This window comes from Panicum virgatum, chromosome 9N (assembly GCF_016808335.1).
Source record: "Panicum virgatum strain AP13 chromosome 9N, P.virgatum_v5, whole genome shotgun sequence".
Lineage (NCBI taxonomy): Eukaryota > Viridiplantae > Streptophyta > Magnoliopsida > Poales > Poaceae > Panicum > Panicum virgatum.
In genome coordinates, this window is record NC_053153.1 from 59,974,605 (window position 1) to 60,045,922 (window position 71,318).

At 45.1% G+C, this 71,318-nt stretch overlaps 3 protein-coding genes, 2 long non-coding RNA genes and 1 pseudogene across 16 annotated transcripts; 1 reads left to right on the plus strand and 5 right to left on the minus strand.

Annotated features, from left to right (window-relative positions):
* Nucleotides 1-7,541: 7,541 nt before the first annotated feature.
* On the minus strand, nucleotides 7,542-8,918 carry LOC120687349. The gene is made up of 2 exons (XR_005680701.1): nucleotides 8,520-8,918; nucleotides 7,542-7,777 (listed from the first exon to the last, which is right to left on the minus strand). It is a non-coding gene; the product is annotated as an uncharacterized LOC120687349 (long non-coding RNA).
* An 8,332-nt stretch (nucleotides 8,919-17,250) lies between these two features.
* On the minus strand, nucleotides 17,251-19,179 carry LOC120689196 (annotated as a pseudogene).
* Nucleotides 19,180-20,568: 1,389 nt separating this feature from the next.
* Nucleotides 20,569-45,857, plus strand: LOC120689613 (histone-lysine N-methyltransferase 2D). 12 transcript variants are annotated; one of them, XR_005681359.1, is made up of 7 exons: nucleotides 20,569-21,351; nucleotides 21,541-21,761; nucleotides 23,636-23,667; nucleotides 23,999-24,076; nucleotides 24,161-24,213; nucleotides 43,443-45,243; nucleotides 45,664-45,857. XR_005681359.1 is itself a non-coding variant. In XM_039971951.1 (7 exons), exons 6-7 carry the CDS (start codon nucleotides 43,844-43,846, stop codon nucleotides 45,710-45,712), a joined length of 1,449 nt encoding a protein of 482 aa, XP_039827885.1. In that variant the 5' UTR covers nucleotides 20,570-21,351; nucleotides 21,552-21,761; nucleotides 23,636-23,667; nucleotides 23,999-24,076; nucleotides 24,161-24,213; nucleotides 43,443-43,843; the 3' UTR covers nucleotides 45,713-45,857. The 12 variants fall into 12 exon arrangements, 9 of the variants coding, with proteins under 9 accessions (XP_039827884.1, XP_039827890.1, XP_039827892.1 ...); XR_005681360.1 differs by having other exon boundaries at nucleotides 44,860-45,243; XR_005681361.1 differs by having other exon boundaries at nucleotides 24,014-24,076.
* Nucleotides 28,665-29,886, minus strand: LOC120690500. Its single transcript, XM_039973169.1, has 6 exons — nucleotides 29,822-29,886; nucleotides 29,512-29,728; nucleotides 29,225-29,422; nucleotides 28,971-29,144; nucleotides 28,723-28,890; nucleotides 28,665-28,673 (listed from the first exon to the last, which is right to left on the minus strand). Coding segments are annotated over exons 1-6 (768 nt in total). The 5' UTR covers nucleotides 29,824-29,886.
* An 8,033-nt stretch (nucleotides 45,858-53,890) lies between the features above and the next one.
* On the minus strand, nucleotides 53,891-60,744 carry LOC120688077 (3-oxoacyl-[acyl-carrier-protein] synthase II, chloroplastic-like). The gene is made up of 13 exons (XM_039970225.1): nucleotides 60,223-60,744; nucleotides 59,235-59,440; nucleotides 58,931-59,134; nucleotides 58,726-58,836; nucleotides 58,530-58,625; nucleotides 58,406-58,451; nucleotides 58,193-58,272; nucleotides 57,954-58,022; nucleotides 57,772-57,856; nucleotides 57,508-57,662; nucleotides 57,328-57,408; nucleotides 54,797-54,856; nucleotides 53,891-54,388 (listed from the first exon to the last, which is right to left on the minus strand). The coding sequence occupies exons 1-13, from the start codon at nucleotides 60,401-60,403 to the stop codon at nucleotides 54,272-54,274; spliced, it is 1,491 nt and encodes a 496-aa protein (XP_039826159.1). The 5' UTR covers nucleotides 60,404-60,744; the 3' UTR covers nucleotides 53,891-54,271.
* A 5,538-nt stretch (nucleotides 60,745-66,282) lies between these two features.
* Nucleotides 66,283-69,846, minus strand: LOC120687276. Its single transcript, XR_005680684.1, has 3 exons — nucleotides 67,351-69,846; nucleotides 67,040-67,242; nucleotides 66,283-66,657 (listed from the first exon to the last, which is right to left on the minus strand). It is a non-coding gene; the product is annotated as an uncharacterized LOC120687276 (long non-coding RNA).
* Between the last annotated feature and the right edge of the window lie 1,472 nt (nucleotides 69,847-71,318).

The window sequence follows — 71,318 nt, forward strand, 5'->3', positions numbered from 1 at the left end:
GTTGAATGGGTGCCGATGCCAGCGGATGCCGTGCAATTCGATGAAATTTGTGAGGGCGCACAACACCACAAGCACATCTGCACCACCCCGACGCGACCTGCCGATTGAAGCTGAGGCCACGAGTTCTGGGCTTCAGGCCTAGGCGTGGGGTGCGGTGCCGGAGAGGGGGGAGAGCGGAGCCGTGCATAGGAGTAAGGCGGAGGTGGAGGCGACCCCGACCGTGACGGCGAGAGCTCGAGCGGAGGCCCTGGCGATGGGGAGGGCCCGAGCGGAGGTCAAACTCAAGTTGGGTTCGATTTCTTTGCTATACAATGCTGAGGCCCCTATTGATCGGCGGCAGTTCACACCTCGTGGAACGTATGCAGTGCAGATGCACAGTAAAACACGCACAGTGATGTATAGTAGCACGATGCCCCGGCTGGCCTCCCTTTTCTTCCGGCGTAAGAGCAACTCCAACAGATTGATCTTCTCCTATTCTTTTTCTCACGATATAGGGAAATCCCGTTTCTCAATTTCAACATATAGGGGAGAAGTGCTCTAGCAGTTAGATTTTTCTCTTTCCCCTTTCCCCCTCTTGTCATGTGGGGTCAACTTGTCATAATCTGCGCTCTAAAAAAACTTGTCATCGTCTGCTACCTTGTCGCCGCCGCCGCCGCCCTCGTCTGCTCCAGCGGTGCTAGGCGCCGAGCGAGCGACCAGGAGCCTGCACACTGCAGCGCGCGCAGCAGGGCAAGCAGCAGTCGGCCTTGGCCAAGGGAGCGGCGCTGATTCGGTCCATGCAGCGGCTGGCGGCAAGCGGTGGCGCTCTCGCGCAGCATGCAGGCAAAGCAGCTGAGGGCGCACGCGAGCCAAGAACCAGGCCAGGTTCTGTCCACGCAGCGGCCGGCGGCAAGCGGTGGCGCTCTCGCGCAGCTAGCAGGCAGTAGGTGGAGCAACCGCCCACGGTGCCCTTGGCCCAAGAAGGTGCGCTGCGCCCATGGGGGGCATGCCCGTCGGCGGCATGGACAGCGACCCCTCCATGGAGGGCATGCCCATGGGCGGCGCGGCCAGCCACCCCTCCATGGGGACCATGCCCATGGCCGCGACCTGGGAGAGGTCGGGCCAGCGCACTGCCCCGGCGGCCTCTAGGGGCGGCGGCCTCCAGTGAAGTAAGGATGGAAGGGGATGAGGAGGGCGGAGGCTTGAGGCGGGCTGCTGCTGGTAGCCGTGCTCGGCGGCGGCCATCAGGAGGCGGGGGCGGCGGCGATGGGCGCGGTGGTGCCGGGCGGCGCAGCCCTGGCGGCGCTCGGGAGGCGACAGCGGGAGTCCGGTCGGGACAGAAAAGGGAGGATAGTTTTGTTCCCTTTCTATTGGGGATTGGAGATATAATATTGGGGATTGAGAAAAAAATAAAGGGAAAAGGGAGATGGAAAATTAATTTGTTGGAGTTGATTTTTTCACCATCAATTCTCTATATTGAAAAAAAGTGGAAAAGGGATAGGAAAAAATCAAAGCTGTTGTTACATATTCGACTTACCGCGGCCTCTTGTTCCTTTTCTTTAAAAAAAAACATCTTGTTGCTTTTCCGTGACAGGGGGCCACGCCCACGAGGGAGTCGCGGTCGCAGCGGGCAGGGGCATTCTGGTCCGCCCGGCGGAGCAGCGACGCGCCCTGGCTCCCCCCGGGGAAGTCCACCCCCCGGTCCCGTGGCCCTCGCCCCGCGTGGGCGCCCGCCATTCGCCGGCGCGCCAGGCCCGCACGGCCCCTGCTACGCGACGAGCGGGGGCGCTCCACGTCACGCGGGGACCCGCCCTGACGTTGACGCATGCTCCCCACTAAATGGGCCTCGCGGGCCCCACAGCTTGCTATTTTAGCAACCGAACCCCTCGCGGACATCTCGTTCACAAAAGCCCTCAGGACCATCTCCTTATTGCAATAACCCCCACCGCTAACCAATCCCAAAGGAGGAAAGCTGAGGGAAGCGGAACGGAAGGAGAACACAGGATACGTTCTCGGAAGTGGAACTGTTCGCGGGGGCCTGAGACTGACCTCGCTCGCGTCCATGCCTCCGCGCACGTGGCCCGCCCTCCGCACACGTGGCCTGACCCCGGCAGCCTCCGCGTCCGCCGTCTCGAAGCCTCCGCGGTAGTCTAGTGAGGTCAGCCTGACCGCAAAACGCAGCGTGCAGTACGACGCTGCGGGGCCCGCGTGGCGGTGAGCGGCTAGGAAAACGACAGGCGTAGGTGAGGGTACTGTGCTACGTTCACTGTAGGAGGAGTACCCTGCGCTGTCCTCACGCCCATTGTATAATTTAAAATTCCAAATCTATCGTATCGAAGAAAATTTTATATGGATGAAGTATTAAATCTAGATGAAATAAAAAATAAATTGTATAGTTTGCTTGTAAATTGCGAGACGAATCTAATGAGTCTAATTAGACTATAATTAGACACTAAATTGCTACAGTACACATGCTCTAATGATGAATTAATTAAATTTATTAGATTCGTCTCGTAGTTTACAGACAAATTCTGTAATTAGTTTTGTAATTAATCTATGTTTAATATTTTAAATGTGCAAAAATTCTATTTTAAAAAATTTACGGACGCAATTAAATGAGACCCGAGTCGATGTCAGTGACGAGCTAGCCGTGTGATGGAGGGACTTTGGAGGCCCCTGGTGGGTCCCGCTCCCGACGGGGACGCTGCCCGCCGGGGTCCGACCCGGCCTTTCCATGATCCAATCCGATCCGTTGTCGACTCTGAGGTCTCGAGCTCATTCATGCGCAGGCGCAGCTGTGCTGTCTATTTATAGCGAAATCTATTTGTAGATGTAATAAATATCAAATTTAATTAAATTTATATAAAACAGTTTTACTATTTATATTACAAAATAAATATTGTTAGATTAATTATATAATACATTTTATACTAAATCCATTTGAAGATATAAATGTCTGTTATTTTTAATAAAGGTTAAATCTAAAATTATTTAACTTTTCAGAGTGCGAGAGTTGTATATTTTTTGATAATAGAGAAAGTACTGCTAAAATAAGCTTTATGCTGTGTAAAAAGTGGTTAGAGTCTCCACCGTAATTCAGGTGTACGTATCCTTTTTTTCCCCACTTTTTCTCTTGGCGGTGCAATCTATATGTGATATATAAATGTATAATACAAATAGGCACACAGCACAAAGGATGCTCTGATCGCGCCAGGCGACAAGACCTCTTCTAAGGAAAGGTGCACTGCATGTCATACACTGGAATGCTCATCTTGGCCCGTGTCACGAAATTAAAGGACGCGTATTTTACGACACGATGAAGGTACCCGAGTGTCACCAGCCATACTAGGAAACTGACATTGGGCAAAGAAATTAAAGAGACTCTATCATGGATCTCTTTTTTAAAGAAAAACTCTATCAAGTTAAGGTTCAATGATTTGATTTTACGCTTCAGATCCGACTGATGACGCGTTAAATGGTTTTCGAATAGGAGGTAGTGTTTCAGCCCGTACAATCGCTACCAGTCTGTATCAATGTACGGTGGGCGATTAGTGCGTTTCAGCAAAGCTGTTACGTAGGTACTACAATTGGCAGGGCCGCAGAGGAATCCAAGATGATCATAACAGCAAACGGTGAAGCCGGTGAATGGGGAGCAAGCGATGGAAATGTACCCCTCACCAAAACTAGCACAAAATTGTTGCATTATTTCATTTCTTCGCCTAGAAAAAAAATATTTCGTTTCAAAAGAAATTGTTGCATTATAGTATAGCTATATTTTTTTATATACTGGACCATCAGCTGCCGGGGCTACAATATTATAAATCTAGGAGCAATAGTTAATCAAAATTACATACTTCTATTAAGTGACATAAAATTTTGTTAGAAAGTGTTAGCCGTGGAGTCTTGGTTTCTAATTTGTTTTCACCTCGGGATTATTGGAAGTATAAAAAATGAGAAAAATATAAAGAAGAGTAAAAACCCTCATCGAATTAAGCAGAACACTTGGAAATTGTTGAATATATTTAAGGATGGGAAACGGATAGCAGATATCCGAATTATCCGATATTCGTATCCGTTTAAATATCAATATAGATATCCGTATTCGAATTTAATGTGGTAGTAAAGTGGATACATCAGAATCCGATTTTCATTGATTTTCTCTATCCAATTCCACATCCGTATTCGACAATATCCGTATCCGTTTACATTCAAAAACTATTTAAAAATTTATATTTATTTCTCACTAAATATTCTTATTTTATCTTAAAATTACTTCTATATTTTTATTTATATATTTATTGCAATATATTTTATTTCTTATTTTATTTTTATGTATTTATTTATTAACATATTTATTGATAAATAAACTATTTTTAAGTAGCTATCTTTATTATATTATTATACTTTAGTTTGTATATGTATAACGATTTTATAATCTAAAACTACTAATAAAGAAAATAGCTATATGTTAGCTCGTATATCAAGTCAATATCCGAATTCGAATCTGAATCCGAGGCATCCATTTTGTATTCGTATCTGAGAATATCCGAACTCGTATTCGTATTCGATTTACAATGTGGTAAAAGGTGACATCCGAATCCGATTCCATGCGAATCCGATCCGTTTCCATCCTTAAATATATTGTAGCGTGAAGCCACCTTACTTATTTGATGAAGTTTCAAGAGTTAGCAGAAAATCTCACGTTTTTTATTGATTTTTGCCTAAATTAAATATTGACCAGTCCACGTTATTCCAATAAATAGAACTGTCTGTGCATGCATTAGCACCATCCATAGAAAGTGACGTGAGGTAAAGAAATTAAATAGACTCCGTCAAACCTCAATGATTTGGCTCAGACAACGTATTGAATGGTTTTGAATAGGGATGGCCACGGGTACCCGAAACCCGATGGGTTTTTGCTCCATTAGGGTGCGGACATAGACTAAATTCTATACCCGTGAGTTTTTTAATGGGATAAACTTCGTACCCGTCGGGTTTGCGGGTGCGGATTTGTTCTTCAAGTACCCAAACCCGCAAACCCATGGGTACAATAAACCCGACAACATATAACCTAAACTACTAATGTCACAAGGTCTTGTATCAAAATAAGGTCTAATCACATGCTTAGCGAGATTTAGGCTCATGTACTTCCATTCCCATCGATGATTACCTATTCATAGACTCATTTGGCTATAATACATTGTGTATTTGTTTATGTTTTCTATTAAATTTTGTTGCTTCTTCTATCGGGTACGGGAAACCCGCGGGTAAAAAAAACCCGCACGGGTACGGGTACGGACATGAAATCATACCCGCGACGGGTATGTGTTTTTTAATGAGTACGATTTTATTCTGGCGGGTGCGGGTTTGGGTTAGTGATACCCGACGGGTTTGTACCCGTTGCCATCACTAGTTTTGAAGCAGGGAGCAGTAGTTCAGTCTGTACGGTTGCTATGCTACCAGTGTACAGTGAGCGATTAGTGCAAATAGATATTACTCTGAAATACAGCCATTCTCATAATATATGATCAAAAAAGCATCAAGGGCTCAACATCAAAACAAAAAGAAATTATTAGATTTATTATATAGCCCCGTTTGCAATATGAATCTAACTACCACTACGATTATCTCCAGTCTTTAGTAGATGAAATCTTGATGGGAACAAAGTGAAGGAATTTCACCGCACACTTGTAGAAATACTTAAAGAAAAGGGGCAACCAAACCACTAGCTGGTGGCACACCGGCGAGTCCATGAATTATCTACCCATCCCGATCGAATTCTCAATCGACGATATGCTGGATGCTCTCACCCAGCCAGGCTTTTCCCGGACTGTGCCACTAAGGCACTAATTAATGATATTGCTCCTTATTAATTGGTTCAGTTAGCGCAATTAAAGTAGAGATAGCGATTCGAGAGAGTTGATCGCCATGATGGTATGGTACTCATTGTAGTGGGTGACATGCATCTTTTTCCCTTTCCCTTTGATATGATCACCTTTCTATCCAATCCCAACACTTCTTTTGGTTCTGTGCTATGCTTTTCCCCTCCGTCCCTACTAGATTATATGCTAGACAAGGATATTGATCTGTTTCCACTTAGCAGCAAACAACGCTGGCTAGTGCTTTCAATTGAGTAGGCGATCAGTTGATGGCCCGTCGATTTGAGACCTGATTATAATATATAATTAGCTGTCGCTGGAGGCCAACTGGTGAATTATATTTGACTCGGCTCTAGACCGATCCATCTCCTTAGCGCAGAGAGCAAATCCGCAGAAGCAACGTCTGAAACAAGTGGCGCTCATGGCCTTTCTGAATATATTCCTATGGAAATGTAGCATCACCACACTTGCAAATAAGTTTAGTTTGTGATCCAAGGACGACTGAAACGGGAATCACTTGCATGATAGCTAGCACAACGGGAATCATCAGAGTCGTAATGCTTTCCCTGAAAAGCAAAATCAATCGGAATTCGAGGAAGAAAAAAAAGAAAGAGAGCAAATCAATCAACCGGAGCATGCAAGCCAGCTCGCCTGTATATAATAATTGAGCGCCTTAATAATTACTATAAAATAAATACTAGTACCCTCGCTCGTGGCTGCATACCGCACCGCGTGATGCCGTAGCCCGTATGTAGTATAGGCATTAGCATACGAACAAATTAAGCAGCAGTTGCGCGGCAGAAGATCTCGATCATGCATCAGCAATCAGCAGCGCGATAGAATACAGAGCAACTTGGGGGGACTAGCTAGTGAATCCAGGTCCTCCTGATGCGCCTGTCTTGCTTTCACACGGCAGCGCCTTATTCTATCCCGCCTCGCGCCTCGCGATCGCGATTAACTTAAGAAGCAAGCTCTGATCGGCGAGTGGATGATTGATTACAATACAGTACAGTGGATCGAGAGGCTACTGCTGGAACCATTTGTTTTATTTAAAGAACTGCTGGAATTATTTGTATGCTGTGTGGGATCTTAGAGAGGGGAAAAAAAGAGCATGTGTAACCTGTCCATCTGCCTTTCTCGCGGATTCGCAACATGTATTCCTCGTTCGCTGCTTGCTCTCGCACATCTTTTCATGGCGGCGCTGCGCGCATCGGATCCCTCCCCCTCCGCTCTGTCGGAAAGCCCCAGCATTGCTCGCCGCACGCGGCTGTTCCGATCGCCATTCGAGGCCAAATGGCCGGTGCTCCGGACTCCGCGTACTTTTTCAGCTCGAGCGACGACGTGCGCGCGCTCCTTGCTTTGGCGAGTTCGCGATGCATCGAGCAGCGCCAAGGTAAAGCGGAGCCTTGACACGGGCACAACGGAGGCCTTGCAAATCCGAGTCAAGATGCAAGTGGGCCGGATGTGGGCTGCCCGCCCCACGTCCGCACGTGCCGCAAGCTGTCACGCGGGCAATTGCGGCAGCCCACATCGCGCCGCAAGTGTTTGCAGGCTTTGCGGCGGCCCGCATAGCGCCGCCAGTTGCCGCCGTGACCTCCCACGCTAGCAAGCTAGCAGTGAAGACCGCTCAGGCGCTCATGCTAGCAAGCCCAAGCTCCAAGTATAACAAGCTTATGATCCAGATTTTGCAACACCATACATGTATAAAAAGCCTATAACAACTATATGCTCCAGATTTTTCAACACTACATCAAAATCCAAATATGCTCCAGGATCGGATGATGACATCGGTGAGTTTCTGAAAAGATTAAAATGGATTATACATTACAGAACCACACTAATCTATTAGCACTACACTTGGATCCATCACTTGCCCTCTTCACGCTAGAGACCTTACACTTCAGTGCATCTCCCTCAGCCTGCATATATAGACAAAATTAGAAAGCACTTGATAAGAATTGAATCTGTCAGTACACAAGTTCAGAGTTAGCAACTGTTAGCAAACACAGCTTCACTACAAACAGGATTGCTGGTACTAGAGCCTGTACATAAGACTTTAAGCACCGAAGCAAACCAAAATTGTTAGTTTGTAGGGGTATATCCAAGCGAGGGGATGAACGTGTTGTCACAGAATAGTGCACTCTAATACCAGTTGCCATGGTTGATGTTAGCGATAGGAGATTCTTTCCCTTCCAAAAAGGATAGCAGGTTCTTTGAGGCAAAAGAATTCACAATCACAAAACATATATCATCCAAGGATGTAGGAACAACATACTTGTCAAATTAGAATGTTCAGAAGATGGTTGTTATGTAAAAACAGAGGATGCAACTGAGTCAAATTAGTCTCCATAGCATCACATAGTAGCAGTATGCATCGAAACTACTGCATACCCACATGCTACAGCACAAACATACTAACTCATGTGCTTATAGAAGCCTAAAAGCCCCCTTGCGGAGTCGCCGCCTGAGCGGAGGCGCAAACCCGGCACACGACGCCGTAGAATCGACAGATGTCCTATCCTTTTCTAAGATCCAAGGGAAGTATTAAGACCACAGATGACAGATTCATGTGCCTATCCTTCAGTATTAAAAAGTAAAAGTGATGGGAGGAAAGAAAGAAAGAAAGAAAGAAAGAATCGAAAGGGCAAGACGGGAGAGAACCTCCTGCTTGGATGTTTCCGGGAGGAGGATGCCGCCGCCGGTCTTCATGCCAACCAAGGGCACCGGCACAGGTGCTGCTGCGGGCGACGAAGCAGGTGGCGGCGGCAGTGGAGACAGCATCACCGAGGGACCAGAGGTTGCGACCATGAGCCCAGATCTCAATGGCGCTGGTGCGGATCCGGGCGCTGGCGCCGGCATCAATGGAGGCGACGCACGCGGAGCAGGTGTAGGAACGGGAGGCAGCGGAGGTCGAGCCGAGGGACTCGCCGTGGCGGCGCTAGAGTTCGCCAGGGAAGCGGGGAGCGGGTTATGCGGCGCCGCTGGGCCGTGCGGGTTACCGCGAAATGTCCGCTTCGGCGTTGTGGGCTGGGATGCGGGATTTTGTGGGCTGGCGGCGCAGCGTAGCCCAGCGGGCTTATCGCGAAACCCGCGCCACTTGCAACCCGAAATCCGAGAGCTGCTGCCCCCTCACTGTAATCTCTTCTCATCCTTTTTTTATGTACGAATCAAGCACCAAACCGGGGCAAGGGAGCAAGCCACGTCATTAGTCGTTTCTAGCCGTCGGATCGATCGGGCGAATGATCCAGATCATGCATTTCTTAATTATTTTGCAAAAAAACTGTTTTGCAAAAAAGCTCAGCGTGCCACATCGTCGGCCATTCACAGCCATCGGATCAGCCGGACGGATGCCATAGTGCGTTTCCTGATTATTTTGCAAAAAAATGTTTGGACTTTAGAGAAATCAATCCGCGATCCAACCTTCTCTCTCAAAAAACTTTGCGTAAAAGCCCTCAACTTTTTCTCGAAATCAACACACAATCCAACAGTCCAAGTTCAGAGCAATTTGCAAAAAAACCCTTAAATTTTCATAAAATCAACCCGCTGTCCTAATCCTCTCTCGGGATTTTTTTCTAGAAAAATCATTGAATTTTAATTAAATCAAACCATACATCCGTTACTTCTATACGAGCAACATTATACGTACAATTGAACACAAAAACGCGTTTAAATCAAAAGTTGCTCAACATAAACATTGATAAAAAATTAAACTATAACTTTATTATAGAGTAAATTTTAAAATTCAAAATGCTTTTGCAATTGGTTTGCACAAACGCTTACATGAAACTCGTTGTACCTACAATTTGGACACCAAAACATTTTGAAATAAAAAATGATTAACACAAAAGTTTCCTAGAATTTCAAAATCTACAACTTTACTATATAGCAAGATTTTGTAAAAATATGATCAACACAAAAGTTGCCTCCAAACCCTGTAATCTGTGCGTACGGCGCGTACGCGCTGCTCCTGCAGGTCGCCGCGCTGAGCTACAAGGTGGCCGTGGCCGGCTCGCGTGTCGCGGCGGGGGCGCTGCTGCGGCCGGCGGTGTAGGCGGTAGCCTGGGCGGCACTGCTGGCGCTCGCGCTGCAAGCCCGCGCCCTCGGCTGGGCTAGCTTCCCGGCGCTGGTGCGGGTCTGTGCGGCCGGGGCTGGCCGCGGCTGGCAGGTGGCCGGTCGGGGCTATTGGCGGTGGGCGGCTGCAGCTGGGTGCGGCCGGCTACGGCCGGCTGTGGCCGGGGATGTGGCTGCGGCGGGTCGTGGCTGGCGGCCGCGTTCGGGTGCCGTCGTTCTACCGGATCTGGGCCATGGCGCCCCGATGTTGGTGGAGTCAGGGGCGTGCTGTGCGCAGACGACGGGTGCTGAGGTGAGGAGGTGGTGCTCCTCCTCTCCCCTCTGATGGCGATATTGGTCCGGCGTCGCCTTGGTGGTGGGGCTGCGGGCCGGCTGGTGCTTGCTGGTGGCGCCGTGGTGGTGCTTTGGGCTGTATCGGGGCTCTTCCGGTTGAGATGTTGTGGTGGAGAAGAGGGGCGACCTACTGCCTAGTCCAAGTGTGTGCGACAGGCACGGTGCTGAGTCGGACGAAAGCCTTCACTGACGGTCTTGTCGGTGGCGTTGGTGACGGCGCTCTTGTGGCGCCGTTCTTCCTGCTGGGGGCACCATTGTGATGTACCGTGTCCTACTGCACGGGCTCCTCTCGGGTGAAAACTCTGTCCATTTATGGACGTGCGATGGCGGCGCTATTGGCGTCATGCCCTCCTTGAAGGCGCCGCATCTAGAGACCCGTTTTGGCGACGCAGTGGTGGTGGTTGGTTGGTGGTGTTGCTTGTGCGCAACAGCAGAGGAGGCACGCGTGGTCCGTGCTGGCAGGGAGGTGTAGAGGGCCTATGGGTGCTGGAGGCCTTGAGTTGGCGCGCATGGTGCGGTGGTAGCTCCGGCAATGGCTGGGCGGAAGTGTCGCTCTCATAGCGGTTTTCAGATATCTGTGTCTTTGGCAGAGGAGTGCGAGGCAGTGGGAGAGGCGAGACCCCCATGCAGAGTGGCCAGGATCAGTGGGTTTCATCGACGCTGCGACGTGAGTGTTTTTTTGAAGCTCCACTGGAACAGAGGGATCGACGATCGTGTGTGTGCGGCTTGAGGGAGATAGTTCCATGGTGGAGGAGTTCGGGCTACCGCTCAGGCCTGCAGCGGGCCACGACATTTGGTGTGGCACAGTGTTGGTGACGACGGCGCAGTTTGCGGGTGGCTTCTTTTGGCTCCTCTCTCAGGTTGTGGCGGTGTAGTGTTTTGTTGTGTGCGTTGTTTGTGTGCGTTGTTTGTGTGGTGGTGGTATTCGCTTCGGCGCGTTATGTACGAATGTTTTTTTTATATGATGTTGCAGTGCTCCTGCCTTTTATTTCAAAAAAAACCCTGTAATCTTTGGCAAGCAAGTTCCTGAACTGAAGCTAGCTGCACGGCAGGAGGAGCTCGCTGCGTGGGTGTTCGAAAGCTTTAGCTGCCTGACAAGTGTGTTAGGGGTCAGTTGTTTTCAACAAAGGAAAAAAAAACTCAAGAAGTGCACATGCTTGTTTGAACTTTGGTTACCTTTTCTAGTTTAAATACTCCATTCCTCTTCTTCAAAAGGATTCCTTATATGATAATGACAAGCATGCCTCTCTTTCGCTTCGCTTCATAACGTCTGTCTTCTCCGTTGTTGCAAGTATAATGATGTCTAGTGCGAAATCAGGCACATACACTTTATTGGGCCGAAATTAGTTGTTGTCTGATCCAGAAGGGAGGAGGAGGATACATCACGGATTCATAGATCGGGCCGAATCTCAGATGGGTTCGGGCTGTGCTGGAGAATTGATTTTGCTAGCTCTGGGATCCTCCACAAGATTTTTTCATATCCAACTTCCAGTGTTTGAGATTCGTGCAAACAACTATAGCCCTTGAATCCAACTAAACCCTAGGTTCTTCTCCCTCCCTCCCTCCTTCTTCTTCTCTCTCCCCAGCTCCTCCCGCGCCGCGCGGCACCGGCGCCTTGCAGCAACGCTGGCCGTGCTCCACGCACAGACGCCCTGCGAGTGCCCCGCGGGCCCCGCGCGCCTCCGCGTTCTCCGCCGGCCGCGCGCCGACCGCCGCGGGCCACGCGTGCTGCTGCAGGCCTCGCGCGCCTCACGCACCCCGCGGCTGCCGCGGGCCACGCGCGCCGCCCGCACCCCGCGCCGCCGCCAGCCGCCGGCACCGGAGAAGAAGACGGAGAAAAAAATATTTGTGCAACATTTTTAAAATTGGTTCAATATTTTTGAAATGCTAGTTCAACATTTTTGAGATGTTGGTTCAACATTTTTAAGATGCTGGTTCAACATTTTTTAGTAAAATGTTAAATGAGTCATCAGTTGGATCTTAGTGGCTTTATAGATAAGTTGTTTATCCATCTTTCGAAAGACACATAGGAGGCCCCTACACTCGATGCCATTTTTTGCTTGATCATCATTTCTGCTTTAACTTCCAAATAGAAGAGTAAAGTTCATGGCCGATCCTAAAACTTATGCGGGTATGTCATTCCGATTCTCAAATTTAGAAAGTGTGTCATTTCAATTCTTAAACTTTCATTAGAGTTTTATATTCATCCAAATGGATCTATACCCACTTGTCTGATCTATTCTCTCCGTCTCAAAATAATTGCAACTATAGGGTTCAAAATTTGTCTTAAAAAATTTGCTAACTTTGACCTATCTATCACAAAAGACAAGACAATTCCGAAAGATTCTCGCAAAAGATAACTAATAACTCATCCACTTATCACAAAACTTAATATTGATTTATGTGTTTGGTTCTATAATTGTATTTATTTTGGGGCGGAAGGAGTATCTCTCTTGTGGGCAAACCGCTGCCGCATAAGGACACGAGCGAGCCGCCGCGGCTGCGCACAGGCAGACGTGCAAGCCGCCGCCTCCTGACACAGGCACCGCGGCCTTGCAGAGTAGCCAGGCTCGGACATGGTGTCGTCTGTGCGCAGTCTCGTGCTGCTGCAGCTGCGCGACCGTGGATAGTGTTGGAGGCTAAAATTGGCAACACCGAGACCGACCGGTCTGATCGGTTGGGCCGACCGGTCAGACCGGTATGGACCTATGCAGTCCGAGAGTAGAGTTAGGGTTTGTATTATGGAATTCGTTTGTAACTCAATTTGGAAGGGGTATGTCTTCCCCGACTTATAAATATAAAGGCCACGGCCGATTGAGGTCTTTTACCCAATCGAATCAATCAATCTATTATTTTTCTATTTTTCTCCAAACCTTAGTTTTTCCAACCTCGTGCTACTCCTAAAGATGAATATCCTATGCCCATAGCTGATATGTTGATCAATGAAATTTCTGGACATCGTGTTATCAGTTTTCTTGATGGTAATGCGGGTTATAATCAAATATTCATGGCCGAAGAAGATAAGTCTAAAACGGCCTTTAGATGTCCTGGTTTCGTTGGTTTATTTGAGTGGATTGTTATGACTTTTGGATTGAAGAATGCTGGTGCTACTTATCAAAGAGCTATGAATTTGATCTTCCATGACTTGATTGGTATTATATTAGAAGTTTATATTGATGATATTGTGATCAAATCGGCCGGCTAGAGTCATCATTTGGCTGATTTGAGGCTTGCTCTTGAGAGAATGCGTCAGTATGGATTGAAGATGAATCCGCTCAAGTGTGCTTTTGGTGTATCGGCTGGGAAGTTCTTGGACTTCATTATTCATGAGAAGGACATAGAGATTGATCCAAAGAGAATTGAAGCCATGAAGAAAGTAGATACTCCTGCTTGCAAGAAAGACTTGCAAAAGTTTCTGGACAAGGTGAATTACTTGAGAAGATTTATATCTAATTTGTCCGGAAAGATAGATGCTTTTACTCCTATTCTTCGGTTGAAGAACGAGACTGAATTTACTTGGAGGGCAGAACAACAAGAGACTTTTGAGAAGATCAAGAAATATTTGTCTTCACCACCAGTTCTCAAGGCGCCTAAGAGAGGTATTTCTTTTAGGCTTTATGTGGCTGCAGAAGATAAAATTATTGGTGCTGTTCTGACTCAAGAGACCGAAGGAAAGAAATATATTATCACATATGTTGGCCGACGACTTATTGATGCGGAAACGAGGTATACGTTTATTGAGAAATTATACTTATCATTATATTATGCTTGTACCAAGTTGAGGCATTATCTTTTATCAAGTACTTGCATAGTTACTTGTCAAACCGATGTTATTAAGCATATGTTACAAAAACCGATTTAAGTGGTAGAATCGGAAAGTAGGCTTATGCGCTTGTTGAATATGATTTGGCCTATGAGTCTTTGAGAGCTATTAAAGGTCAAATTGTAGCGGATTTCATTGTTGAACATCAGGATGAGCATAATTTGGAAGTCGGATATGTTACTTGCACACCATGAAAGTTGTTCTTTGATGGATCAGCTTGTGATGATGGACAAGGTATTGGTGCCGTTCTAATTTCTCCGAATGATACTATTTTTGAGTTCTCAAATCGATTGGAAGAAGAGCGAATGAATAACCAAGTTGAGTATGAAGCACTTCTATTTGGCTTGGAAATCTTGGAATCGATGGGCGTTAAACATGTGGAAGTTTATGGTGATTCATTTTTAGAGGTGCAGTAAGTATCCAAGGTATCCTCATGTTACAATGATTCTTTAAATGCATATCTTGTTAGATGCCTTGACATTATCTCTTGCTTTGATGAATTTATAATCTGACATATTCCAAGAGATAGTAATCAGAAGGCGAATGCTCTGGCTCAGCAAGCATCTGGCTATAATGTCACTAAGAAATATTTTAACGTGAGAAAACCGATGCGAGCAACAGCCGAGTTACTGGTTCTGGACGAACTGGTCAGACCGGACGCTCCGACCGGTCTGACCGGTCTGAACGGTCAGATTGCTGAAAACAGCGAGTCAGCCGCCACTTCCAATTTCAAAGGGAAGGCCAAGATTGCAGATTGGAGGGTGCCTATTGTGACATATTTAAAGGACTCTGGTCATAGTGCGGAGAGGAATATTCACCGTTTAGCATTTAAATATATTTTGATTGACGATGAGCTTTATCATCGGACAACCGAAGATGTTCTTCTCAAGTGCTTAGAATCTGATCAGGCACATGTTGCTATGAGAGAGGTTCATGAAAGCATCTGTAGTACACATCAATCGACTCCTAAAATAAAGTGGTTACTTAGGAGAGCCAGTTTCTATTGACCAACTATGATGACCGATTATTTTAGATATTATAAAGGGTGTGAAGAATGTCAGCAATTTGGTAATGTTCAGTTAGTGCCTGCTGCGTTGTTACATCCTATTATCAAGCCATAGCCGTTCAGAGGTTGGGAGTTGGATTTTATTGGTCAGATTAATCCTCATTCTTCAAAGGGACATCGCTTCGTGTTGGTTGCTACGGATTAGTTTACTAAGTGGACCGAAGCGGTTCATTTAAAAAATATGACACACCGGGAGGTAATTGAGTTTATTACAGAACATATTATTTATAGATTCGGTATTCCCCAAACTTTGACGACGGATCAAGGTTCATCTTTTATCTCAAAAGAGGTACGTAATTTTGCCGAATCTTACAAGATTAAGATACTCAATTCTTCTCCATACTATGCTCAGACCAATGGTTAGACCGAGTCTAGTAATAAGATTTTGATAAAGCTCATCAAGAAAAAGATAGAAGAAAATCCCAAGAGGTAGCATGGGGTATTATCTGAAGCATTGTGGGCTCATCGTATATCTAGACCCAGTGCTACTAAAATTACCCCCTTTGAGTTTGTTTATGGTCAAGAGGCCGTTTTGCCCGTTGAGGTGAATCTGGACGCTTATAGATTGGCTAAACAAAACGATATTTCTGCTATTGATTACTATGACTTGATGATGAACAATATTAATGAAGTAAGTGACAAGCGGATGCAAGTTTTGAAAGAGATTGAGAAGGACAAACTTCGGGTGGCTAGAGCTTACAACAAAAAGGTAAATCAAAATCTTTTCAGTTTGGTGAGTTGGTTTGGAAGACAATATTGTCTCTTGGGACAAAGAATAATAAGTTCGGCAAGTGGTCGCCAAGTTGGGAAGGATTGTACAAGATTATCAAGGTTGTCTTCGGGAATTCTTATATGGTAGAGACGATGCAAGGAGAGCGTCTCCCAAGGGCTCTTAATGGAAGATACATGAAAAAATATTACCCCAGCATGTGGCAAGACGCTTGAAGGCGAAGACGGCCAGTATAGAATATCGGCCTTAGTATTATTTTTAGCATTGTACTTTCTATTCAAATTCATGTAAATAGGCTAGTTTCTAGTACTTGCTTTTTGGCTTGCAAAACTCACCAAAAAAGGCAGGGGGGCATATGTTGGATGCCAAAATTGGCAACACCGAGGCTGACCGGTCTGATCGGTTGGGCCGACCGGTCAGACCGGTATGGACCTGTGCAGTCCGAGTAGAGTTAGGGTTTGTATTATGGAATCCGTTTATAATTCAATTTGGAAGGGGTACGTCTTCCCCGGCTTATAAATACAAAGGCCACGGCCGATTGAGGTCTTCTACCCAATCGAATCAATCAATCTACTATTTTTCTATTTTTTCCCAAACCCTAATTTTTCCAACCTCGTACTGTTCTTTGCTCGTCTCTACGGCGTTTAAGTGCATCTTGGGTGGCCTGCCGACCTTAAGACAACTCTAGATCTTCGAGCTCCGACGGGGTCTCTCCCGAGCTTGAGGTTCTAGGTTTTCGCGAAGCTTTCTGTGCCCAACCGGTCTGATCGGTTGGCGCGACCGGTCTGACTAGTCGCCGGCAAATTTCGTCCGGTTGCGATCGTTGCGATCCTGCGTGTTCTAACATTTGTGTGTTGGCCAATTCTGCCTAACAGATAGCACAGGCACCGCTCGCCGTCTGATGCTGCAACAGCTGATGGCTAGCACAGCACGTACTACACCCGTAAACCGCGCAGGCGAGCAGGCGTGCAGCTACCAGCACAGGCACGCTAGCGAGCACCGACGCCGTTGCCGCATTGCGCGCCGATAGATGCGCCGAACAGTAGTGTGACGATGAGCTGACACTTGCCCAGATCAGACAAGTGGGCCCAGATCAGACAAGTACCAGAACGACACACTTCTAAGTTCGAGCACATCCACACAAGTTTAAGGATTGACCATAAACTTTAATATTTAAAATAAGTATCCTGATAGCGCCCTCCATCCAAATTTATTAGTCGTTTTAGTTTCTCTCTAGATGTATAATTTTATTATGCATCTAGATATATATATATATATATATATATATATATATATATATTATTATATTTAGATAGATAGGAAAATCTATATATATGTATAAAAAAGTCAAAAGTCAAAATTCGCATGGTCATCTAACTAGAGTGGAACACCATTTAAAGAACGAAGAGCGATTGATCCCGCCCGGCTTGTCGACGCTGAACACCAGCTCCGTGCCGTCCGCGTCGATGGAGACGTTGTCATGACCGTGTTCTGCAGGCACCGCCTGATCGGCCTGGCGCCGTAGACGGCCACCTGGGCGCCGGACTTGGACAGCACCGCGTCCACCGCGGCGTCGGTGACGTCGAGGCCGATGCCCCTGCCGGCGAGGCGCGCGGCGAGGCCGGCGGGCTGCATCCTGACCAACTGCCGCACGGCCTCGCCGGACAGGGGCCGGAACACCACCATCTCGTCCAGCCGGTTGATGAGCTCCGGGCGGAAGCGCCGCTGCACCTCGGCGATGACACGCTGGTGCGCGTCCGGGCAGGCGGCGTCGGCGTCGAGGTGGTGCGCGCCGAGGTTGGAGGTCATGATGATGACGGTGTTGGTGAAGTCGACGGTGCGGCCCTTGGCGTCGGTGAGCCTGCCGTCGTCGAGGATCTGGAGGAAGAGGTTGAAGACGGAGTCGTCCCCCTTCTCCACCTCGTCGAAGAGCACGACGCTGTAGGGCCGCTGCATCACCTGCTCCGTGAGATGCCCTCCTCGCAAATACCCATGCGTCCTACGATAGATGTCGATGGTTAGAGTTTTAATTACAAGGACCGGAATGGAATGGTGCGTACAGTACATACCCTGGAGGTGCGCCGATGAGTTGGGCGACGGCGCCATGGCCGACGTACTCGGACATGTCGATGCGGACGAGCTGCTTCTCGTCGCCGAAGAGCTGCTCGGCGAGAGCCTTGGCGAGCTCCGTCTTGCCGACGCCCGTGCCGCCGAGGAAGAGGAACGAGCCGGACGGCTGCCTGGGGTTGCCGAGCCCCGACCTTGACCGCAGCACCGCGTCCGCGACGGCGCTGACCGCCTCGTCCTGGCCGACGACGCGCTGGCGCAGCCTCTCCGGCAGGTCCAGCAGCCTCCTCCGCTCGTCGTGCCCCATCCTCGTCACCCGGATGCCCGTCCATTTGCTCACCACCTGCACGCGAGCTCATGCATGTCAATTCAAGCATGCCATTGCCATCCATCCAACAGCAATCTATCGGCCACGTACGTACCTGCGCCACGTGGTCCGGTCCGATGCTGGTTTGGTAGTCTTGGTCTTGGAGCTGCGTCGTCTCCGTCTCGGAACCGGAATCAGCATCCACCAGCTGCAGCTGCAGCAGCCTCGCCGTGGCGCACGCCTCGTCGACCAGATCGATCGCCTTGTCCGGGAAGTGGCGTCCTGGGATGTAGCGCCCGGAGAGCCTGACGGCGGCGACGAGCGCCTCGTCCTGGATGCCCATGCCGTGGTGCTCCTGGTACGACGCCTTGAGCCGGCGGAGGATGGCGAGGGTGGCGTCCTCGCTCGGCTCCGCGACGTGCACCTTCTGGAACCGCCGCTCCAGCGCCTTGTCGGCGGCGAAGCACTGCTGGTACTCGTCATCGGTGGTGGCGCCGAGGCAGCGCAGCCGGCCCCTCGCCAGCGCCGGCTTCAGCATGTCGCCCACGTCCGTCTTGCTGCCCTCGTAACGCCCGGCGCCGACCAGCATGTGGATCTCGTCGACGAACAGCACCACCGGCGGCGCCTTCCCGGGCCTGGCCGCCGCTCCGCCTCCGCCTCCAACTCCCGGAGCACGCCCTTCACGCGCTCCTGCAGCGTGCCGATGTACTTGGTGCCGGCGAGCATCGCCGGGACGTCCAGCTCCACGAGGCGCGCGCCGGCCAGGGGGCCGGTCACGCCGCCGCGGGCCAGGCGCTGCGCGAGGCCCTCGGCGATGGCCGTCTTGCCGACGCCCGCCGCGCCCACCAGCACGGCGCTCGCGGCCAGCTCCGTGAGGTCGCGGCCGAACCAGCTTAGCATTGATCCACTGGACATGCTTGCCATGGGCAGCCAACGAGCGGGGTCTCGAGGAAGCCTGGCGCAACAACTCCGCAGGCGCAACAAAGCAGACGCCATTGTCTTCTTCAACTCTGCTTGCTTGATGGATCGAGCTCCGGGTTTCCAAACAGTGGATTCCGATCTGCTGGCACGACTCTGCTTGTATATCAACTCCCGATCGAGAGAGTTCGTGCTCAATCCACGGTTCAGGTATGATGAAGTTATGACCATGAACAGAGCTCGGTTTTTGTTTTCCAAGAGATCGAACGGAACTCCGATTCAAACTATCCAGGGCACAGGATTTAATTTGTTGCTAGAGTTCACGTACCAAACGGAAAACATGTCTGAGCTTGCGAGCAATAAAAAATATAGAGGTTTCATCACCAAAATATGAGGATTATACTCGCGAACTTTTATCATAATATATGGAAGACGGGTAAAATGATGCATATATATAAATAGAAAAGAAGAAAGAAAGAAGTGAAAATGCAGATAATTCCAAGAGAAAGTGGTGTCTCACAATTACCCCACAAGATGAAGATGAACTAACAGAAGACCATAGCAATCGGTACATGTAAGCAACTAGAGTGAGCACAACGTCTTTCTGAGTAATGTACTACCTGTTCAAAATAACATATAGCGGGATGCTATTCTTTCGGTGGTAGACAACGTGCTCATCGCTAGTGAGGCGTCCTTATGGTGATTTCGTCAATCTCAGTCTTTTGGAGGTGCTTATATAGGTAAGATTACGTGCGTATATTTATAGGTGTGAGTGTGTATGCGTGCGTGTGCCAGTACTATGTGCTTAGAAAAAAAAAGTTCCACCAAGATACTCTTTATCCTGAAGAAAACATGAACACTCCAAGGTGGGCCGGGGGAAGATGGCCGGATCAAAACCCAAGCAATATGTTTGTTTGCTTCATACTCCATCCATTCCAAATTATAGGTCGTTTGATTTTTTCGACACTAAATTTGACCACTCGTCTTATTAAAAAAATTTGTGCAAAATATCACTTTTGTTGTGGCTTGCTTTATCAATATGAGTTCTTCAAAAATGATTTAAAATTGACTATGTTTGCATAAATTTTTTAAATAAGACGAATGGTTAAACTTAATGTTAAAAAAGTTAAACGACACATAATTTGGAACGGAGAGAGTATATACTATACCGGCCACAACGCCCATGTATAGGGCCTAGGGGGGCACAGCTAGGGATGCTAAAGGACCTAAAATTTGACGTAAATTATCGAAGGGTCAGGTTCTAAAAGGATCGGACTCTAATCTTACTCAATTTTGAGCTAAAAATATATAAGAGCCAATTTGAATTGTGAATAGACCATTAACATCATAGCCCATTACCACCCCTAGTCACAGCTGCACTACTAGAAAACAAGCCAAAGGTCCAGGCCAAAAATACCAGTTCATATTGTAACCGGTACTAATACTAGACATTGGTACCGGTTGCAACAACAGCCGATACTTTTGGCATGTGCCAAGCGCCGGAAAGTTACGCCGCGTCAGAAACCGGTACCAATTGAATATCAAAGACACCGGTTAAAACCATGAGCCGGTTCCAATTAACCCATGCATTAATGGCACCGGGTAATGGCACGACCCGGTGCTTTTGAAGCAAACATCGGCACCGGGTCATACCACCACCCGGGGCCAATGAAGGTGACAGGCCTTAGGTACCGGTTCAAACAACCACCCGGTGTCTTTGAAGCAGACATCGCGATATTATTAAGTCCCTGGCCGTCGGCACCTGAGCTCTCATCTCTCTACCCCTCATTTCTCTACCTCTCTCATCTCTCTCTACCTTATCCTCGGCGCGGGGACGCAGCGCCCGCTCCAGCGGTGAAGGCAGCGGCGCGGACGCGGACGCGGGGGCTTAGCATGGGAAGCAGCTGCTCCCTAGGAAGCAGCTGCCGCCGCCGCGCGCCGTGCAGGGTCTCAAGCCGATCAAGCAGGCTCCGGCGCCGCGGCGAAGGGGCGTCAGCCTGGGGCCCTTGGAGATCCACCACGGCGTCTGCATCAAGCCTGGGGCCGCGGCGACGGCGCGGGTCAAGCCGTCCCAGCGAAACCGTGGCCATCCAACAACGCCAGGCAGCCACTGGATGCCAAGCAAGGGGCCGCACCAAGCAGAGCCAAGGCGAGGAGCGGGAGCATGAGCCCGGCGAGGTGAGCATGTGATTTTTTTTTCATGTGATTTTTTATTCACGAGCTATACTCAATTTTTTGGCAAAACTTTTTTTTGGATCTGTTAATCCTTAAGGTTACACATTTGTAGCTCGAGTTTTGTTTCGAATTGTTGTGATTTGAGGGAGTAATTTGGATTTGAAGTCTGCATCAACCCTTTTCTTCCTTCGGTTCTTGCGCAGGGAAGACAGCCGAGCGAGCAGGAGCACACGTGGCCTGAGGCAAAGCACGCACGGTGCGTCGGCCAGCAGCTTGCGCGGTAGTGCACGCGACGCCGGCCAACTTCCGCAAGCTGCTGGCCGGGCAGCTCAAGAAGCTCGCGGCCACGGGGAAGCTGACCCGCGTGAAGAACTCGTTCAAGCTGACCGCCGCCGGACGGGAGCTAGCCATGGGTGATTTTCTCTCTCTTTTTTTTCTTATTTTTCAGAAATAGATATGCATGTGAGATTGTATGGATTGGATCTATCTTGCAAACAATTCTTTGGATGATTTGTGGAATCTATGAGTATTTTGTCGATCGATTTAATATCTTGTGAACGATTCTTTGGAGCATGTGGTTGATTGGAGTATTTTATATCGATGGATTTAATATCTTGTGAACGATTCTTTGAAAGCTGCTAGTGAAGGATGCGAGGGAAACGGGAAATGATGCTAGAAATGCCATGAACTCATTGGTACCGGTTGGAAAGACCAACCGGTACCAAAGGGGCTGCCAGCTTGCGTCAGCGTGGCAGCCTTTTTGGTACCGGTTGGTCTTTCCAACCAGTACCAATGGATGTCTAAGGCACCGGGTGAAAAACCCGGTGTCTTAGACTGAGGCCAATGGTCTTGGTTTGGGGGTACCGGTTGCAAAACCGGTGCCTAAGCACCTCTTCAACCAGTTCTGAAGGCTCATTTTCTAGTAGTGCTGGCTGCTGGATTTGGAGTCCTTGCTTCACGCAAGCGCTTGTTGGGACTTAGGAATAGTTGATTTTAGGCCCAGCCAAAGTATTTCTCTTCCTTTTTTTAATTTATTCACTACTACAGAACTGGTCATAGCAAACGGGCTATCACCAACAGTTCGAAACGAACCGGCGTTGATGTCCATCATCACCACCGGTTGGTAACACGAACCGGCGGTGATGAGGTCGCCGACCATCACCGCCGGTTCCATCCACGAGCCGGTGGTGGTGAGGCACATCACCACATGCCACGCCTGCCCCGCTCGCGTCTGTCCATAGCCCTCTTTTTTTTTGAGCAGTAAAGGGCAGATAGCCCTCCCTCACCCTCACTCGCGGCACCGTCCACCTCCCCATCCTCCCTCCTTCCACGCCCTCCCAGGGCGGCGGCGCTGGCCCTCCGCCCCGTCCTCCTCCCGCGCCCTCCCATGGCAGCGGCGGCCGGCCCTTCGCCTCATCCTCCTCCCGCGCCCTCCCATGGCGGCGGTGGTGGTAGAGGCCTGTGCGGCGGCCATGGCGGCCGGATCTGCAAAGAGCATGGCGGATCTGCAGCGGCCGGCCCTCCGTCGCCTCGTCCTCCCTCCTGCCGCAACGTCCCATGGCGGTGGCGCCGGCCCTCCTCCCTCCCTCGCCGTGGCACTCCGAGCTCAGGTGGCGGCCGGATCCGGGCACGCCTTGGTGCTCCTAGCTCTGGCGGCGGCCGGATCCGAGCGCTCCGAGCTCCGTGCGTGCTGGCGGCTCGGAGGAGCAGGGCTCACGGCGGCGCGGGCGCTTTGACGTCGGCCTCCCTCTGCGGCATCGCGCGGTGGGACGATGGCTCCAGCGAGCTCCGCAGGCCAGGGACGGCCCCTTTTTTTTCTCATATACATTTCTTTGTTCCTCCATTGGTAATGTTACAAAACATATTTGACCTCACAAATACAACAACCATGGAGTGAAGGCAATAGTAACAGCCATGGAGTTAAGGCCATGGTAACCACCATGGTTGAAGGCCATGAATTATCCTTATGGCTGCTGTTACAAAGAGAATTAATGTCCTAGACTAATTCCTGGAATTAGTGACCTTGTAATCCCCCTATAAAAGGGCACCATGAGATCAATAAGAAAATGCGCCAATTCACTACATTCTTGTCTCTACCATTTTTATTCTACAATAGGTAATTTTCCTTAGGTCAACTTTAACAAATCTGTTTGTTACAGCTACAATATGATTTCTCCCAATTACTTTTCGCTATTGTAGCAGTTTATGTGTGCAATGCAATGAGCTAAGTGAAAGCTAAGCTTCATTTTGTAGGATCTGACTATAATTCATTTTCATTTGTTCACAGGGAGCTAATATTCACCATATCTTCTCTTTCTGGTAAGCCTTTCTACCCATCTCATGATTTGCTTCTTTGACATACCATCTGTTTACTAGAAATATCTACCATGCTGTTGCCAATTTCCATTGCTTGCTCTTCATGCCATGCATGTCATCTGTGAATAGAGGATCATTAGGTATGAGATATCTACCATGGTGTGGCTATGTGCTTATGTTGCTTGTTAGACTGGTTATGATTATGGTTGTTGCTAGCAAAACTTCTGCACCAATTATAAATGCTTTTTGTTAGACTGGTGGCATTCATGCATCTTTTCTTCTGAGAATAAATGCTTTTTGTTATATATATATCATGTACTCTACTCTACACTAGATACGCTACTAACAGGTCTATGGACGGATGAGCCTTGCAACGCAGACGGTGATTTCCTCATTGTTCCCCAGAAAGGAAGTAAGTCGTCATCCTCTGATTACCTTCCTTTAGTATGTAATGTTTTTTTTGCAACTATTTTTCAGAAAAGGGTGATGTTTCCAGATTTGGTTCCACTGATGTGGCACTCTTTTGGCACAATGATTGTGCTGCTGTAGGTATGTAGCAACCCTTGTGCTCTTCTATGCATACTTATAGTATGATCAAGCTTATTTGGAGCTTTGAGTGTATTCTGTCATGTTCTATTTCCATGATCAGTCTGTTATGTTATTCATTCCCGATTCAATCCTTGAGTTCATGGCTATATCAATTTTCTTAATATATGTTTGTGAAGTTTAAACCAATCTCATAGGTCAGCCTTTTGGTCTTAGTATGTCTGCCTACTTGAAAATACCGTAAATTTTCTCATTCTACCCTGCACTTTCACCCTCTATGTTATCTGCTGAATTCTGCTCCTATAATTATATATTATATATGTTGTACAAATGATGCAATATTATTATATGAAAATATTTTTTTTGATGGGAAAAAGGTCTTCACCAACGGTTCCAGATATGAACCGGCGGTGATGAACCCCCTCCATCACCGCCGGTTCTGGAACCGGCGGTGATGGCCCACTATCACCATCGACTTAAATCCAACTGTACCCAAAACCGTTGGTGATGCACTTTTAGAACCGGTGGTGATAGGGGTGGCTGTAGTAGTCATTCCTCTTCTGCATACATCACGTTCTTCGTCTCCAGCACGCGAGACTTTCTTATTTCAAAATTGGAAATTTATTTCAGGCCGGGAATAATATGTATAACAAGAGACTCATGATAAATACAATAAAAAAACTTATTTCAAAATTGGAAATTAATCGCAGTCATTCCTCTTCTGCATACATCACGTTCTTCGTCTCCAGCACGCGAGACTTTCTTATTTCAAAATTGGAAATTTATTTCAGGCCGGGAATAATATGTATAACAAGAGACTCATGATAAATACAATAAAAAAACTTATTTCAAAATTGGAAATTAATCGCAACAAAATATACTTATAATAGATGCAACAAGAGACCAGGATTGATTCCATACCCCTCGACTTATGGATTGATTCATGGTCTCTTATTGTGTTCCTGATCTCTTGCTATACCTATCATGGGTCTATTTTGTATTTTTGTTGCAATTAGTTCCCGATCCAGAATAAATCCCGATCTCTTATTGTATCTATAATGAATCCCATATTATACCTATTATTCCCAGTCTGGAATAAATCCGATAGAACCGAACAAGGGCTTAGTGAACTTAAAGTTGAACTATTACTCAAAAGAACTCATCGTTCAAATGAAATAGAACTAAATGGTAGCCTTTGTTAATTATAGAGGTATTTCATTCTTTAACACTTGCTGAAAACATTATTGTTTAACAAAATGCAGAACTAAACAACTTCCGTTCCCAATATAAAAAACAGCCAAATCTAGCAGCTTTCAGTGTTGCGATGATCATGCTGCCTCCAATGACAAGTATTTCAATTTTTAGGCAAACTAAGTGATATCAGCTTCCAGATCCTAATTATACATATTGGTCGATCAGTAACAAAGACTAAGTGTAGAGAAGCAACTTTACATTGAACAAAAAGAAAATAGATTAGAAAGTCTCTGCACTTCAATTTTCTAAGCTTATTACGGTGATAATGTTGACACTCACATTTGGCAGGGGCAAGTTTGAGCATAAAGATATAAAAACTAGCCTCAACCAAATAGAAAATAGAGTGAAAATGCAGAAAGAAGACTACCAATAGATAGACCTCATCGAAATGGACATATGTATCTCTTAAGTCGGGTTCCAAATTTTGGCAACCGGAAGGTGACATGAGTTGAAAGCACCGAATAAGTCGGTGAATTAAGTCGGTCCATTTTCTATTGCTTCTGGGATTTGGAGAATGGCAATGACCATTGGATAGCTCTCATCAAGCTGATCGAAATGGACACGTGGATGATGACCCAAATCTGACTTTGGACGAGGGAATGCAAGGTGAAGTGCTACAATTGATAAATTGATTTGGTCAAAAGGGTCCGTGATAGCACAAGGATGAATTGAATCGGTCATTCAAACTACGAGCCAAGCTGATGAGCACCGATTGATTCGGTCAGAAGGATGGTCGTAGCAAAGGATGAATCGGTCCATTCTAGAGCTTAATCCGACCCGAATTTGAGCCGAGGCGAGGAGCACGGATTGATTCAGTCATGGGTTTTTGGCATCACCGAATGAGTAATTCATTTTCCAAAATTGCAGATTTCAACGAGTTTTGAAGATCTGCTAGGATTTGGGCTTTCCTTAACCCGTGTTTTGTTTGTTTGGAACTCTTTGGTAGGTCCCTAAACCCTGTTGGACAAGTCCATGCGGCCTCATTTATAGTTGAGGGGTGCAGGACAATTGAATCGACCACAATCGAATCTATCAAACACAATTACTCCTTTTTATCTTTGCACTTACTGAGTTGCAGTTCGTTCTTCTCTTAACAGTGATCTAAGACACCCTAGCTGGTCTGCCGAGCCTATGGCACTCCATTGGCCACCAGACCCTGACGGGTCCCTCCCAGACGTGGCGTTCTTCGGATTCAAGTCCTTCGACGGTGTGCCTTGTGCATCACGCTCGCCATCGAGGGCACATGGTGTGTGTTCAGTGTAGGACACACCCTCATGTCAACATTTATAAATGTGTTGCAATTTGACAAATAACAAAAGTAATTGTTGTGTGGCTTGTTCAAATCACAAATGCAGCTTGACTTTTGGTCGTTTACTAACATAGAGAGTGTTCGCCGTGTGTCAAATATCGGGCACACGGCGAACACATTCGCCGTGTATTATTTGTGGCACACGGCGAAATAAAGGTCACAAACGGCGTCGGCCGGAGTTTACGGTGGGGTCAACTTCGCTGTGTGCTAGCCGTGTGATGCATGGCGAAGATTAGAAACTTTGCCGTGCGCCGCGGGCCCTGGGCACACGGCGAAGGGGAGAGGTTTGCCGTGAGCCTAGATTTTGACACACGGCGTAGTCCTGGTTGGGGCCCAGGTGGCAGCATACTTCGCCGTGTGCCAGGTCCCGCGGCACACGGCAAAGGATAGTCAGTTCGCCGTGTGGCATGGGCTTGGCACACGGCAAAGTGACCAGAAACAACCTGTTTTTTTTTTTGTTTTTTCACGTTTAAAGTACCCACTCAATCCATATATCATTGATCATATATCACAACAAGCACATGCAATATATATATCATGACAAACCACAAATTCACAAGTCAACGCATAAATTAAGTTCACAAGTTTACAAATCCACAAATCCTTATTGAAAATCCTCCTAGCATCATCAAGTTTACATCCATAGAGGCACAAATTAACAAGTTCATGGCTGAGGTGGGTCGTCGAACGGTGGTGGGGGGTTGAGATGATGTGGCAACATGTTTTGTACGCCCAGCGATATTTCTAGCGTATTCGAGGCCGCCGATAGATTCTGCAAAAAAATGTAAGACAGTAAATTGCAGGTGAGACAAAAACCAAGTTCTCAAGTTATAATTCATGAGAGGAGCTTAAAAATATAACCGCTGTAGAGAGGTCGAAGCAGGTAAAGGGGCAGATGTAAAAAGAGCAACTCAATCTTGCAAGGAAAAACTTTATCCAAGAATATAACTTTAGCCTAGCTTCTTTTAGCTTGGTGTCAAGATAATGCATGAAACCATGAAACCATATCTCCGGATTTTAACTTACCAATATAAACAGTTTCATCTACAAATGTCAAAAATGTTGAAATTTGTACTACAATTTATTATTAACATTGAATTTGGATTTCAGGTAGCATAAACCATTTTAATCCGAGGACACTTTCAGCTGTGGATTTTGTAGCTCCTATATTGGGTGCTCCAACTAAACAATACTCCCTCTGTTGAAAATACAATTTGCTTTAGAACATTCCTATATATACCGTAGGGCTGCCCTCTACCCTCAGATGACGCACTAGCAAATCTGTGCAGACCGCTTTTAGTCTAATGCTCAATAGAAGTTCAAACTTTCATTGAAATACCTGATTTCGAATTCCTATGATAATGCATCTTGTAATTCGAAACTTCAGTTTCGAATTTGATTTGCAAAACTAGATCGACCAAATTACCGCAAACGAAAATCAAGATACTCACCGGAGGAGTAGTAGGAGCAGGAGTCACAGGGAATTGCATGGCTGGGATGGGATTACCCATTTGGACAGAAAGACTTCGAATGTAGTTGTACATCTGGGCCATCTCGGCCGCCTGCTTCTGCTCATTCTCTTGTCGTAATCTCCTCTCTTCGGCCAACGCCGCCTTGTATGCCACCTTTTGCGCTAGCATTTGGTTCTACAATATTTCATGACAATGTTACAATGAAAATCAAATATATGTACAAAACGAACGAACTATGAATAAATAAGAAATAACCTGAATTTCCTGCACTTGGAGCTGCGACGCGGACAGCCGTGGGCGTATGGCCGGGCTATTGGCCGTGCTCCTCGCTCGAATCTGGGAGAGGGTGGGAATGCTGGCCGTGTCTACAAGGCCGTCGCCAACATAGTAGCGCCCATGTTTCTTGCCTCCACTCGCCCTCATAATGACTTCTCCATCAAGGGGCTGGGTCCTCGGATCCCAGTCTGGCGCAAGGACCTGTCTTCCCATCTCTGTGTACGCCTGGATACGACTGTGGACGGACGGGTTGCTGTACGCCGAGGGCGGGTCGTCAGGGTTGTAGGTGACGTTGGATGTCGCCTTGCCCTTGTGGGCCAGAGCCCATCCCATGAATGGGGGGCACTCCTGGCCTTGATGTGAGGACGACTGCGAAAAATGAAAAAGTTGATTACCAATTATGCTGAATTGAACATTAGATTAGAGAAATGAGTCTGTGTAGTGTGTACCCATCTAGCCCTGTACTTGTCGTTGTTGAGGCTGCCTTGGTGGTGCCCTGGACCTGGCATCAGCAATCGCCGCTGACGGCCAGCATCGTGCTTCTCCTGCGACTCCGGGTCGAACCACTTGTCCACTATGCGCTCCCAGCACACGATATCATTACGACACCACCATGCAGGAACCTACATGTGATCAAATGCATGACAAGTAAGAAGAGAGACATTTAATGATGTTTTTAATCTCAAAATAAATTTAAACTAACCTGTAAGTATTGCTCTCGGGTCAGCTTCAACTCTCTCGCCTCAGGCTTCCCGATCTTCTGCTTTAGGAAAAGTGCACAAAAGTTGATGACGCACTGGACTTGCGCCTCATAATGCATGTCCTTGACGAGTTTAACGCATCGATTGTCAGCCACAATCGCCGCCCGCTCCTCGTATCCCTCATCACACCTATAAAAATCCTGCATATAAAGACAATGGATCATGTCATCATTGAAAAAATATTGAATGAATGTGATGTATTCACCATTTTTTGACGGAAAAAACTTACCCAGAACTCGCCCTTTACCCGCTCCGCCTTGTTCTCAAAGGCTCTGCCGCTCCGATCCAACTGATCGTTGTTGGCGGCGATGTAGTGGTCCCACGTCCAGGCCGGCTCGTATCGTCCTTGATAGTGGACCAGGCCTGGGAAGTGCTCCCTGCACAAAAGACCCAGGATGCCGTTGACCTTGCATTTGTGAGCACCGCCACTGAGGACAGTCCAACTCCTGCAACCATTGGTTAAGAGAAAATATTAGTTTGTAATGTAATTTTCGAGATAAGAAATGAAAAAGGTAGTAATAACATGTCAAATTACTTACATATCCCCGGACGGTCGAATCAGCGGGCGCAAGGCAACAGGTATCGGCCTATCTGGGAGTCGCGAGGGACCTCGGAACTAGACAACCGGCGTAGAGGTATCCTCGGCCGTGTCCTCCTCAGCACTAGACGACTCCCCCCTCCTCCTCCGCGTCCGCCTTCCACTCCTCCTCCCGCTCCTGCTCCTGGTCCTAGGCAGGCTCCACCTCCTCCTCCTCCTCAGACGGCGGTATAGGCGAAGGCTCCCGACGCCTCCTGCCTCCACCCTTCCCTCGACCCCTCTTGGGTCCACCCTTCCCTCGACCCTTGCCTCGCCCCAACCCGGAACTCCTATCGGAGCCCTCACCAGCGTCCGAGTCTGGCATCATTCTTCTGTACAGTGAGGTGACTCGATTCAGAGATTAGTCATTTTATTTGTTTTGCATTTACCCTCTAAATCTTCCATCTTGGATCTGGATTTTTGTTTGCCTAGCTGTGCTGGATGGCATAGGAATGCTTCAATATACGACTTTACAGCTATATTGTGTCATGGGCTTCCTACGGTGCTTGAATGTGTCTTTGTGGCGCTTTGCCGTTGTAAGGATCACCGGGGTGTCCGACCCTAGAGGGGGAGGGGGTGAATAGGGTCGCTAATCGCTTTTTAACCTAGGGCTCAAACTACTTGCATAAGATAAACCTAACACGTCCTACGCATGCTAGTTATGACTAAGGTTTATCTATGCTACTCTCTACTTACCCCTAAAAAGACTTGCAACCTAGCTAATCCTAATCAAACTAACTAGGAAAGTAAAGGTAAGCAAGGTAGAGTAAGTGCGGAAACGTAATGCGGTAAGTAAAGAGGTAAGTGCAAGAGGGATGCAAACTCCCGAGTAGACACGGTCATGTAACGTGGTTCGGCATAAACGCCTACGTCCACAGGACACCGAGGCTCTTCCGATCACCGTCTTGCACTACGCCACCAATGGCGATGCCGGCAAGCAAAGGCAAGTGCCCACAAGACACCGAGTCTTGTGCACCGCCACCGTCTCTCTCGGTCACCCGGCCGAAATCCACTACGGAGCTTCTCCACCAAGGAGGGGGCCTCCTCTTCCCCCGCACAAAGTGTCGTTGCCACTCCACACCAAGACGGAGGGTCACACTACGGATCACAAGTTGCTTGCCGCAGCAAGACTTCTCTCAAGGGAGCTCTCGCAAGAACTAATCCCTATAACAAGCACTAAGCACTCTCACAAGTGTGCTTAAGCCTATATGATGTACAATGAAGCTCTATGGTGGTTGGAGATATTCTTGGGTGTGTTTGGGATGTTCAGCAACTCCAGCACACTTCAAATGGCCGGGGTGAGGCGTATATATAGGCCACCAAGTCTTGTAGCCGTTGCTCCAACGGTCAGCTGAAAATCTGCTACCACCGGAAGAACCGATGCCTCTTGGTGGGGTAGCGTCGGTTCATCCGGTCACTCACAACATGAAGTAGCCGTTGAAGTCCTGACAGCTGACGCAGAGACCACCGGTTGAACCGATGCTTTGTACCGATGCATCACCGGTTCATCCGGTGCTTAAGAATCTTCTCCTGGGCGCTGACGTCATTGCACCGATGCAATACTCCGATGCACCGTCGGTTCAACCGGTGCTGAAGAAACTTCTTCTGGGCATTTGACATCGTCTCTGGAACAAAGGACGGCCATTGCACCGATGCCCTTTCTTGGACCGTCGGTTCAACCGGTGCCTATAGCCTGACTTGGCTTCGATTCCCTTCTGCACCAAAGTATCATGGCGTCGGTTCTTCCGACTACCACCGGATGCTCCGATGCCCTGGCGTCGGTTCTTCCGGTGCTCCTGAATCGAAGAGCTTTCAGGGCGCTGCCCTGAGACCCGCGAGGGGCGGCTCCCCCTCGACCCCCGTCCGCTAACCGGGTAGGGGCAGTCCATCGGGCCTTGCTACGCCTATCTTCTCTTTCTCTTTGTCATCACTTGAACCTAAAAGCCTGAGAATGATCATCTTAACAATCATATTAGTCCAAGTGTTGTGTTGTCATTCGATCACCAAAATCACTCGAAATGGCATCAATGGTGCCATGTTCGTTACAGCCATCCTTGTTATGCAATTATTCAGTAATTGAAATCATAAAACAAATTTAGTTCAGAAAACAATGGGGAGAGGGATTGATGCGTACCACGGACGATGGCGCGGCAGTACGAGAACCTGGGCCTGGCGGCGCTGGACCTCCTCGCGGGATGGCGTGGCAAGAGGGGCTGCGGATGGCGCCGGAGGTCAGGCGCAGGAGACGGCGGCGGGCGGCTCTCCTGCAAGGACGGGCGACGCGGGACCTCCAGCAGCGACGGCGGGAGGCGCGGGACCTCTAGCAGGGGCGGGAGGCGCGGGACCTCCAGCAGGGCCATGGTGGCGGCGCGGCGCCGGGGCGGATTGGAGGGGCGGCAGCAGGACGGCGCTGCGCGCCACGCAGCGGCGGCGGGGCAGGGCCGGCGCACAGGGGCGGCGACGGGGCGGGGCGTCCGGCGCGGCGGTGGGGAGCGAGTGAGCGAGAGAGTGAGAGAGACCAGAGAGAGAGCGTCAGTGAGCCAGAGAGTTAATAAGTGCGCGGGAGTTTGCCGTGTGTCTGATCTAGGACACACGGCAAATATTCTTTGCCGTGTGCCACAGATCTTGGCACACGGCAAACATATAAATTTCGCTGTGTGCCCAAACCTGGCCACACGGCAAAATATGACGACGTCGACCGGCCGTGATCGACGGGCCACGTGGCGCTATGTTTGCCGTGTGCCTCCATGTGGCACACGGTATAGATGTAAATTCGCCGTGTGCGCAACGGAGGCACACGGCAAAATGTGACGGCGTTGACTGACCGTGATGCTCTGGCCACGTGGCCCTATCTTTACCATGTGCCGCTCTGAGGCACACGACAAAGAATCATTTTGCCGTGTGCCGAGGATAGGGCACACGGCGAAGCCTCTTTCCGCTGTGGGCTTTATTTTGGCCGTGTGTTCTGTATTTGGCCCACGACAAAGACTCTCTTCACCGTGTGCCCCATGGTTTGCGCACGGCGAACTCTTAGGCACACGGCGAATTACCGGTTTCCGGTAGTGTGGTATGGGTTCGACCTTTTTTGTAACGACTGGTACTTTGTCTAGGCACCGCTTATGTCTCAGCCATCGATTTTAGCCTGATGGATGATCCTCATTTAAACCATTGTAAAATTCCTCCCAAACGTTTATGTAGATTTTCAGAAAAGCAATTGGGTGCAGTTCTAAGACTCACTTTGGATAATGAAAATTTAAAGCAAAAGATGCTTAGGGAATACAAATATTGGCTGATAGTCAAGGTTAGTTTCTTCGACGACCAGCATCATCAGCTAACAGGCGGTGAATGTGCCAAGAAGGTACCGCAACAACCAGTGCCAACGCTCAGCAAATATTCACCATCCGGACTCACTTTGTTGCTTGAGACATATGAAAGGTATTCTGGATTCTATTTTTTTTTTAAAAAAATGCCCCATTCCTTCCTTCACCATCCGGTGGAAGACCTCGACGAAAAGACGAAACCCCCTTTATTTCTCTCCTGGAGAACACGGCGGCTCCGGTCATCGTTCTCGCCTACGGCAGTCAAGACGACTCATCATCATCATAGCTCATTAGCTCGACGACGTGCACCAGTCGATCACGACGAGCATTATATTGCTGGCTCGATCGACCGGCACGTCACCGTGAATGCGACGGTGAACGGCCGGCACATCACGGGGATTGATTAGATTCCAACTTCAGCCATGCGTCGTCTCGGTGAGTAAATTCATTTTTCAGAGATGTGCATCATGCATTCATGCTGAGTTTGGCTAGCTAGCAGCTGCTACTAGCTTAGCTACCGGCCTACTCCTCTTCTCTCTCTTTCGCTCCCACCCACGTAGAGTTGTAGACGAAGCCCCAATCTAGCTCACGTATGTAGGGCGTAGACTTTTGCTGGATGGGTGCTTCTGGTTTAGCCACCGTCCATGTAGCCAATCACACTGCTTTCTCTCTCTAAATAGATCCCCCAGCAGTGCGCAGAGAGAGAGAGAGAATCTCTCTGAATGTCCGTCGATATATGGCCGTGCTGCATGCTGTGTCGTAGTCGTTGAGGTAGTGGTTGTAGTGTGCCAATTTGCTCATCTCTCCATGGATCTCTTGTCACTCTGGCACATCTCTGTCTCTTGAGTGTTAATGCCTCTTGGTTATACATGTCATGGATAGGTCGGCTCTATGTCTAGGCCGGTTTCAGCCTACCTATATACGTAGACGACTGGACTCCTTGATAGCCTGCATGCATGCAAACTAATGGATGTCAGATTATTTGCTTTGAGAACGATGGCCAGAGAATTCAGCAAACAGTATTATTTTTGGACACGAGGAGTATTTCAGCTTGCCAGCTCACGCTGTTTGACTTAGGGATTTATATATATGAATACTAGTTTCTTCTCCACTTACGTACATGCACATGCATGCAGTTCGTCATGTTTGACATCAACACCGCGTTTGGCCCAAAAAAGAAGGCCGCGTTACAACACAATTAATTATGATGATTCCAGGGAGGATTTCTCTGTCGAACAGTAAAATGATAAAATCTCTCATACTTTAAATGATTATGTTGGCAAACTAGCTTACGACATGACTTAGACAACAGAACATTTTATTGTCATACTCACCAGCTGAGAGCAACTCCAAGAGACTAGCAATAGCAATATCTAAATTTAGAGATTTGGAGGCTAGCTAAACAATACAAAGCATCTCAAACTGCCAAGCTTCCCAACAGACTCTCTATAACTAGACTCTCCAAATGCTACTCTGCTAGTGGGCCACACATGTCATACACTTCTATATATATCTTATCTTCTTCCTCCCTCCACCGGAGCCACATCTTTGCCGCCCTGAGCCCTCTCCACCGCGCGCCAGTTCCCCCGCCGCCGCGTGCCTTCTCCAGCACCGCTCCGCCGCTGCGTGCCGGCTCCGCCGCTGGCACGCGCAATCGCCGCCGCCGCCGCGCACCACCTCCAGCTCCGCTCCGCCGCCGCACGCCCACTCCGCCGCCGCTCCACCACTCGTTGCAGGGAGCTCATCGCAGCCCCCACCCCTCCCGAGGGCGAGCTCCACCGCTCGTCGCAGGCCGCCGCCCCGCCCAAGGGCGAGCTCCACCGCTCGTCGCAGGCCGCCGTCCCGCCCGAGGGCGAGCTCCACTGCTCGCCGCAGGCCGCCGCCCCTCTGTCACGAGCTCCGCCGCTCACCGCAGGCCGCCGCCCCGCCGGCGCATGCTCCGCCCGAGGGCGAGCTCCAGCGCTTGCGCAGGCCGCCCCCCCAATGGTGAGCTTCACCACGTCTCCGGCCCGACGATGCACATGGAAGGGACGGGGTGTGGGAAAGGCAGGGACCACGTGGGAAGGGGAGATGGCGAGTGCCCCCTGCTCGTGAAAGATGCCAACCGAGGCGCTGGGTATCACAAGCCGGATGGCGAGTCGATCCATATGCAGAGTCTGTTGGATTCGATTTTTTGCAGGTTTTCTAAAATTTACAGAGCCAGTTACTTTTGGAGAGTCTCTTGGAGATGCTCTGATATTATTCCTTACTTGATTGATAAATAAACTATACTAAAAAAAATCAATACATAAAAGATAAAGATGGTAATTTATCTTCAAGAAAAATATTAATATTCTTTTATCCTGTATAAAAAAATGCTAGGTTAGGCTGGCTACTGTTTCAACCTGTCGTCGTCAAATTATATTATTATTCCCTTTGGCAACTACATGATTGTGATGAACAGAACAACCCTTTTGGAAAATTGACCATTGATCTAACAAACAGGAAAAAGGAACAACAGAGAAAGCTTTAGCTGGAGATTGATATTGCTTGCAAGCTACTATCGTCATGGGCTTCAAAGTATAATATAATGATATAAAATAGGTATATATACCACGCGGGGTGCAAAAACTGCAATATTCTAATGTGACCGAGCAAAAACCTTTTCTTTTTAGATAAACAATAACAACATTATCATTTAACAATCTTTTTCTTCAGCGACATTATTATTGAAAGGACCTCGGATGTCGTCTAGAGGGGGGGTGAATAGGCGTTCGACAAATTCTGCAAATTTCAACACTTAAACACATTGACAGCACACTGACCGGTTAGACCGGTCTAACACTTAGACTGCTGAACAATATAACAAACCGGTCAGACTGGTTGGAGTGACCGGTCAGACCGGTCACACATAGAACTTGCACAAATATCAGAGTTTCTCCCCTCCTCAAGCTCTAGCACAAATACTACTTGATGTAGTGTTCCTGCAGGTGAATGTAAATGTATTGCAAGTCCCTGCACGCACAGAAACAACACACCAAAGTAGATCGATGCGGAATTATAAACAAAGTGCTAAAACTCAAAGTAGTGAGGCAAACCACAATGGAGACACAAGGATTTGTTTTCCGAAGTTTAGATTCACCTAAGTGAATCCTACGTCTCCGTTGAGGAACTCGTTGGGCGTGAGTCTCTTTCAACTCGATCCCGTGAGTTGGGTCTCTTTCAACCACTCCTCCTTTCCACTGTCTTGATCCTTTCCACCAAGGGGGCAAGATCACGCCCGCACAGACTTGCCGCTGCTCACCACACCGTTGGGAGCTAGCCGACGACGCCTAGCCGTCTAGGAGGCAAACCTCCAAGAGTAACAAATGCAAACTTTATAGCTTTGACGAACCAAGAGTGCTCAATCTATGGTTGCTCTCTGCAGTTTGAAATGGAGCTCTCACAATACTCAACAATCTCACACACGCTCAATCTCTCAACCCAACCAAAGGATATAAAATCTAGTTGGCTCAACTCACAAAAAGTGTTGGAGAGAGCTTGCTGGTCAAGAATAAGGCTTTGGGAAGCTCAGGAATGCCAAGGAACCAGCAGCCCTCAAAGGAGAGGGCTGAGGGGTATAAATACTCCACTTCCAAAAACTAGCCGTTGCTTTGTCAGTACAGACCGATCTGTTCAAAAACTAGTCGTTACACCCTGGACCGATCAGACCGGTCAGGGCTAGAGAACCCCAAACCCCTGTTTAGAAGACCCTACTTGATCCATCATGTCAAGACTTGATCATTCAAGTATTTCTATGTTAGTTCTCAGAGGTTTTGTCTCAGGATTCTCTCATGGGTTGTCTATGAGCACTTTTGACCGAGTCAAATAATCAATATTGCATCCCTCTTGATAGTACGTCATACATATACTCAAGATTAAATCTAAAACACATTTTGTCGGGTACCATGATTAGGGATACCCTAATCGGGGTACTAAGATCACCCTAAAAACGCAAACACATATTAGACAACTGGGCCCACGAAGGCCTACGACCACCTTCCAACCTGGAAGAAAGAAAAGGACTCAAAGAAGCCCAGCACGCGGCCCATTCGCACCCCCCTCGGACCCGCGGGACGATCTCCGCCTCGCTCGAGGGCTCCCATCGAGACCCTCGACTGCGCCGCGCATCTCCGCCTCACTCGAGGGTAGCGAACCTACCCTCGAGCGGGCAAAACATCTCCGCCTCGGTCGAGGGTAGCGGACCTACCCTCGAGCAGGGCGAATCATCTCCACCTCGCTCGAGGCCACCCGTCGACGTAAAGGACCAACAGCCATTCCGCTCACCCGCCCGTCGTACGGAGGCATTAAAGGCCAACCACTCCTCCACAACGCCCAGGACCGACGACGTCAGGCCGCCATCCCCCACAGTAGCTGTGACCGGAGTCTCGTTCGCCAACTCCGATCACTGCTCCGCCATCCCGGACACTGTGGCAGCACTGTGAGAACCTGCGACGCGGGATGAGACGTGCTCGGCACAGTTCCCGTTACTATTATGCCAACTCATGCTGTCCGGACCTGCCCCCTGCTCGGGAAGGGGTCCGGTGTCGCCACGTGCCCCTCAAGGAGGGACGTCCAGCACTAGCAGCCGGAGGCCCGGACCTCCCCCCTCGAGGGGGTCCGGGACCTCCACGTGTCTCCCGGACCCCTTAGTGCACGCCCTAGCACTCCGCCCAGGGGGGTCCGGGACCGCCACGCGCCCCGCTACCGCTGGCGCACATGTGTATGCAAGACCTTGGTCTGTAGGGCCCACGGAGTACCACCACGCCACATCTGGAGGACTGTACACCCTACAGCGACGACCACGCCGCCTGCTGGGGCTGGCAGGGCGCCGGCGCGATCTCAGCAAGACCAAGGACAATATCCAGGACGACTGCCACGCCCGACGCCATGTCCCACAGGGTACTTCCCATAGTTCTCGACCACTGCACCCCCGCGATTCGGGGGAAAACGACGACTTCCACGTTCCCCTACGCATGTACACCGTCCCTCCTTGTGACTATAAAAGGAGGAGGCGGGCTTCCTTTAAGGGGGATCGTCACCTACGTCATTGACATCGTGCAATCAGCCCACTCGATAGAACGCAACACTCAGCACCACTGAGCACCCGATATTGGCACTCGCCTCAATCAACTTCTCCTCTAGCAGAGACCTGGGAGCTTCCCTCCCTCTCTCGCCACGCCTGTACCCCCTACTACAGGCACCTCCGGTGCAAAATAATACAGTGCCCTCGCACACCCCCTTGCTGGACGTATGGCCCCGTGGCCAAAACCAGGATAAACCCGTGCATTATTGTGTTGATTCTTGCATCAACATCTGGGACGAGGAAACACGCATCATTACTAGTTGGGATCCGGACCGCCGGGTCAGGACACCAACACATTTCATCCACTTGAGTCTTGAATCACTTCATCTTTGCCATACTTTGATTTTCTCGAACTTGGGATTCCAACATTGCATAATTTTCTTTTTTTAGCAAATCCATACTTGAGCTAGTGACTTAGAGTGCCAATACTTTTTGCAAATCTATCCTTGTATCCCCGAGTCATTTTAATAAGATATTTGATGCATTGCATTGCTTCTCACAATAAAACTTGGATATGATTCTTCGAACACCCCACGGATACTAGCACTTCACCTTAGCATTTCGCACACATGGTGAGCCTTCGCTCCACCAAAGCTTGCTTAGTCCCTCGCACTAGTCATCTAGGTTGTTTTCTTCATCACTTACCCTTGCCATGTTGAGTTAAGCTTTGCACACCAACAATGAATTCCATATTTCATTCTCATATTTTCATTTCTTTGTCTTATGTTGTAATCATGAATAATAACCATATTTCACGCATTGCAAGCTTCCATGAATAAGCCCAATATATCTAGCTCACAAGTGTATGTCTCTTTTTATTTGTATTAACCCATGATGCCTTGCAATAATGCTTTCAACAATTTGTACTTCAAATGTGCCAAGCCATGAATAGAGACCATTTGATAATATTTCATAAATATTTGTCTCTTGCTTTCCTTCACAAAATGCTTGACTTTTAACAATAAGCTTCTCCTTTATTTGATTCTTTTTCACATGAGTCAATACATAAATGATATGCAAATAAGTCCCTGCTCATGTTAGCTCAAATAAAGCGTTAGTCCTTTAATCATGTTTGTCATTCAATTCACTAATACCCATTAGGGGCCTAGATGCACTTTCAATTATGCATCCTCTTTCCAAAATATGCGTGCAAGCATATATGAAGCCAACTTTGGTAACTGTTATTAATTCCTAGCTTTCTTATTAGTATTACTTTTGCAGCAAACTATTTTGTGAGGGAACCGAGCTAGATATAGAGGCTGCTTGTTCAGCTAAAGGTAGGGTGTTAGCGTGTTACTTCCATCCCTGATAAAGAGCCATGCATGGCAGGAAAATTAATGGGTGTTCGCCTGCTTTAAGTTCCTTCATTCATACACTGACTATACTCACATATGGTCTAAGGACCATCCTCTGGAGCACTAGGTAGGTAGGATTTGGAGGGCTGTCGTGTTAGTTTAGTGCACGATGTTGCAGGTTCATATTGTGGCGATAAACAGTGTAATGGGTACAGCGAAGCGGTTGGGTCAAAGAAAAACAATGACAACACACTTGTGAGTAGATTGGAAATTACACATGTTTCCTTTGGCTAATTTGATAATATGGGGAATCAAGCAACGCCAATATTCCCTTGGTGAAGGTGAGGAAACACGACTAAGTGCAAACACAACATCTATATATAGCCGATTATTCAACGATTAGTATTTAAACGACATGTATACTTGGGGTTACAAGCCACCATAGATATATATAGTCACTGCAGGATCACCTTGTTTGCAAACACTATGTAAGAAATGGCCTAAGGTGACGTTCACAAAGGTGACACGTTGTTGCGCGTCACCTTTGTTATTTGGGTGACACGTGAAGATGATGTATGTCACCTTTGACTCCTTGGGGGCATCCCTAAAACATTGCCCGTCACCTTTGTTATGACATAGGTGACATGCAACATCAAAGTACATCATTCTTATTACAGGTGACATGCCATATATATTGCCTGTCACCTATAAGTTTCATATAGGTGACGGACAACATTAAAGCACGTCACCTTTAAAGTTAGTATAGATGACGGACTTTGAATACACAAAGGTGACGGGCAACATCAAAACATGTAACATTTGTGATGACATATAGGTGACGTGCAACATCAAGGCGCGTCACCTTTGTGACCTTTTATAATATTTGAATATATGATTTTAAAAAAATTCAAATGGTCTTAGATTAAGAAATGGTCTATACAAAAGTTGTAGGTCTCAACCAGATCTACAACTTTGTAGTTGAATTTTTTTAAAGTTGAGGTTGTCTTGGCACCCAAATACATGGTTTAAGTTTTAAATTTCAAATTTTCAAATGAACTCAGGTGGAAAAATAGTATTTATGAAAGTTGTAGATCCCGACCAGATCTACAACTTTATAGTTGAAAAAATTTTCATTTGAGATCGTTATAACTGTGAAATGGGTTATATAAGACATTTGAAAGTGATAATAACAGAAAAATATTTGGCTGTTGGTCACATGTGATGGTGTAGCCCAGTGATGGGGGAGGGTACGCTCGAGGCTAAGGTTGTAGGTTTGAATCCTGATAACGGTGGGAAAATTCACGCAAAAATCGCGTGACTTGCGAATTGAGACGCGATCACGATGGGAAAAATAAAATATTTTTAATTTTTATTCGCACTAAAAATATTTATTTTAACACTTAAAAGAATGATGCCGTCACCTATGTGTTGACATAGGTGATGGGCTAAGACAACCATAGGTGACGGGTTAATATTGATGCTCATCATCTTTGTGATGGCATAGGTGTCGGGCTTCAGCTCGTCACTTTTGAGTAGTCATCAATGACATGATATATGTCTGTCACCTTAGCGTGATGATGCCCGTCACTTTACGGCTTTTCTTACATAGTGAAAAAAGAAAAATATGTTCAAATGTAGATCGAGCGGTCTCCAGGGTTTCCAAGGGCTAGCTCTCTAAGCCCAAAGAAGAATCTAATAATAGAAAAACATAATTAAAATTACAGATGGCTTAATTAGCTCTAAGAACATGAGCTAGCTAGTTGCTCCATTAAAAACAAAAAGCTTTCCAACGCACCTGACAGAGTGTACCAATGCAAAAATGGTACTATTGGCCCTGTTTGGTTTTAGTCTATAAGTTCTAGAATGGACTTTGACTGCTAATTAAGAGTGTCAAACAAAGTCAGTTTACAAAACCAACTCCAGAATCCCAACGCTAGGAACCCTGATGAATCTAATAAGGTCTTTGACCGCGTGATTAGAGGATGGTTACTGTAGCATCAATGTAGCCAATCATCGATTAATTACCGTCATTAGATTCGTCGCGAAAAGTTACACCCATCTGTAAAGAGGTTTTACAAATAGACTTTATTTAGTACTCCATGCATGCAAGATTCTCTTCTCGGCTTGCGTGTTCCAGCAAGCAAGCGCAACAATCTCTCTGAAAATTGTTGATCCAAACATGATTCTTGTATCGCGGCGGGAATCATATTAATTGCTCTGTTCGGCTGGTTGTGGCTGGTGGCTAGCGCTAGTTTGTTGTGAGCGAAAAGTGTTGCTGGCTGATGGTTGGTGCTGATTCGGTGTGTGATGTATGTTCAAGAAACGTTGGCACCATCTTTGACTAGATGAGCAATCGAGGACGTGCACCCAATTAAAGTTTCTTCCGATCCGTATGCTTACCATGGAGGATATAGCTGTATTCCCCTCGAAAAAGGATACTATTTGTAACCAAAGTTTTGTACATGCAATGTAAATGTACATCACTACTATTTTTTCCATCCCAAATTATTAGTTGTTTTGAATTTTCTAGATACATTGATTTTGCTATGCATCTAGATATATAGATGCATAGCAAAATCGATGTATCTAGTAAAATGAAAATGACTAATAATTTGGGATGAAGGGAGTAGATCTTTAGACGGGCTGGTTTGGTTAGGACAATCCGACAATTGACCGATAAAATCTATACCATGCATATTTGAGTACAGTAGGTGCTCAGCGACCACTCACTTAGGGCCACCTAGCATGCGTGAGGATCTGTACGTGACTAGGACGCCGTACGTCGGATCCATTCAAGCTGAAGGCTCCGGGGCGAGCGCAATATACATACATCACGGGCATTCAATCACGCATGCATGTATGCATACTAGCTAGACTGGGCCAAGAAAAAAAACGCAGCAGCAAGCGTTTGATCACCCGTACCAGAGAGCTCGATCGATGGACTACCGTACCACCAGTAGGCAGCAGTGCAATATCATCGTCATGCTTGTATGCATGTAACCGCTGAAAAACCCAGTGCATAAATGTATTATTATGCATCTCATCACTTAGGTTTTTGTTTGTCATTTTTGAATGGATAGGCCATTGGTTCATTCTTCAAACCAAACACCCCTTCTTGACGGACGGACGCATGGCTAAGGATCATGCACTAGCGGTCAGACTTGAACTAGAGCTACCTTTGTCCTGCATGTATGTGGCCGGGCACCGCTTCTGTATTCAGTTTTGGATAGGCACGCGCGTACTCGGTCGCTCATGCAGTGAATGAATTATGGACTTCAGTTGCGATCGGCCGGCACGCCGCAGCTCCTTTTCGGCCCTCAAAATTGATGCTAGCTTGTTCGTGTTTCGACCGAAATTCATCGCTAGCTAGTACCAGCAGAGAGAGAGAGAGAGAGAGAGAGAGGAGAGAGAGAGAGAGAGAGGATGAGAGAGAGGAAGAGAGAGGAGAGAGAGGACGAGAGAGAGAGAGGAGAGAGAGAGAGAGAGAGAAGGAGAGAGAGAGAGAGAGAGAGAGAGGAGAGAGAGGAGAGAGAGGAGAGAGAGAGAGAGAGAGGAGAGGAGAGAGAGGAGAGAGAGAGAGAGAGAGAGAGAGAGACGACCATGCATGCTCTGTTTGTAGCCAATCATTCTACGAGTGAGGGTAGGGTACAAGGAGAGATGGGACGGACTGCACTTGCGGCTAAAGATACCGTCGATCGTCCAAATATTTAATGCCCGGCCGGGCCGTGTTGATCTCTCTATCGACCCCAATCGGTCGTGGAACAAGAAATCATGAACATCTATGCTAGCTGCTATCTGTTCAGTAGGCCGCCACCTGCTTATCTTTATGTGACTGATTGGTGAATCTTATCGCCTTCTCATCAGGTCCGTTAGCAAGCAAGCAAGCGCAGCAGCACAAAAGGGACGGAGTTGGCCATTTTTGAATTCCATGCATGCATGACCACATTCGCACTCGAGCATGCAGCATGATGCAACTAGTGTGTGCGCGCGTGTGTGTATTATTGGCTGTAGCTAGTTTTTTTTTCCGATCTCTTGGTATGGATTTTTAAATTGCTTCAGCAAAAAGAATATGAATCCTCAACTCCTTCCAATGGAATCTATCCAAAACCTTGACCATGAAATCCAAGTCCATTTTGTACACTATTCATCCCTGATATGTGGAGGAGACTTTTCAGACTTGCGCGAGTCATTTTTCTTTTTTTTTCTTTCTCGCGACCAGATCACACTTGAGGGGCAGGAGTCAATGCTACCCAAGTACCCAAAAGATGACTCAACGTTGTGTGCTGTCTTTTTTAGCTACACTACCTGCCAGCCTACCACCACAAGACCATATGACATGCATTGCCAAAAGGATAACATTGCATCCTAACAAACTCTATGTGCTTCCTAGTACCACCCTATTTATACCACCCCATCCCCCTGGCTTACACCCTACCCTTCTCACACACACGTCTCTTTGTTTCCTTAGCGAGAAAGAGAACCTGATCTCGATAGCTAGGGCGAGCGAGATGAGGAACCACAAGCTAGCTCCTACCCCTTCCTCCTCCTCAAAGAACAACAAGGTGGAGCAGCCACACCTCTCAGGAGCTTACATTAGGAGCCTTGTGAAGCAGCTGAGCTCCTCATCTGCAGCAAGATCCAAAGACCACAGCACCATGGGCGCCAAACCACATGCCCAACCGCAACAAGAAGATCAGCACCAAGCCCAAACAGCACCACCACAGCAGCCACACAAGAAGCAGGTGAGGAGGAGGCTGCACACAAGCAGGCCGTACCAGGAGAGGCTGCTCAACATGGCAGAGGCCAGGAGAGAGATTGTCACGGCTCTCAAGATCCATAGGGCCTCCATGAGACAAGCCAAGGAGCAGCAGCAGCAACAATTGATGCAACTGCAGCTGCAGCAACAACAAGAGGTTCATCATCTAGTGGAAGAGCAAAGCCAAGCAGCGACTAGAGCTTCTGCTCCTATGAGCTACGCTTCCTATTCCGATTACTTGTACAATTCTCCATTTTCACATTTCAGCAGTCCTAGTAGCTATTCATCCCCACTCACTTACCAGACACCAGCTGCGCCCATGGTTAACTCCGAGCATAATTTAGATCATCACTTGGTCCCTCTTCCTGCACAGCCACTAGGTCTAAACCTTAGCTTTCAGGGATTCAATAGTTTCGTAGGTGATGATACGAAGAACAGCGCTTGTTCCTTTGATCCTCCGTTGCTCCAACCATCACCTACTTCCTCCTACTCACTCTACTCCTCTCCGTCCGTGACGATGGCAAGCCACGACCTGTCAGCTGTCACCATGGAGAACACTTCACTGGCAGCAGATGCATCACTACACCGAGTGCTTGATGACGAGGAGATGGCGGCGATCTACTCGATCGGGCAGCAGCACGACATCGAGTGGAGCGACACAATGAACCTGGTCACGTCAGCATGGTGGAGCAAGCTCTTTGAGAGCATTGAGGACAAAGGCAACGCCACACCCGGGCAGGAGGTCGGAGGTGCTGCGAACACAACGGAAGAGGATCCATTATTGGTGCGCATGCCCGGTTGGTTTGGAGATAACCTTGGCCATGAGGCTAACGAAGAAAGCAGCTCTGACGTCCCCAGGATGCATTTGAACGACTACTACCATCACAACGTAGATGTCTCCTTGCCCGGGTAAGTAACTGACATAGTTTTACTATACCATTCTTATTCTTATTAATAATGCCGAGAGTTGAAGAAAAAAAGCTCGTATAAAAAAAGAGATGTAAAACATACTGCCGTTTTCTCTCTTTCTTTTTAAAGTTTCAACTAGTCTACAATTTAATCAACCAAAGTGACGATGCTTCTAAGTAGTGTTGTTAATAAGTTATATATTACTAGAAAAAGCAACATTATTTATATATCGTAGTCTACTTTGCGGCCTAGCTATAATAATGATCATTTTATTTTTGTCCTATAGATAGATATTATATATTGGAGGCATACATGCTAAAATAGTTTCTGTTGGAACCAATAGCCATATATATGTAGATAGTAAGGAAACACATATGTGAGCCATTGTTGTGTTCAATAATGAATGCCTCTTATTTGCAGCATGGAAATCAGAGAAATCGAAGGATGGAATGCAGAATGGTTCTCTTGATCCTCATTGGTCTCTGTCTGGGAGGCAATTTATCGAAGTTTTGAGCAAAATTGCTCCCGTTTTCTGACTTGCTTTTGATGTATCTCTAATAATAAATGGTTTGTGCTAGTAGTAATGTATTGAAATGTCAAAGATTTGATCCCAAGGATTGTGTCTTTGCTTGATGTGTTGGATCAGTATCATTGATGATCAGTATCCCGAGCAAAAGAGAATTCATAAAGATTATCAACATAAAAGTAAAAGTCAGTAGATTCATCATGAAACTAAGTATCTTAATATATAACTCTTTTTTATTTAAAATAATTTATTTTTATTGATATTGTTGGTCAACTAAAGTAGCATATTGATGTCCTATATATAATGCATATATTTGCGGAAGGAGGGAGTACATCTTAACTCCATTGATATGTCATTTATGTGATATATGAATTTAACATCATAGGTAATTTTCTAATATCAATCGAATAAATTAATTTTGTATCATAAAACTTATATAGAATAATTGTTAGTAAAATTATTGTCCACATAAGCGAAATGAAATACACCTCTTAAAGATAAATGGAAGGAATATTACACAACATTCATTGGTATAATGACTAATTTCTTTCTTGGCACTCAAAAACTTCAGCCTCCCATATTTGACACTGGATCTAATTTCATGCCCTGCACCACATTCCCTGAGTTTCTCCATCCAATGGTTGTTAAATACGATTTGAAAAGACAGTTTTACTCCTAGCCTATGTCAAAATTAAGAAAACAGTGCTGCTTGGTTGATGGTTGTCGCTAGATGCTGGCCATCCCGCAACTCGCCTGCTGCTGCTTGGCCACCAGTGGCCACAGTGGCCTGGGCGGTGCCTCCGGCTGTCCCGCAGACCACAGTGCAGTGCACGCCTGCTGCTGCACACTGCGCCGTTGATGCACTTGCATGCACGCGTCCGCCACCGCGCGCTGCGCTGCCCAGCTACAGCTACGCCCCTGCTAGCCCGGCCCGTTTGAGTGCCCCACTCGTGCTGTGCTGGGTGCCGCCGCCAGCCGTGCCGAGCGCCCCAGTGTCAGCCAGCATCGTTTGTATGTAGGAATTGCTTATTATATCGGTGTCAAATAATAACTACTGTTCAAATGAATTCAAAACTACTTTGACTAGAGAATTTTCTTATACCGGTGTCAGATATTGTTGGTCAGAAAGTAGCCATTATATCAACGGTATTGTTGGTCAAAGTACATTTGAAAAGTAGCTATTATACCAACAGGATAGAAAATTCTCCTTTTCAGATGAATTCAAATCTTCTATTTGAACTGAAATAAAACTCATCTAAATTTTATTGTTCGATCTCATCCTACAACATTGTCATTCTTGTAAACTTGTTGTAGTTCATCTAATTAAATCTTATGTGTCTCTGTATTTTTTATAGCACAAAATATTAATACGTCAGTGATTGCCAATGGCGGAGGCAGATTTGGAATATAAGGGGCTCTCTCATTCTTCCTCCATCTCCACTTATTTTATCTGTTTTCTTCTTCTTTCCCCCTCTTCTTCTCCTCCTTCCCCTTTGCCTGCAATGGAGTCTTGGACAAAACGAGGGCGGAGCCTCCCCCACCCCAAAAAAAAACTCCCAAAGATCCGCCCACAATGATTGCTACTGCCCAATAGGGGCAAAATTGTCTTTTGACAAGGTATGTAAATGTTATTGGATGGAAAAGCCAACGGAGTGTCATGTAAGGAATGAAATTTAGATCTACTGCCAAATAGGGAAGGGTAAGATTTCGAGTGCCGATTAAGGAATTGCTTATTATACCGGTGTCAAATAGAGAATTTTCTCATATATTCTAAAGGACCAAGTATGATATTATTATATGTTTTCCATCACAGATTCACTAGCAAAGTGACAAAGCTAGAGCAAATTGAAGGAGGATGCACTAGCCTTGTGGGTGCATGAAGTTGAGTTGTGGGGGGTGCATACATAGTGAAAAATTAGATCTAATCACTGTTTTTTACAAAAATTCGAGGGTGCATGGGCACCCCCTAATCTATATAAAGCTTCGCCGCCCTTGACTGGCATCATCCAGTGTGTAAGCACTGCCGTGGTTTACGACGACAGTCACCACACAATAGCATGCACAATGTTAGTTAAACATGTTCTTGGTCTTGTAATATTAAAGGTTTGCTTCCTTGATTATCCAAGATAATCATGTGCAACTACTCTAATTAGCACACACTATGTTCTAAACTTTACCAGAATAGTTTAATGTTTTGTTGTTCCTATTGTGAAAATCGTATGATAGAGCTTCAATAATTGTCAAAGAACACATTGTAGCCAACTGGAATGATCCCTGTGTATAGAATTTGAGAAGTGCACGAAACACTTTCTTCAGACCGAAAGTGGAAGGAAAAAAGATACCTAGATTCCCCCCCCCCCCCCCCCCCCCCCCTCCCCCCCCCCATTGTTGTCAAACAACTCGACCAGTTTTGGCCGCAACGTGCATAGGATATGTCAGCAAACAACTAGGTTTCGGCAGACTGCACCATGCCTCTCTCTAGCTCTCTGGTGACTTGGGCATGCATATGCATGCATGCCAATGCAAACACTGTTGTTGCTATCGTCCAATGCGCCCTAGCATAGCATGCAGCTAACACTGCAGATATTACATCATGCCGTTTAATTTCAGGCTGGCTGTAATAAGTTGGTAAACACTTTAAAGCAGAACGTAGAGCCTAGAGGAGCAGACGCTGGCAGACAAATTCATGCAGAGGTGGAAACAGGGGCAGGGCTCGATCGAGGCGTGCTGGCAGAAGAATCTGCTGTAGCCCATCAGCATGCATGATCAGAAATGCATGCATGCATGCATGCAGCTATGCAACGCCTCCAAGGTTCTTTGTCTGGGCCGCTTTAACTCGATGGATCGCCCTCTTAAAATTTTGTATTAATTGTGGTTTTCTTTGAATCAATAGAGCTGCCTCACAAGTCACGAGAATGCAGGTTTTGTTTGGCAATGTGGAGGCAAGTTTATTGGGTTTCAGAGTTGCTTCCCACAAGATTGAGTTTGAGGCAATAATCCAGGGGCGGAGTAGTGGGTTTATATTACTCCCTCCTTCCCCGTTTATAAGGCATGGTGGAACATGGCACGGTCTTCTAAACAACACTTTGACCATTTATTTATCATATATTATATCACTTTTGATTATAAGCTTATAATCATTGTAAACTATATTTGATTATGAATCCAATCATATGAAATTTGCATTATAAAAACAAAAATTTAATAGTCAAATTATTGGTCAAAGATGAGAAGGTTTGAATCTTGATATACGTGTATGCCTTATAAACTGGGAAGGAGGGAGTAAGTTCCTTTTCCAAAAAAATAGATCTATTTGTTTTCAACCTTGTCTTTCCTTAAATTATTTATATTAAAAAAATGAATTGTCCTCTTTACCATAAAATTCTCATAAATTTTAATGTAGCGTCAAATTGTTATTTTAGGCCTTACTTCCTCTATCCAGGTTACGTATACATTTGACTGATGAGGTTTAGTACATCAAGATGTTTCAGTCCAATCTCTCAATGTTGAGGTAAGGTGCGGGTACGTGTATGTGATGCTGAAGTAGTGAGGAATGTTGAGTATCTCTATCCTGCTTGTGATGAGTGAATTGTCAACCGTGCGGTGTGATCGTGCGCTTGGTCTTTGGATTGCAGGTACACGGGCGTCGAGTGTCGACGGAGAGTTGCCGTGGAGGAGCTCGGGCCGGGCGGCAGCTGTGGCGTCCACTCCTGGATCCAGGACGCAAGCGGCGACGGAAGGCGGGTTTCTTGGTTTGCGCCACAAAACCAAGGAGGCGGACGGCGGTTGATGACGCCAAGTCGTGGAGGCACGGGCGTCGGTCTCGGGACTGACGGAGGCGACGGGCGTCGATGGCGTCTAGGGCCTTGCTGCGGGCGAGGAGGTGACGGGTGTCGGGCGGCGTCTAGGGCCGTCAGAAGGCCGAGGCGGGAACGGCGTCTAGGGCCACGGCATGGAGGCGGGAATCTTCCCGGGCGTGGAGTTTTTGCGGTTTTCTCAAAACCGGCCACCTACCCGGGTTTCGCGGACCTCCCAAAACCGCGAACTGGATCTTCATCCACACGGCGGCATCGCGGAGAAGACTTCGACTCGAAGAAAGAACCTCGACCGTCGGATGAGTCCTTGTATCTTTTTCCGGTTTTGCCCCTACGGGCTTTCTAGTGTCTAATAGAGTCTAGGGGTAGTTTAGTCTTTTGGGTTGAGAGTTGTTGGGGTATTAAAAAGGGAAAAGTCTGTTTTTCAACCCTGAACTATCACGCTAGTCCGATTTTGGCCCTTGAACTACGAAACCGGACATCCTACACCTCCAACTAACGAAACCGTTTGAAAAACAACCCTGGCTCAGCCAAAGGCGGTTTTGCTACAGTAAAATTTCCGAATTTCACACCTCTCTCAATTAAATAATAAAGAAAGTATAGTTAATATTGTCTAAAAATCATGATATTTTTTTGGGAGGTAGATCAAAAGACAAGGAATCTATTTTGGCTAGATGTGCTACAATAGACATAAAGGAATTTGAATTATAAAATTTTAAAAATAGGTAGAATTCAAAATTCCTTGAATTTTTAGGTCAGCTAAACCTATGATAAAAATGCATTAAAAATATGATAATTCATAATTTTTTATTTAGTTTAGTTAGGTACTTTTTATTGGCACAAGTTCTATAGAAAATTCATAAATTAAAATTTGAGGAATCAAATTTGATTCAAATTTGAGCATTGCGAAGTAATTCAAAAACTTTCATAAAAACTTGGGCCAATAAAAAATACCTTATTAAACTAAATAAAAAATTATGAATTATCATATTTTTATTTCATTTTTATCAAAGGTTTAGCTAACCCAAAACTTCAAGAAATTTTGAATTCTACCCATTTTTAAAATTTTATAATTCAAATTTCATTATGTTTAATGTATCACATCTAGCCAAAATAAATTCCTTGTCTTTTATCTACCTCCCAAAAAAATATCATGATTTTTAGATAATATTAACTATGCTTTCTTTCTTATTTAATTGAGAGAGGTGTGAAATTCCAGAAATTCGAAAATGCTACTGTAGCAAAACCGCCCTCAAAACAGCTTGCTACAGTGCTCGAGGGGGTGATTCGGACGGTTTTGCCAGTTCGAGGGCCTAGGTTACCCGGTTTCGTAGTTGGAGGTTGAAAAACGGACTTCTTGACTAGTTCGAGGTTGTAAAATAGACTTATCCCTATTAAAAACCCCCTCACCCCTTCCCCCCCTCTCTCTCCTTTTTTCTCTTGGACAGAGCACGCCACCTCTCTCCCGTGCGCCACCTCCCTCTCTCTTGTTCTTCCTCTCTTCTCCTCTCTAGAGTAGGATTATGGAGATAGATTTTTGAGACTCTTGTATGGAGACTGATCGGGAAAGGAGGCCTATCCCTCCTTGTGCCCTCCGGGGTTTTGAATTCAATTCGATTTCGTTCATCTTGAGCCTCGTTTGTTTGAAATTCGATTTTCTTTTGTCGATTCTCGAACTTAAGATGACGGGTTATTTCTTGACGATTTTGTGACTCCTTGGGGTGTTCCTAATCCATCTTACCTAGCCCTAAAACTCTTGGATTCACGAGCTCCTTCGAATTGAAGTTTTGGCGTTCTTGAGAAAACCCCAATCTTGCTTAGGATTTCGTCGATTTCTCCCAAACCATGAAGTAATTCGTCGATTCCTTCCGTGGACATGTCCACAAGTCCCTTGTGATCATGCCTGCAAAATTTGGTGAGATTTGGACTTGATTTGGCCACTCGATCATCGAGTTCTTGGAAGAACGCGGGCTGGAAAACATTTCTGGACAGAGTTCTTCTGAGCACCGGTTAAACCGACGCTTGTGCTCATTGGTGTCGGTTCAACCGGTGAGTGGGTTTTTCCTGCATTAGGGTTTTCTGCTTGTCATCTGGTTGCACCGGTGCATCCACTCCCTAGAGCATCGGTTCAACCGGTGAGTGCTTTTCTGCTGCTGCTTTGGCCGTTCAACCGACGTATAGAAATTTGTTGACATCGGTTTAACCGGTGATCTGTGCGATCGGTTTTGCGGTCTCTCTGGACAACTGCACCAGTGTTTTGGTTTTGATCACGTTGGTTTAACCGGTGCTTGATATTGCAGTTTTGTGGTCCCTCTGGACAATTGCACCGGCGCTGGCGTTTGATTTTGCCGGATCATCCGGTGTGCTAACACCGGTTGAACCGACGCTGCTAAAACCCATACGTCGGATCAACCGGTGCTCGCATTTCGCTGCTGCCGGTTCTGTGACGTCGGTTTGACCGATGAGTTCAACCCTATACTCGTCGGTTCAACCGGTGCTCATATACCGTGCCTGTTTCGCTCTGTTTCTTTGAGTTTGACTCCAGAAATTGTTCTCGCTCGTTCCTAGGGGTGTTTTGTGTTGGTATAGCTCATTCATAGCTACTCCACACTTCATCTAGGACGGGTTGGGTGCACACTTTGGGACTAAGCCAAAGCTTCAGTTTGCGAGAATTTTGAATTGGCTCCCATTCACCCCCCCTCTGGTCGCCCTTTCGGTCCCTCAAGTAGGATGCATGCGAAGGTGCGTTGTTTCTTCTCGTAAAAAAATAATAACATAAAGACATCTCCAACACTATAACCAAATCTATAAGAGATGTTTGTATCATTTATGGATAGCACAACCTTTTTATTGAGAGTTCCTCCTGCTTCTAATTCACTGTGAAAAGTAATTATTTGAAAGAAGTGATTCTCTATATTCAATTTTATGTATAAACTAATTTTGAGCAGGGAATGAATAAGGGAAGTTACTTTTTCCAATTCAATCCATTGGTTCATTACATAGAATCACTGCACAGAAGCAGCCTAGAAGCACTTCTTTAACAAAAATTTGGTAGAGCTCCTCCTAGATTTGACATAGAAGTTGCTCTAGGAGCTATGCCAAACAGGCCCATCTCTGTGTTATGCATGTGAATGCTAGACGATGCTTGGATGGTTGCACTTATAGCTCCTAACTTAGCCAAGGAGGCATGCACTTTCACCTCCTTTGACTATGTACTCATGCAATCAGCCAATGCATTGCCCAATTAAATAGGCTTTGTATAAAATGTACATTGCATGCACTTACAAGGCTTTGATAAAGGAATAATCCTTATTTATAAAAAAAAGACAACAAAATACGCTTATAAGGTGAACAATAAGATTTCAACAGAAGTAGCCCTGGGCGTTCGGGTAATTCGGGTTGGGTAATTCGGGTAATGGAAAATTCGGGTATCTAAAAATGCTACCAAAAATTGACCTAAAAAAAGAATACCCAAAATATCGGGTTTCGGGTTTTTCTGAAATACCCGATCAACAACCAAATCTTTGTCTCTCCCATTAGACAACAAGTAAAAATGGGGATCAAATACAAAATTAAGATCAATATATCGCTATTATTGCACAAATCAAACAAACAACTGAACAAGCAATCAACAAATAAAATAAATAAATTTCTTATTAGGTTTTTGGGGTCAAGTGAGTGGATTAGGTCATGATCTATTGGGTGTTCAATAAAGTTTAGGTACTGTGAGTCAAAACCCGAATTAAATTCAGGTTTCTTAACTTCCTACCCAAGATAATGATCATGTATATTGGGTTCGGGTAATTCAAAATCAGGTTTGGGGTACGAGAAATTGTGCGCAGCCCTAAACAGAAGCATCGATGGGTAGAGTATGCCGTCACAACCATCATCAACTGATTCATTCATGAGCTGATTTCTTTCCCTTCCCCTGGTTTCCATGCATGAGCTCAAAGTTTTTTTGGTGGTTGATGACAGCATGTTTTTATGAATTCATAGTTCGTTAGAATGTTTTTATACATTCATAGAAGAGATGATGCATCCTGCAATCGGCAACGGATAGAGATGCACAACCATCCTGGAAAACTAATGCAAAAAAAAAGATAAAATCAATTATGCCGTGCTTTTATTGAGTATGAAACTCAATTACGTTGCTCAATAATATTCGTCCTCCCAACATGCCATGCGCGCTGGCTCATACGTGTACGAGGGTAGGAAATCGAAATAGTGACTTAGAGCTCATGTCGCATCGGATCACTACAGTTAACAATACATCACTACAGTGTAAAGCCACAAAAACAGTGTGCTCTGCAACAAAAGATGAACTAGGCAGCATGTGCTGGACCTGTAAGCAAAACCACTGTATCTGTCGGGCAAACGGCTACAATAAAAATACCGCCCCCAATAAAGTTCCTATATGACAAGTACAACAATCATCCGAAACAAATTAGAATGAGCCAAAGGGTACAAGGAACATCTGAATGGATGCTCTTCTGGCTCAGGATAATTTTCTTTGCTATTACAAATGAACCCAATTGCTATCTTCCCTCGGTTGTGTGGCAATATATCCTACTAAGCTTTTGGATTTCATCTTAATTTTGCAGTACAGGAAATGTTTGCCGAGCCTGGTGGTCTAATAAGGTCTCGATTTTTCGACGATGCATAACCACAAGAAAATCGTCAACAAAAATCATTTGAAGGGGGCAAACAAAATCGACGAGTTGTGCCCACCAAATCCAAATGAGTTCGACAGTGCCACCTTGACATCGCATCTCTCCTTCTGGGGACCCACCAGCAAGCTGACATCCTAAGTCAAGATGGGAATAGTAGGTATATTAAAATGTAAAATAAATGGGTAAGTTTTTCAAAAATAAAAAAGATCAAAGAACAGCACAAACAGGTTTATGTTAGGCTTTAATCAAAAGTCTCAGGATTGGATACTAGCTTTTATAAACAAGGCTATTTAATTGAAAATACGCTTTTTGAAGTTAAACATGATTTGGTTCAATAAACCACAACATCATAGATTCAATAGGTTAGTTCTTTGATTTTCAACTTCATAGAAACAAGAAGACCCCAACTAAACCACATCAACCTGGCACCAACCATTCCATATACTGAAGGTCCAGCACATGTTAAATTTGGTTATAAAGAAAAGGGTCAAAACGGATTCAACATTCAGAATGGAAAAATTCTCAGTGAGAAAGAAAAATACCACATTTTTCTCCGGATTATCCAAATTGATATTTGGATGTACCCAACCTGTTCTTATAGCCTGCAAGCACACAAAGCAATAGAAATTGCATCAAGGCTTATGATAGATCCACAATCCAGGTATTGCTGTTCACTAAAATTGACTCTTAGCAGATTCCTATAATAAAAAATGCACAAGTAATAAAACATAAAACAACTGAAAATGTAACATGTTATCGATATTCATAATGCAGTTCTATCAAATACCAACATGCTGGTTGTTGGCCATCACATACTAGGTTTGGAGCTTTTAGAAACAGCTAGCTTAGTACAATATGATGACAGCCTAATAAATCATCTTAGGGAAAGAAAAAGGTTGTTTAGATAGCTATGCATTGTACCAGTTTGCTTAAATGATAAGGAAAATGTGCAAAGGCATTCAGAGTAAGATGCTATTGTTCGAGAAAAAGAGTAAGATGCTATGAACAAAAGTAAACCCAAACCCATAAGACTTAAAAACCTCCATTTAGAGGCATAAATTGCACTTCTGATAGAATCTCAAACAAGAAGTCACATGGAAAAAGGTTCCCCATATATCCTCTACAAGGCAAGACTATACAATGGGGCCTGGCAGTAACCTTGGTGCTTACTTTGGAAAATAGTCTTTTCAAGAACATAACACCAAACCCTTGTACTTTGGAATTACATTTGTCAAGATGACTCAAGACATCATGACAAATTATTAACTAATAAGTATTATAAGTTTAGGCACTAAAAACAACTGATGCTCTCAATATTGTTCTCAAACAAGCCGAAAACAATAAAATGTCATCAAAATGCAAATGGCACATTGCCTCAACTTAATAAATTTAAACAACTGGCAAATAAAACTTTTTCAATTATTTGCATCACTTTCAACTTTACAGATAGAACAAAAGAATTAAAGCTGGTTATTGACACTACCACCTTAAAGGTGAAGATGTGACTGGTGTGATGGGGCTCTCCAATTTTATCCATGGCATCACACAGGCAGTCAAACTTTGTGCATGGAACTACACGGGTTTCAAAGGCGGTTTACATTGATAATAATTAGTGGAATCCAAATAAAACAGCATTTTTCCTGAAAAAAAAACATTCCCCACCTTTTTCAACTAGAGTCTTTTACGTCTATACCATTACAAAAGTTCATGGTCATCCTACTTCCACCCCATTTCCAATTGGTGCATCTTGCACAGAAAGTGAAAATTCAAAGACCAAAAATCCATGGGGCAACCACTGGGTCTAATAGAAATTTGAATACCAGTCACATCATTGGTTTATCTATTATGAAACATGTCATTAAGTTATCTATTATGAAACCAGGGTGATACATCAGCTTTGTCACACTGCTTATGTTATCATGTAGTTCTAATTGCCACAAAGTCTGATCAGAATTTATGATATTTGGGGTAAAAGTTTACAATATAGTCTAAAAACACCTTCTGCAACTTATATGGAAACCCACATCACCTGGTACCTGAGTAAAAACTAAAAAGTACCCCCTCCATCATTATAGATGATGTTTTGGACAACCAAAACAACCTAAAACCAGTTATTTCTGTCAGAAAACATCATCCGTCATTTATTAATGACTGGATGTAGTAAGTATTTAAAAAATAGTCCTATCCAAAAAGTCTCAGTAGAGACTAGAGACTGAATCTAGATACTTTGTGACTTGTGAGCCATTGTGAATTCATGCAGAGTCTACTCGACCAGAAATTGTATAACTATTAACTAAGGACAAAAAAATGCTATGATGTGGTGCTTTCTTATGACACAGTTTCAGCACAAATACTGCCATTTAGGTAGCTTATCTGTATTGGACACCATATAATATAAATAGTAAACCACTGCCACTATATTAATGCTAGAAAAAAAAGGGATACTTCCCCAAGACTCCTCTGCACATGGCATACCCAAGATAAACCAATCTTCAGGAGTACATTGTGTAACTAACTCAAGAATTAGACACCCACCTTGTGTTCTTTTAGGTAATATATAGCCTAGGTCATCCTATTGTGATGCACTCTATTATGCTGCCTAGCTAGTTGTATCACTGGCAATTGAGAGTTGACACTTAAAATTATCTATCAGGGAATCAGGCTATCAACTACCTTTTGTCTTGTAAATACATAGTGACTGTATAGCTGTATTAGTGAGTTGTAATTTTGCATCTGCGCACCACCCTACTGCTACCAAATATTCGTGCTTCCTAAGTTTGTACTCATATTTAATACAGACAATATTAACTTTGACTCCACTGCACGGTGCAGAAAGACCAAATTGGCTCAAACAAAAACAAATGCTGTAGTCTGGATACGTGCAACAATAGCCCATGATAAATAGAATAATAGATCATACGTCAGCATACAGCGCACTAACATATTAAAATTGTGGACCCTATAAAGGTGTAGACAACAGTTCCAGAACCTAAAACAGCAACTTTCCAGTAATAAAAGAATAAGAAAGCAAACAAATAACCCTGATAGAAAAAATCTGCACTAGCTTCCTTACTTGTATAGCAGCGACAGCTTCTATTCCACCTGCAGCTCCAAGAAGATGGCCTGTCATTGACTTCGTTGAGTTCACTCTTAACTGCAGTATATATAGGCAAATCATTTACTCAGCTAAATTGAGAACAGAAACATAAGGTTTCTGGGTCTGAAACATAAAATCCTGAAATACAGAAATTGCCTGAGGATTCTGGCCAAAACAACGGGTGAGAGCTTCAAATTCCTTCAAATCACCCATCTGTGTAGATGTTGCATGGGCATTGATATAGTTGATGTCTTCCTTTGTTACTCCTGAATCTGCTAGTGCATTTTCAATACAAAGAATAACCCCTCTCCCTAATATTGCATTTGCATGGTCAAGATATTAGCATTAGAAACGACAAGATGATGATGATGATGATGATGATGATGACAAATGCACAACAACATTAAAGAAAAATAGGACCTTCTGGATGAGGCTCTGTCATGTGGTATGCATCACATGTGAAGCTTCCTCCCAGAAATTCAGCATATATTTCTGCACCTCTTTGCTGCAGAAATCCAATCAAAATAGGAAGCTCTTAGGATTCAAATAATATCAGCCTAAAACCAACAAGAGAACGGACTCGAGCATTGCATGAATGAAACCTTTGCATGCTCAAGTTCTTCCAGAACAAGCACACCAGACCCTTCTCCCATTACAAATCCATCACGATCCTGTGACACGCAAGATAAGAATACTGAGACAAATAAGAACCATGTTGATTCCAAAAATTCAACAGGTACAGATGCACCAAACTAGTAAGTATAACTGATAAAATGTCTAGCATATAACTCAATTATTTGGCTAGAAAGTATTTAGTATTCTTTAACTTATAGCTACTTACCACATCCCAAGGCCGAGAAGCTCTTGTTGGATCACTGTTTCTCTGTGAAAGAGCTCTGCAGGCCACAAAACCTCCCAATCCTGCATTTAACAGTTTTTTAATAATCAAAACAGTGAATTCAATACATGCATAAAAAAAACTTGAGGTTCATGTCAAAATGAAACAATAACAATTGGTAATGAAGATGCCTCAAATAATCAGAATGCACCTTACCAATAGGGATGATCGGTGCATCAGAACCACCACAAAGCATCAGATCCTGTATGTTCAGTTTACAACTGAAATTAATAGGCACTACTAATTCCAGAAAAGATCATAAGAAAATGGCGCTACTTACTGCTTCCCCTTTTCTGATATGATTAGCAGCATTCAGAATGCAGAAGTTGCTAGTAGCACAAGCAGTAGAGATAGAATAATTTGGGCCCATCCAGCCCTGCATCCAAAATGCAATTTCAGTAATCAAGAATCATAATATATATCAAGCAACAAGGGAAGCAATGAGATAGCATGAAAAGATGAATCATATAAGGTACCAGGTCCATAGCAAGTATTGCAGAACCCATGTTTGTAGTTGCAAAAGGTACACAAAATGGGTTCATCTTCTTGTATGAAACCCTTAATGCTTCAATCGCATCACTAAAAACCTGATCAAAATACCATCAGAAGTAAACCTAATTAGAGAGGGGGGGGGGAGTTTGTCTATTTAGGAAGCACATAATGTACTGCAAGAATCTGCACCTTCATGCCACCCATAGCAGACCCAATGAGAACCCCACACCTTGACTTTTCCAACTCATTCATGATTTCTTCAGTGATTCCAGCATTTTCCAATGCTTTTTTCCCAGCCGTTATCAAATATTGCATGAACTTGTCCATTCTCTTAGCTAGCTTTGGTGCAACCCACCCATCTGTCGAAAACGATTTGATTTCTCCTGCAATTCTCTATGTGAAACATATAAAGTGTCAAAAGAGTACAACATTTCCCAGCGTAACTGCACAATGAGCCTTAAACCATTATCCTTAAGATGAAGGAAATAAATACCGTGGGATAGCTGGAGCAATCAAACGCCTCTATCTCACTTACTCCACTGACACCCTGTAGAAGGTTATTGTAGAATTCATCAGGGTCATGGCCTAACGGTGTAACTACGCCCATGCCAGTGACAACCACTCTCCTTTGTTTGACATCAGTTTTCTTAGTTTCCACAACTCCCCTTTCAGGATGCAAGGCAACAGCCATGGACATTCCTGCAGTTCACAAGAATTTCATTCATACATGTACATCTATCAGAAGTCAGCATGTATGACAAATGGAAGTGGACAAAAGAAAAGGCAGTGTTACCAACAAAATCCTTTATATCAATTGGATCCTTCTTCAAGTACCATCTATTGGTCATCTAAGTGATGGACTGGGAGAAAATGCCAAAATTAACAGATAATATATAGGTTGGTTTGTACACAGTTCACGCATTTCATTTAGTATGCTTGTGTGAACTAACGGTACCACATAGGAGCAGATTACAGCAGGCATGACTTCTAAAATATCAACACTTAAAGAATGCAAGCTGGTTGTAATTCCAGAATGGTCAATTCCCTCATCAAGATTTAAGTTTTCTTTATCTTGTCACACCAGGTTTTGCAACGGGTTCTGAATTCTCCAGCAGGCACACTTTCCTCTTCCTGAAAAAATTATAGGTTTATGGCATCCAAGCGTAGCAATTGCAAACCCACCATTCACTCAAGAGCAGGACCTGACGGCGAGCCCGAAACCATATAAAAAATACTAGCCCAAGATGCCAGGATCAAGCAGGGTACAATCCTCTCTCCCCTTACATCCCGGGCGCGCTCGTGTGCTATGTGACACCTGGAACCGTATAAAAATCGCGCCTTTAACCCTCCAGATCGCCGTGATGACACTACCGATGCCGTAGAACCCATCCATCGCAGTGAATTTTCACAGTTTTACGCTCGTGCAAGCAACAAAGAAAGTAGCCTTTCCTTTGGCGAGAGGAAACGGGAAATGGGCTCACCAGAGCGAGCCCCACCACGGCGCCGAGAGCCGGGGCGGTGGCGCGAGCCGAACAGACCCCCGACGCCAACGCCGGCACCGCGGTGCCTTCGCTGCTTCTCCTTCTCGCCAACACCGCAGGCCGCAGAGAGGCAGGCGGCGACGAGCCAGGTGCACAGCGGTGGCGCCACCGGCGCCGCCATTGCTCACGACCTGGATCCTGACGGCCTGGATTCGCGGCGCTGGTGGGGTCGGGGACGCATCCACCGCCCCAAGAAACGGCGGCGTCAAGAACCGGGGAGCAGAGCACGAGATGCGTTCAGCGCCCGAACGAAGGTTGGGGTGGGTAGGGCTGGGAGTTCGTGGGAGTGGGGGACGCGGCGGGCGGTGGGTTGGCTCTAGTAAGAAAGGAGGCGGCTTGGGCGCATCTGGGAGGTGGCGGACGGGGCGGAAGCCGCCATTGCCATTGCCAGGTGCTCGGCGCTAGGTGCGGTGGAGGGGAGGGGATGGTTTTAATAGAGGAAATCTGACACAACCAGATGGCAAAACTTTTTGGTGGAGTTTTTGGCTGTGTTTAGCATTTACTCTCTCCTTCCCCATTTATAAGGCATGGTGGAACATGACACGGTCTTCTAAACAACACTTTGACCATTTATTTATCATATATTATATCACTTTTGATTATAAACTTATAATTATTGTAAACTATATTTGATTATGAATCCAATCATATGAAATTTGTATTATAAAAATAAAAATTTAATAGTCAAATTATTGGTCAAAGATGAGAAGGTTTGAATCTTGATATACGTGTATGCCTTATAAACGGGGAAGGAGGGAGTAGTTCCCCAACGCGAAAATTTTTGCGTGTCATATCAATATTTGACCAGATGTCGGGAGGATTTTTCGAATACTAATTTAAAAACTAATTTCAGAACCCGCTTGGAAACCGCGAGACGAATCTTTTGAGGTCTTTGACCGTACCATTAGCACATGTGGGTTACTGTAGCACTTATGGCTAATCATGCACTAATTAGACTCAAAAGATTCGTCTCGTCGTGTACATCCAAACTGTGTAATTAGTTTTGTTATTTAATTACATTTAGTGCTTCATACATGTGTTCAAAGAGGAGGTGAAAATTTTTGGATAAAAATTTTTGGGAACTAAACGGCCCCTTAGTTCCGAAATTTTTCTCCCCAAACTTCACTATTTACCTATCACATTAAATATTTTGCCTCATGCATGGAGCATTAAATGTAGGTAAATAAAAAAACTAATTGCATAATTTTGATGTACACGACGAGACGAATCTTTTGAGCCTAGTTAGATCATGGTAGGACAACAATTACCACAAATAAGCAAAAAGTGCTACAGTGTGTTACAGTGTCCTATATGACTCTTTTTACCACCAGCCAAAACGTTTTCTTTGGAATTCATGGATTGTTTTCAGGGATTTAAGAAGTTCTCTATTGGCCTGTAGTGGTATTGGTATGTGTGTGGAAACTTAAAGTTTGAGGATGGAGGCAGAAAGCGACAGGCTAGCGAGGTTTATTTGGGATTTTGATGCGGCCCGCTAGGGCTCTGGATGCTCCACAAAATTGCTTTGAGATGGATGGATTGAAATTAGATAATCTCCAGATGAGAGAGAGACACAAACACAGACACAGAGACACAGAGAGAGAGAGAAAGAGAGAAGGGCACATAAAAAAGGAACATGAGTCAAGTTGTGTTCAACTCTGTGGATGATAATACCATCTGTTTCATGAGCATTATAATGCAAAATGTATGCTTTTGCAGTACTTTTTTAAGATAACAATTGTATTTTGTCTAAAAAATTATGGTTTATCTCTCTTTTATAATCTCGCTTATGTAACTCTTTTCCAAAGCATGACTGATTGTAGAGTAAACACTGATGTTTAACTATAAGATTTCTAAATTTATATCAGTAACATTATTAATAGTTTCCCTCATTAATATCATTATGATCAGTTGGTGCCGTGACACTAACAATTGCAGTGATTGAATTTGTTCGATTATATGTGTGGATATGCACTTGATCATTGTAAGTTTCTACCATCCCCATTTTGCTACCTAGAGATGTAAACGGATCGAATACGAATGAATATTATTGATATCGTATTTGTTTTCATATTTCTATTCAAATACGGAGTCGGATACGGATAGTGTTAGTTTTTACTAGATAAGATTGTAATGAATATCGACATCATAAAAATGTAACTTTCAGTATTCGGATACGGATACGAATGGATAAAAACCCTTCCAAATCAGATCGAATTCGAATATGGTCGGGAGATACCAATACCATTTACATCCCAATTGCTACCTTCTAATAGCAAAAGTTCACTATATTCGATGGCGGCAAAAGGTTGGACGAGCAGCACTACAAAAAGGTTTATGCACATGTATGAGGCAAAATAAAAACAGCATAATTTACTTTAATTGAAGAACAATATATCTATTTCACAAGGCCTTTTGTAATTCAAAAGGGGACATGAATGATATTCTGTAATTAAAAATTGACTGTCGAGTCATTTTCAACTGCAACTGAAACAACCGGTGAAAGGAACTCAAATTCAATAGCAGGCTAACTGTGCAATACAACAAAGAAAAGAAATTATGACATCTTAGCACCACGAAAGTAACCCAAGGGTACGCAGCAATACAAGCCAAACGATCAAGTAAGTACTACAATTCCCCTTCATTTTCATTTGTAATATTTGTTAGCTACATGACTACGTCTCAATTTTGTCCCAACCCAACAATGGCTCTAGAGTCGAATCATACCTTTCGTATGTAGCGCAAACTTTTCAAGTTGTGTTTCTTAATCCTGTAGGTACCTACTACGCATTTATTTTTTTACCTGCAGAAAAATGCATAGTAGTTACCGAGGAAAGTAAAAAAATTAAAATTAAAGCTGTTAAAATACTATCACCTTTTCCTCCCAAAAGCATGCCTAGGTCCTAAATATGTGATTACACTGCAATTCGTCAATCGATCTATGATGGCCCGAGGTTGCTACAACAGCGACAAGAGGTCAGCATCACCATCACAACACCATTTTTTTTTGTAGTGAAGAATAGCAGAGTGATTTCTACTTCTCCATTTTTTTTATTAAGGGAAGTCATGCGCCCAGGCTCTAGCTTATTTCGACGGCAATATTTTCCTTCAACTTTATGTCTTTATATATGCCAGATTTTTGTGGTCTGACATCATTTCATTGGAGCGAAAACGACCATGCGATTCTTTTATGCAAAATTCCACCTTCTACAAATTTTTTCCTGTTGGACTTTTCTTGGGGATTGAGATTTTCCTCTTGAAAAGGAAACGAAATACAAAGCAACTAGAGCAAGTCAAGTTCCGTGAGCCTTCTTTGTTGAATTACTTTTTTTTCCTTTGCAAAACGTTCCCTGTTGAATTACTGGTGGTCTTACTACAATAAAAAAAGAATTACTGGTGGTCATTAAAGCTCGAGGTGCCTGATGCAACCATAGTTCAAAGTTCTATCATATACTTGCCTACTTGGTACTTTGGTATCATCGGAAAGTTTAAACACGGTCACCTAGCATCCATGCTGAACATGTGTCATGGCAATGCTAAAAGCATGTATAAGGTTGGAAGTTCCATTTGGAATTCATATCCCACACAAGCTTCATGCGCCTTGCTTTATGAACCTTCTGTCCACATTTTAAGCTAGCAACATAGTCCTTCTCGACAACGGAATCCACCAGCGTTTTCGTCGTTCTAAACTACTTGAGCTAGCAAAGCACTTAGTGAGTCAGATTTATCATATCAGCAGCTTCCAATATAAAACAAGTTTTTTTTTAACTTCAATATAAAACAAGTTACAGCAGCTTCCTGTTTGACAACAACGAAAAGCACCATGGACAGAAGAACAAAATAATCACATGCAGTAACTGTTTGTTCTCATTTTCCGACTTCAGGTAACGTGTCCAGGTCGAGATTGCAAGCATTGTACTAATGATTTGATCAGATTTCATCAAGAGTCTGTTTACTAGACATGGTTATAAATCAAGCCGCGTTTTTTTTCTTTGGACGTGTACTTTTCATGTCAAATGTTACAGCCACACTCTTCTGTGCTTTTAGGAAATGAAAATACAAGGAAATCTCATACTATTTTATTTTCATGTTGTAATCTCTTAGCACAGGGTGCTCTCTGGTAGGGTTGAAAACGGTCGGGATAAATCCCGTTCCGTTCCGCCCTGATTTCTGCATTTTACCCGCTCGTTTTCGTATTTTCGGACAAATATGGAAATGGTATGAAATACGGGATGTCAAATATGAAAACAGGACGGAAACGGTTTGGCTTGTATTCCAATCGTTTTTGTATTTCCCGTATTTTATCGGGATATTGCGGTTTTACTAATTCGGTATATACCGTTTTTACTACTGTGTGTGGCTATGGCTATGAATTTCTTAAATCTTCTATCTGAGTGCGGGCTTGTGAGTTGCGACTATAAATTGCACTATTATGTGTGTGGCTGTGAACTTGTTTGTGAGGATGTGAATTATTATCATAGTTTACAATTATTTGTATTATTATCATTTGTCTATTGTTTTCATGTACTCATGTCCGGTTTGTTGGATGATTGGGTATCGTACGGGTCAGTGTGTTTCCCTTTTGATTTTCGTAGACCGTTCGTTTTCGACATCTATCCGTTCGAATTGGTTGGTTTTCGTTATCCCGTAAGTCCGTATTCGTTTCCGTGTTCGACATCGTTTTCGTATTAATGTAAAAGTGAAAACGGTAATGGGGTTATCCCGACCGATCCCGACCATTTTCAACCCTACTCTCTGATTGTAATCTTCTGCTTGTAATTTTCGGTTGAGGTGTGCGTGCGCCCCTTTTTGGCCCGCGTTGTAAACTTTGAAAATCTTTTTTCTTCTTAATGAAATGATACGCAGCCCTCCTACGTATTCTCGAAAAAATATTTTCCTGTTGTGCTGTTGCTTAAACAATGCTGAAACCTTGCAACATTTCAAGGCTCATGCACATTTGATGAGCATTGAGGCGCTTTTGTTGTAGCCGCAATCTGGCTTCTGAAACCATACTCCCAAAAGTCACTTTCGCCTATGTATCCAATGTCGAAAACGGATCCAACAGCACACGGGATTTGATGCCCATTTTCATAGGGCAACGCAGGCAAGGCTAGCCTCCAATAGCTTGCTCATGTGGACCTGGCCATTCCAATTCCCACGCCGACCCGCACCACCGCTGCCTTTGCCCGCAGCACCACGTCGCCCAACTTCCCGCCCTCTGGTTCTGGGCAGTTGCAACTTGCAACTCATTCAAAACCCAGCCGGTGCCGGTCAAGACCAGTTGGCAACGCATTCAGTCCTGGCAAGTCGGATCTGCTTAATACGTAACGCCATCCCTTGTGATCTGACCAGCTCATCTGCCATGCAAGCACCTGCAATGTGCAATCAGATCTACTTAATCCCTCTCCCATGCTTCGGATCAGTTCCCTGACAAATGCATACAAGCTCATCTAACTACATCATGGCAAGGTTCCAGAGTACAGGATTCAAATGGAGAAGCAGACGGTTGTTTGCAACCAATCACTCTCATGACTAGAGTCCAGAGCAGACAAGAGCATGATCGAGTACACGTGCACACCAGACATAGTATGAGACACTTAAATTGCTTGTCCAGGCAAGTAGCAGAACTCGACACAATGGACAAGACCGCGACAAACCCAACGAAAATCAATGGCACCAAAAGTAGTCGGCAAGACCAGCAGAATTTGGCCAGCTTTAGCCTCCGACATAGTCCGAGGAACAAGCAGTCCGGCTAAGCTTGAGATTTTAAAACCTGCCCCAAATGGTAAGGGAACAAGAATCAGTGGTAGGGAGAGGGGGTAAAAAGGGCTGCTTCGATCAGATCAGATGCCAAAGCAATTTGATCTTTCAGAGATGCAAAACGAAGCATGCGAAACAGCAGCAATCTTCAAAGACCTCCAGTCCTCCACTCCACGCACATGTTTCCAGTTACCCCTTCCAGAACCTCTCAAGGATAAGATGTAAGCAGAAGACCAAACCAACTATGCCATAATGCTACAGTGCATATATTATCAAAATGCGCTTGCAGCAACGCTATCAGGAAAGGTAGCAACAAAGAGTTACCTGGCGGTGGCCAGCTATATATGTCTACCTCCAAAACTGGCTCGCATTAAACATTACACAACGATGCAAAATAGATAGAAAGCTATTCAAAACAGATCTACCGACAGAAACTTATATAAAGTCAAGCGACTCGGCTTCCCTCCTGTTGTTGACAAATGATTTTCCATGCGCAGACTACTCACTGCCAGCCAGTGGGGGCTGGGGCACTGCCTTCTTCCCAACCAGTGGCAGCTGGAACAGCAGCCGGAGGAGGGACAACAGCAGCCGGATCCCACCCATCAGCACCCGCAGGAGCTGCAATTCAAATGAACAACAAGCTCAGGTCCTTGTTACCACGCCTGATGAGCTTATGTGTTCATGCCCAACAGTAAAACAACCGCCTTTACTCATAATTATGCTCAGAACAGAGGGAAGGCTATGCCCACTTAAAAAAAAGAAGAATATAGGGCACAAGGAAAGGGCTGAAGTGCTATTTTAATAAAAAAAATTGTACACAATTGAACGCTAATAACATTCTAACATAATCAAAATCAAATAAAACAGCTACTCATTACGTCTCTACCAGTTAAATCATATTCAGTGTAAAAACAAATTCAATACAAAAATGCACCATTCATTTGAAATAAATTCAGTAACAAAGAATTAATATAAATAAGACACAGCAAGACAAGCTGACTTGTAGCGGCACCCTACTCAGCACCAGCAGGGGCAGCAGGGAAGGCAGCAGCTGGAGCCTCTCCAGCACCATATTATTCAGTTCCCCAGTTATCAGCTGCGGGAGCACCATAATCAGCAACTGCAGTGTAGTCAGGAGCAAAAAGAGCCTCCTCTTCCTCCAGCTCCTTTGTTTCTTCTGGATTCCTAGAGGAAAAGGTCAATCTAGAAAAGGAGGGCAACTCCAGAGGATTAGATCATGAAGCAACAAGTCATGGAACAATTGAACCAGCACAAGCAATCAACAAGTAGGTCAAGAACATCAAAGATTACCATGACTTTCCCACTTGGGTCCAGGGAGAATTGTGCCCCGCATCCGCAGAACCATTCTTGCAATCAACCAGAACAGGCAACCAATGCTCTGCTTTCCCTTGTTGTCTCCAGGAATGCCGAGATCAACATAGCACATCGAAGAATCAGTGTCACATAAGACAATAGTGGGGATGTTTCCAATAGCAGACTCCTTGGTGTGCACGCGAATCAAACCATTAAATACAAGGTGGCTCATTTCCAAGAACCCATTGTACAAATGCTTGCAATCAAAAGAAAAGTACCTGATGATCAGTCCTTGGATCAGTCAGAATGAGAAGACGTGGCTCACTGAATGAAGTTTGCAGCTAGTTAGTGAATGTACCAGGAGTGTGCCTGCCAGCAATGCCACGAGCGCCAGTGTACTGTGCAAACTTGAGGACAGCCCTCTGGCCATAAGGCCTAGCAGACCGCACAATAATGTCCTATAGGTTCTTGAACGCAATGATCACTCTAGCAGCCAGCTGAAGCTTTTCCCAGGTCCATATTCACATAATTCGGGGTCGAGGTCTCGATATGTGACCCCGGAACGCCATTCCGAATCAGGGTCGGGGATGACAGGGGTTGATGCCTGGATAGAGACAGTGAGCTGTGCGATCATCGCAAAAAAAGAGCCGATTGGACTGAGGATAAAAATAAATTTTACAATATTTGTATTGAGCAAATACAAGAGCATCGGCTGAAGTATATGATTGGTATTGAAGAAGTTTTTTGCGTTTTTCTATTTGTTCTTAATTTGATATGTCTCGTATATCTTTCCTGTAGCATCATGCATCATGCATCATGCTACCTAATGTGTCTGCATCCTCATCTTCCAGTCAACCTGTCTTTGCTTCAGCCAATGCTCTTGTATTAGCTCAACACAGATATTGTTAAATCTACTTATATCCTTCTCAGTTCAGTTGGCTCTTTTTTTTTCAACGATTGCACAGCTCACCGTCTCTATCCAAGTCTCTATCCAAGTATTCTGGAAGTGGTAGCAATGTGTGAGGTACTCCAACATCACGTGGAAGGAAATCATTGACAGTGTTGGTATACCTAAGTTTTTATCTTTACTTTCTATGGCAAGCATCCTTCTAGTCTTGATGGGATACGAGTCCTTGGAGGATTCTTTATTAACCTAATGGATAATGAGGCATATTCATTGTACCTCAATTATAGACTTTATTCATTTTTTCCAAAGAAATGAAGTTGACCTCATTAGTAAATATGCACAACCACTAGGGACTACCATAATCATCATGAGCACCAAGCGTATTTGTGTCAGCTTGTCGTTCACCTGCTGGCGTCTCCTCGCTGCAAAGCACAGAGGATGGATCTCCCTGCAGTATGAAGAAGCAAGTCCAAAGAAGGCGACAATATGGTATGTGGCTGCGAATCTGCGATACCGCGAGACCTCGACTAATTGTACATTCTGCCACCTCTAATGTGCGCACCGTTAGATGTAAAAATCACGACGGTGAATTCCCAATCAATGAAAAAAAGGAGGTTTCCAATTACTTGCAATATTCAAAAAATCAGAGACTAGTGTTATCTCTCCAACAGCCTTTTTCACTATGAAGCATTCATGAATGCATATCAGGAATTCCATGATGCCCAAGATATGTCCTACCTTTTTCACTAAGAAGCAATCATGAACACATATCCGGTATTTCCTGATGCCCAAGATATGTTGTCCTGTTCAAATGAAATTTGTTTTTACTAATGCCTCTGACCGCTTGTTTAGAAGAACTGCTAGTGCAGCTAGCATTTTCTAAAGTCCGAATTCAATAGTTAAAATCAAGATAATCAATATGACAGCAATGCTTCATCTCATCCATAATATCAACTTCTTAGAGAACAGCAGGTATGAAAACAGAACACTCATTTACTGTGTCGACTCATAGTTAAAAAGATCTAATACCTATGTGTAGGGCACCTAAAATGAAAAATTGCATTTTTAGGACTGCAAACATTGACCCCTCGTGATTTTGCCACTCTCAGTGAATGACAATGTGACGGCACTTAACGATATAAATCTATCAACAAATAACAACATTCATCGCATATAACGTTGTCACCCCAAAAGGTATTGTGAAATAAATCAAACCAATTGGATCACCATTGTCATCAAAGACAACTAAATATTCAAACAATTGTACACTATATTCTATTTTATATTTTATATTCTTATCTGTGATGCAGCTAAGATAATCTTTTACATTCGTAGGAAGTAGTTGAAGTAGTTTTCGGTAAGCATTAAAGTTCGACGCCAACATATCAATGATGAAATTCTCTCACATAGTGCGGGCATCCTACGAACAATTTGGATATGTATGTATACATCCCATATGTGATCAATGAAAATAATTAATAAAGATCATGAATTATGTTTCTTTTGCACAGAGTAGTATAGTCACCTTACAAACCTCTGTGCTTTGCCTACTTTTCCTCGTAGGCATTACTGCAAAACCAGGTAGCCTGTAGAATACCTGCGGTAGACTTCCTATCAATCATATTGTATAGAGTAAATAAAACCTAATAATGATTAGTAATCTATAATAAGTTACCCTTCCTGGCCGTCTTGAACGATATCCTTTTCGTGTCTGAACGACCACTTGTATATATCCTTGTACCACCCGGAGCTATGAACGTTCATTGCAACCATATAACTTTTACTGAAATGTGTAAGAGTCTTTTCGTATTTTCTGAACGCATTTCCTTCACACCAATTCGGAATAGGTGATGGATCAATCATGTAAAGTTTTTATCCATATGATCCAAGATATATAGCTAAAAGGCAAATTCTATCCAAGATATATAGCCACAAAAGCTAAAAGGCAAATTCTATAGGACAATAATTCGTCTGGCAATGTTATACGGTGCTGAATGTTGGCCTACAAAAATGCGACATGTCCAGCAACTGAGTGTAGCAGAGATGCGGATGTTGCGGTGGTTTTGCGGGCACACAAGGAGGGATAGAGTCCGGAATGAAGTTATTCGGGATAGGGTCGGGGTGGCACCAATTGAGGAGAAACTTATCCAGCATCGGCTGAGATGGTTTGGACATGTCCAACGAAGGCCTCCTGAGGCGCCGGTGCGTAATGGGGTTCTTGAGCGGGTCGATAATGTAAAGAGGGGTAGAGGTAGACCTAAACTGACGTGGGATGAGTCAGTTAAGAGAGACCTTAAGGATTGGAATATCTCTAAAGAGATAGCTTTGGATAGGAGCGCTTGGAGACTAACTATCAATGTGCCTGAACTTTGAACTTATTTCTTTCGGGTTTCATCTCTAGCCTACCCCAACTTGCTTGGGAAAAAAAGCTATGTTGTTGTTGTTGTTGTTGCTGATCCAAGATATATAGCATGAAAGTTTTCCCGGTGAACCATGACAGGGCGAACTATAAGAAATACATTATAGTAAAATATAAAATAGCAATATTTAAATTAAAAAATTGGCAAACTTACATATTTGCAACTTAAGTGATCATAGTTCATAATATCTCATGCTTCGATTGCTACACTGAGCTCTTCACCTCCACGGGTTTTGCGAAATTTTGGATCTCGTGTCAAATCACACATCGCCTGCAATATAAGGAAATTAATTGGTCTGATCAGTATGGCTTATTATGTTATGATAATATATGTAACTACCACTTATAAAGAATTGTAGATCTATAAAATGTCTTGAGGTCGCATTATTATAATATGTCAACCATCATACTTGACTGCTAGCTCATGAATTTCATGAAGAGCACTCTGTGCATAATTTCGAAACCAGTGCACACCTCCTGGTATCAAATGAATTTCCGCTTTGATAGCTTGTTCGAGATGCTCCATGTCCCTCAGAAAGAAAGTACTTGGATCAATGATTTTGAAACCATATTTATCCGCTAAGCAACCGATAGCGGCATGCATAACACTGTTAATAGCTTCGCATTAATTTGATGAAA

What these genes read in the sequence shown, in the direction of transcription:
- LOC120690500 (XM_039973169.1), bottom strand. An exon ending in GGGTAAAGGGCGAGTTCTGG is followed by an intron (nt 29,423 to 29,511) that starts GTAAGTTTTTTC and finishes CTTTATATGCAG; the next exon opens with GATTTTTATAGGTGTGATGA. An exon ending in ACAAGTACAGGGCTAGATGG is followed by an intron (nt 28,891 to 28,970) that starts GTACACACTACA and finishes CATTTTTCGCAG; the next exon opens with TCGTCCTCACATCAAGGCCA.
- LOC120689613 (XM_039971950.1), top strand. Translation starts at nt 43,844, where the DNA reads ATGACTCAACGTTGTGTGCTGTCTTTTTTAGCTACACTACCTGCCAGC. An exon ending in GTAGATGTCTCCTTGCCCGG is followed by an intron (nt 45,244 to 45,663) that starts GTAAGTAACTGA and finishes TCTTATTTGCAG; the next exon opens with CATGGAAATCAGAGAAATCG.
- LOC120688077 (XM_039970225.1), bottom strand. Translation starts at nt 60,403, where the DNA reads ATGGCGGCGCCGGTGGCGCCACCGCTGTGCACCTGGCTCGTCGCCGCC. An exon ending in GACAGAGCCTCATCCAGAAG is followed by an intron (nt 57,663 to 57,771) that starts GTCCTATTTTTC and finishes ATGCAATATTAG; the next exon opens with GGAGAGGGGTTATTCTTTGT. An exon ending in AAGCTGTCGCTGCTATACAA is followed by an intron (nt 54,857 to 57,327) that starts GTAAGGAAGCTA and finishes GTGTGCTTGCAG; the next exon opens with GCTATAAGAACAGGTTGGGT.